Below are 69,823 nucleotides of genomic sequence, written 5' to 3' on the forward strand. Positions count from 1 at the left end.
TGCAACAAGTAAGGAGAACAATGGGGATCTTTCTCAAAGCAGTGTTTCTACAAAATTGAGGAAATTTGAGTAAGAGCAACACATCCATTCTCAAGAAAGGCCTAGCGCAATGCGGAATTCAGCACCCAACGGGGGCAAAAGTCACCTGAAGGTGACAGAGTTCAGGTCAGTCATGAGGTCAACAGAAGTGGGCATCACCAATTCTCTGGTTCCAGTAGGTCTAGGATGTGGGGCTCCAATGGGTTTAGATCCCGCAAAGAAAACTCAAGAGTGTGTGTCAGGTCAGTCTTCACTTTGGAACCATCCCTGCAAGTTTTACCACTGATTTCTTGTGATAGGATTAGGCTATCTCCTGGCCTGACAGTGGCTGTTCATACCTACTTTCACAGAACGCCTGGGGGCCTAAAATGACTTTTCTTACGTCAGGAAAGCTGTGTTTTATCTTTTTTTTTTTTTTCTGGAGACCCTTAACTCACACTCTGTCTTCTGCTGCACTCCTCATTTTGTTACCACTCTTCCTTCTCTTTCCTGCTCAAACCCACCACCCCCTCCCACTCTCCTCGCACCAAACTCAAGGGTGTAAGCACTGGACACTTATAATTTTCAGGGTCCAGTGCAAAAGGCAATTGTGAGGTCTCATACTTAAAAAGCAGAGGGAAAAAAGCTTTTAAAGGCCTTAAAATACAAAATTTCTCCTTTCTTTAAAGTCTACCATTCAACCTGTCATAGTGTTTCTTGTTGTTGCTGTGGGTTTTGTTCATTTCATGTGCAAGATGTCACTCTCCCTTGGGCACAGGGACTCCAAGGACAAGTGCAGACTCTCCTAGGTGCCTGGGGGCACCACTCCCCTGCACTTATTTGCATATGTTTCATAATTTTTGATCAAACTGCAGACATCTCATTAGGATAAGACACGGAGGTAAGTAGGATATGTATTTTTAGCCTGGACATGTGTCTGCCTCTTCTTTTGCTAAGTGTTGTGTAGAAGGTTCAGTCCCTCTAGTCCAGGTACCTGGGTTTGTTTTGGTGGCTGTGTCCACAGTCCTTACATTCTTTTCCCATTACTTTCTTTATAGGGTGGGGCTGTTTGCCTGAGGGCTTGGTTCTTAGCGACTGTGAGTATTATCTTTGGGATGTTCCTCAGGGTGATTTATCTTTATAGGGACCAATAGCAGACCTCCTCCAGATGGGTGACTTTGACAGAAACATTATTTTGAGTTAAAAGCAACAAAAACCAAGCAGATTCAAGAAAATCTTTACTTCCCCCTCACCTGCCTGCCAATACCAGGAAGAGAGCTTTTAACAGAGATTCCTCTTTACCTAAGAAATTTACCTGCATAATAGAGCACCTTCGCTTTCCAAAACTCTCCTCTCACCTTCCCCCTAATGGTCTTCCTCCCCTTTGTATCCTTAGACCCCGACACCGCTCCTGAGCTCACATAAGCTTCATGTTGCCTCACTGTCTTTGGAATTCCATGTCTGTGTGGATTCCCTGGACATATGCAATCGAATTTTATTTTTCCTGTTAATCTGTCTCATGTCAGTCTGATTCTAGTCTAGCTAGAGGAACCGTAATAGGTAGAGAAAACTCTTTCTCCCTGACATCTTCATCCTCTTGCCCTTCCAACAGCAGGAGCTGCTCTTGGTACCTGGCTGGCTAGCCTACTTTGCACAGAGAGTGGGGCAGTAGCTCTGTTCTGATCCAGTCTCATCCTCGGCCAGGTGCTTTGTTTTTCAGTTTTGGGGTTGAGCCTTCTAAGGGTTCTCGCCTATCCCTCAACAGATGGAACCTCTTAGTCTGGGACAGGATGTGGTACTGTCCTTCTCCCACCGGCCCTTACCCCCAGCTGCAGTGTGGCCTCACCTGTGCTCTCAGTTCCCTGCCCTTCTCACAGCTGGTGAAGGCTTCTTTCTGTGTGGGGCGTGGTGGCCTTCTTGCCCTTCTCAGGCAGCAGGTCCTCTCACGCCTCAGGCTTGTACCCTGAGAAAGCAGTTCCCTGGTCTGTATCCTGGATTCCAGCCTGTCAGGAACCCTGGTGAGGTGGTGGGATAAAGCCTCCTTACAGTGAATTTCCTGAGTCTGTGACCCTGAGGGGCTCCAGGTGCTCATGCTAACCTCAGTCATTTGTTAACAGTCTCAGTGGAATTTTTCTTTCCGACTTATAGAGCATCTGGCATCTGTCCCAAGTAGGCAAGGGTTTGCATCCCCTGTTTCCTCGGAGGAGCCCGTCTTTCCCTGGATTTTGGGTTAGGCTGCCCTGATCCTTCGGCTCTGATGGATTCAAGAGACATGGTTTTGATTATCCAGCTTTTCATAATCTTAAATATGGGCATGAGCTCTTTCTAGTTTTCTATGTTCCAATCTTAACTTTCCAAAAAATGTTATCTTTATAATATGATCCTAAGATTATTTCTGTTTACTTGTAAACCAAGAAATAACAGGACAAATAGTTCAAACACATTTATCCAGATGACATGAAGCACAAACAAATATTGAAGAGCCTTTAACCACTTAAGGACACCATGAAAGAGGAAGGTCAGGATGTCCAGCTGAGGGAAGCTCTTGAGAAGACAAGCATGGAACATTCAAGCAGCAACAGTAAGAAGGGAATCTGGATACGTGATTCCAGAACACTCTACTAACTTCCCTTGCTACAAATTCTCGTGGTTTCTTATTACAAGTAATAGGAGGTTCGCAGCAGGACCCTCTGTGTAAACACTCTGATTATTAGCATATGGCTTTATTCTAAGCAAAACTGCATAAGATTCTCATTTCAACAAGTAGGATTACAACTAAAAAAGTTTTATGTTGAAGATCACTATGATATTTAAGAATAATTGGATCCCAGAATGGAATTACTCAATCATTCAGAAATAATCACTGATCACGTCCCACTTGCCAGGCCCTCAGTCAGATGTGGGGATCACGAGGGGGCAGGGACAGCTGGGGCCCAACAGTGAGTCAAGATTGTGAGTGGACAAACATCAGCCCGGGTCACCACTTTAGAAAATATTGTTTCAAGCAGGCTTGTTTTTGTCTGAAGTGTGCACATTATAATAAATAGAGTGGGGAATAAGTGGATTCCCCAACACATACCTGGGGATGAGAGTGTCAGCCTGGTTCCTTCCTGGTTCCTTCCTTCCCATTATTATAATAAAACTCAACACACCAAAATGAAAAATACTTGGTTTAAGTGTTTTTCATCCCAGGTAGACAAAAGTTACCTCAATAAAATAATTGCACTGTCAACACTGTATTTTCATCGATGTAGCATGATGTGTGGATCCAGCAGGTGCTAAGTGACTGTTTGAGGAGTGAATATATAAAATGTAAGTCAGACAGACAAGGTATTCTTCAGATGTTTCAATGTCCTGTGGTCTCTCTGGTGGCTACTGGTTCCTCTCTAGGAATCATGGTGGGCTGGTGGTTGCTGATATTGTTAGACAGGCAATCATGGGGGAATCTGGACAAGCAAATAGAACAACGGTTAAAAAGAAACCCATGGGCCCAATATGGTGCCTCAGGCCAGGCCACGTCCCCAAAACTTGTTTAATCCCTAACCTACTGCAGTTTCTACCTCCCCCAGAAATGTTTATCCATCAGTGAGGAATTCTCTGGTCAGCACGACTGAGGTTCTCTGTCACATGGGCCCTCTCCACCTGCAAGGAGGGGATGTCATCTGCATGATAACACCCCTGCTCTCCCAATTAAAGGAAGGTGACCTTCCCTGAAACAGTCCTATCTCTTTTGTCAACTTCCTTCATATAACGCCCCCATTTGTACCACTGTTCAGAACTCCCCTCTATCTGCAAGAAGGGGTGCTGCCATATTCTTGAATCGCTTCATAAAACCAATTAGATCTTCAAATTAACTGGTTGATTTTGGTTTTTAACACAAGCAGTGAGAAGTCAGAATGTGAATGAGCTGGGGTGGGGGTGAGATGGGGAAGGAAATACATAGTGGGTGTCACAAGGGCAGGAAGGACAGAGTGACAGCAGGGTTCAAGGTTGGGTGCTGGGGAGCTGTGCGTTTTCATGGATTACTGTCTGGATGGGAAGGAAAGGCACAAGATGTGGGGTGACTTTTCTATGCCACACAGGACTGGTTCTGAAGCAAATGAATTAGGGGACAGGGAGCAGGATGGAAGCTGGTGACAGGGAGAAGCTGAAAGCCAGAGAGGAGAGTCAGACCAGAGGGGAAGTGAGAGTCTGAGTAGGTGTCCAGGGTTGAGGGAGGAGCACATTTGCATTATCTCAGAAACTCATGGAAGGCTTGTGTGTGGAGAGGAAGTCAGAAGAGAGGTGCTGTGTGTGGGGTAGGTTTGTTAGAACAGCCGTCAAAGAACCACGATGTAAGAGAAAGAGAGAACATCTGCAGATACAATGCTGCTTTTACAACTTGCGTTGTTGGCAGTTCTTCTCCCAGGTGGTGACAGTGATGATGGTGAGAACTCTCCCCCCACCCAGTGTGTGCAAATGTGTGTGTGTGTGCGTTTATGTGACTGTGTGTGTGTGTTTTAATACGTGTATGTGCGTGTATGTGTGTTTCTGTGTCTGTGTACTTGTGTGCATATGTACCTGTGTAGGTTGTTTTGTGTAAGTGTGTTTGTGCATGTGTGCATCTGTGCACTTGTGCTGTGTGTGTACACTAGGGCCGTGGGTCCCCACCATATACTTGGGGATGAGAGCGTGAGCCTGGTTCATCCCGAGCATCCCTGACCCCAGGGCCGTGTGCTTCTCTGACGGTTGGGTACGGAGCTCAGGGCTCTGGGGCAGCACATGTCTCCTGAGACAACTACGTCTTCCCTGTCCTCCTGATTTTTGTCCCCCTCCCTGCCACCTTCTTCTCCTTTCTCTCTCCTTCCCAATGACCTCCTCTTCCAAAGTCAATCTGTCTTTTCCCACAGATTTCCAGGAGCCAATCTACTTCCGAGTCATCCGAACGTCATTCCTCTACAACCGTTCCTGGACACAAAATCTGGGCTCAGTTTGGCTGGATGAGCTGCAGACTCATGCCTGGGACAATAAGACTCACACTTTCACTTTCCTGTGGCCTTGGTCCCAGGGCAACTTAAGCAATGAGGAAGTGGTGACAGGGGAAAATTTATTCTATTCAAACACCATTTTAGTTAATCAGGATTTCCGTGAACATGTCAGCAAATGGCAGCTCGAATGTGAGTTCAGTTCCTTCAGAGGTGTGATGGAGGTGGCTGGTGTGTGTGTCTCCTGGAGTTCCTTCTTCCTCTAGGAAAGAGCTTCCACTGGCTTCTGAACCTCACATCTCCCCAACATAAATCTGAATCTCACCTGTGTGGGCCTGGGTGGAAATCAGACCCCGATTCTTGAAAAGCTTCATGTCTTTCGCTACTGTCCACTCCTCTCATTGACCACATGCTGTGTTCTCCTGTCTCCCACTAGCCTCTCCTGTGACCACTCCCTTCCCTGGTCTCCAAGCAGGCACTCAATCGTCCCTCACTCTGTGACTGACTCCTGGAACTGTGTGCTTTTCTCCCCCATCCAATCCCAGCAGAGATGTTTGTCTATGCTTTCCTTGTACCCCCACTGCACTCCCTTCACCCCAGATTGTTTGTACTCCAGCTCTCCCACTGACCCCTTCCCTATCATCTGCCCACACCCTTCATGTCTCTCTTCCAACATTTGCTCCTTCCTCATTCACCTCTTCCTTTGCCTACAGCAAGCACCACTTCCCCTCCTGTGAGCATCTCCTCAAGCCAAACTGTGCTCCATCCCCTCCAATTCTCTGAACTTCTCCCTCTGTTTCCACCATCCTTGGTTTCCACACATATCATTTCATCTCTTTCTCTCCCCCTGTCCTATAACTCACAGTCTCTTTTCCCCAGATCCTTTTCAGGTACAGATGGTAATAGGCTGTGAGCTGCATGTTGGAAAACCATCAGTTGGCTTCATGAGGATTGCTTATCAAGGATCGGATCTCATAAGTTTCTGGAACATGTCATGGTGGCCATCGCCAAAGGGAGGAAGTAGGGCTCAGCAGGTCTGCAGACTATTTAATCAATACCATGAAGACAATGAATTAATACAAACCCTCATCATTGACTACTGTCCCCGCTATCTCTCGAGTCTTTTTGATGTAGGGAAGGCAGATCTCCAGCGACAAGGTCAGTCCTGCTCCCTCCCTCCAAGCATGCTGCATTCTGTGCTCATAAATTTGCACCATTCCCTCATAATCTGAGTAAGAAGGAGTCAACAGGGAGAGGGGATAATGGTAACAGGTTTCTGGACGTGGAATGATGCGTCCATCTAAAGTGATGTGAAGATCTACCCTCTCAGTCTGTGAATATCTCCTGTGTCTGCAGTGAGGCCAGAGGCCTGGCTGTCCGCTGGCCCCAGTCCCGGTCCCGGCCGTCTGCTGCTGGTGTGCCACATCTCTGGCTTCCACCCCAAGCCTGTGTGGGTGATGTGGATGCAGGGTGAGCAGGAGCAGCGGGGCACCCAGCGAGGCGACGTCCTGCCCCATGCTGATGGCACGTGGTATCTTCAGATGTCCTTGGTTGTGAAGCCACGGAGGCAGCTGGCCTGTCCTGCCGAGTGAGACACAGCAGTCTAGGAGGCCAGGACATGGTCCTCTACTGGGGTGAGAAAGAGCTGGACCTGGCTGAGAAAGGGGGTGGTTGGTGTTAGAGCAGAGGATGAGAAGCAGATGAAAAATTTGGGTTGCTAGGGATTCTAGACCAAAAATGACTAATATCAGTAAACCAAGGGATGGAGAACTGAGAGTGGGGGCCCTCTAGATGTGGGAGGGTCCAGAGGGTTGGGTGAAGGATCCATCTCTGAGGAGGGATGGGAGAAGTGAAAGGAGGAAGGGCAGCTGGAGAGGCAGAGGGTGACACGAGCAAAGAGGACCAGGGAGGTAGAGTTCAACCTCAGGTGGATGGGAAATGACACCGTCTGTGCACCAAACCCACAGAGCAGCCCCGCTCCATGGGCTTGGTCTTCCTGGCGGTGATAGTGCCCCTGGTGCTTCTGGCAGGTCTGGCGCTGTGGCTCTGGAAGCGCTGGTAAGTCTCTGGAGCCACCTTCCTGCTCTTTCCCATGTGTCTCCCCACCTTTCGGTCTGTCCTCAGCCCTCCTGCTCCCAGTGCCCTGTCCCCCTGCAGTCCTCACTTCCATCTGCTGCAGACTGACTCCTCCTCTGTTCCTCCCAGGAAAACACACTGGAGATGTCCATGCACTGACCTCCGTTCTGAGCGAGATCCCAGCAGCCCAGCCTCCAGTACTTACCTAAACCCAGCTCAGTGGTGACGTCCTTGCAACTGTCTGTGTGCAGCTTTGTCCTTCAGTTCTGCTTAATGATCTGTTGTCAGTATAAGCTCAGTGTAATTCAGTGGAGTTTGTTGTTCTGACTTGGTTCTGGAACTCAACTCTCAAAATTAACTCATTGGAAAATGAAGTCCCATCAATATCTGTGGGTCACTGGCATCAGGTGTTACTTCCTCCAGTGAGCCCTGCCTGATTCAGAAGTGGAGGCAGTATCTGCCTCGTGAGAATTTCCTCCGTTTAAACCTGCACTTCGGCTAATCTATTCCTGACCCCCAGCCCTGGTTGCCCCCATGAGGTCCTTTTTCCCTTCTAATTCTTAGGATTCTTGAGAGCAAAGTTCATGTCTATGTAATATTTGTATCCTTGGCAAGGAGCCTCCCCTGCATGGAATATGTCCCCAATAAAAATATGTGTTGAATTTATGCTATATTCTTAGGTTTTTCTTTTTCTTTTGCTTCCTGACATGCTCGTAGTAGTTGAGATATTTAGTGCTTTTCTTGTTAAAAATGTTCTCCCTTGGCCAAGGTCTTCACACTTTCCCTGTCCTGTTGACATCTCCAGGCCCCTAGGTTGAAATGAGTTTTCCTGTGAAGATTTCTATTATTTAACTACAGACACCGATGGGATGGATCTGTTGGTCCCAGGGTTCTGAATAAAAACAGGAAGGCAGGATGCTTGCTGGTTGTGGGGCTCAGGGACAGCAGGGCTGTCACCATGGGGCTGGATAGAAATATAGGGTCTTGTCCTCCGCTGAGACTCACTGAATCACAATTTGTACTTTAGCAAAATCAGCAGGGGACTCACGCGTGCGTACATGTGACGTCTGAGACGTAGCATACGAGTGTGTCGCTGAAGGGAAAGGGACGCTCCAGGAAAGAGAACGGGAGTGTCGTGGTCAGGGATGAATGGGGATCCAGCAGGGACAGTGCATACAGTGCCTTCTGGCTTCCGTGGCTGCCGTGTGACCATCCTGAGGACACGGAGTCCGTGACAGTGAGCCGTTGCTCCTGGGGGAATTGTGGGGTTGGGGTCCTGGGAGCCTCTGCTCACAACACTTGCCACCCGATGACTACCCAGCCTGGTTTCATGTGTGTTTGTGTTTAAAGACAGCTTCTCTAGTATGTAGATGTGTTTGTGAGGAAGGTAGCGTATGGAGTATTTCCCTCTACTGAAACACCAGCTCAGAAGTGCGCACATGTCCCAGCTGCCGACTGTGATCGCCAGCGTCTGCTTTCAGCCCCGCAGCTGTGCTGCCCACGATGGTTTTAGAGACTAAGAAACAAGAAACAGTCATCGTCTCATGAATCTGGGGAATATCGCTGCTGTTCCTCCTTTCCCATGCCGTCCTCACAGCCCCTTCGATGTTACCGTAGCATTTTCTGGAAAGGCGCCACGAAGACCTCCGGATAGTCCTGTTCCTCTCCTGGATGTACCGCACGGCCGACCCGTCACCAGCGGACTCGGGGCCCACAGCTCTGTGTCAGGAGCCCGCGCGAGCCGCACCTGCACAGCTGTTTTGTCACGAGGCACATCCACCTTCTGGGCTTAGGACACCAGTCAGTCCCACGGCTCCGGGCGTCAGGGCCGTTTTCCACAGTGACATCCCTAGAGTAGCGCGAACACGCAGAGCATGTGGCGCCGAAAGAACAGCAAAGAGGACACGTGTTCACTATGCGGGGGGAGCACAGGAAGGCCGAGCAACCCCTGCTCAGCCTCCCCCGGAGTCGCCCGAGGTGGGTGACCCATGTCGGGACGCTCCACGTGTGCACGACGAGTGGTGCGCGCATGTGTGGGGTTCAAATCCACATCAGCAGGCAGCCCATCAGCACAGACAGACTCCGTGATAATGGACATGCACCTTTGCGACCGACAACGCCCACGGCAGTGCGAGTGGAGACGCCACGGCTAGACTCAGTGACCCTCGCTTTCATTAATTAACTCCACAAACCGTTCTCGGGCTCTGACCTGCAGCAGGGACATCCCGAGTGTCAAGTAGTGGGGACGAAAAGGTCTTCTGTGTCTTCAGAGCCTGATTTATGGTTTTTATTGTTGTTTGTAACCAGTTTGTTAGTCAACAAGTTATGTGAATTGAACTAGGGGACAGGAGCTTCTTTCTAACTCGTTTAGGAGCTGAAAGAAGAGTCCAGGACAGAAGACTGTCCAGAGGGACCACATGCAGGCTCCTCGCCCTACACATGTGAACATTTCTGGAAAATAACATTAATATGGGAGATGTGGCAAAGGTGAAAAATGGGAAGGGGGAGAGCAAATCATGGGACTTCTGGAATCTTCTCTCATGGATCAGAGTGCTTGGCTGTTTCTCTAACTTGCAGTCTCCCTCATTCCCCTTTTGTGGCCACCCTGTGGATTTTGGTTGGTTGACTCCCCCCTCCTGTGTAGCCCTGGGCTCTGATCAGCCTGAGGCCACAATGAGACATGTTGAAGGATGGACAGGTAACCTGCAGGTCAGGCCAATCACCAGAGAGAGGCCACTTGTATCACTCACAGTGATGGTTCAGGGCCAGGCACCTGCTCCAGGGGGCACGGGTCACAGGGAACCTGATCCTTGTGGTCAATGGCAGGGGAAAGAGATGTCCTTCCTCTCCTGGATGATAAGGTTAGTGTATGAAGCCTGAAATAAATACAGTTTTTCAGCACCAGAGAAGCAAGCCTGAGATGAAGCCTTGTATATGTGAAATTTACCAAGAGGGTAAATCCCAAGTGTTCTCACCAGAAGAAAGAAAAAGAAAAGAAAGAGAAAAGAGAAGTTCCGGGTGTGAGGTGGTGGCCGAGTCAACTGGCTTGGTTGTGGGCTCAATGTCACCATGTCCACATACACCAAACATCAAGTGATTACCTCATTTTATGTTTTTAAAAGAAAGTAGCAATAAAAATATTCTAACATGTGATAAATGCTACATAAAATATTAATTTTCATGACTTGTTTCAGTAGAAGTTTCCTTGACCAGTTCTGCATTTTCCTTCTAAAATGCAGCCTGCCACCCTGGGGACACTCAGGTAAGGACGTGAGCATCAGCTCCCTGCACACCCCATGTGCCCCGGGCTCCCATGGTTCCTCAGGCCGTCCTCTCTGAGGAGTTGCTGGAAGACTTTCCTCAGGAGGACCTTCGTTCATGTCCCGTCACAGGCTCTGCTGCCCCTGTTAGAGCCTGTGCGGTCCCGCACGGCCCGTGGTGCCTCCCAGCCTTCCTCCCTGGGCTGCTCGAACACTGCACACTGTCCAGAGGCCCAATGTTCATTTGTCGTCATACTTCAGTAATGGTGAAAACAGCAGCAACAGCAAAACCAAAGCATTGAAGAAGCGAAGGCAGACCCACAGACCCACAGAAGGTGCTGGAATCCCACTGACTCTGAGCTCCCCAGTCCACCAGCCAATACAATCCCCATGTGGTTTCAGCCCAACAAGGTGGATTTCTGTCCTTTGTGGCTGGAAGCTCCCCTGTGATGGACATGGATGTGGCTCGTGGGGGACACTGGGCTAATGCCTCTTTTCCTTGCAACATTCCTCCTCACTTCCCTCTTCCTACCCTTGTTTCTTGAAAATATTTCTTGCTTGTTTGTTTTTTCTTTCCTTTTTTTTTTTTTTGAAGATTTTATTTATTTCTTTGACAGAGAGAGAGACAGCCAGTGAGAGAGGGAACACAAGCAGGGGGAGTGGGAGAGGAAGAAGCAGGCTCCCAGCAGAGGAGCCTGATGTGGGGCTCGATCCCAGAACGCCGGGATCACGCCCTGAGCCGAAGGCAGACGCTTAACGACTGAGCCACCCAGGCGCCCCTGTTTGTTTTTTCTTCATGTGTCCTCATCTTGTGACACTCTTACCCTGTCTTGTCTGTTAACCTTGCCATTTGGATTAATCCTTGTCCTAAATGTTTTCATGGATTTCTAACAAACACTGGTCAGGAATCGTGGTGTTTTGTCTGCTGTTGATTAGTGACTGGCAGAAATTCATACTTTAGGGTTTTCCTAGAGATGAAGGGACAAGCTGCAACTTGTAATAAACTGGGACGTGTCATGGCCTGGCAGGTAAATAGTCAACATGCAAGAAGTTTTCGTGGGTTTTCTGCAGACCCAATGCATCAGTTCATTCATTCATCACTTACTCAGCTTTTCCTATTTGTGTGGTAAACATGTTCTCTGAGAGCAGTTCCACCATGCATGAGGAGCAGCTCTGCCCAGATGTTTCAGGTATAAAGAGGGGTGTCTGAATGGCTCCGTCGGTTAAGCATCCAACCCCTGCTTTCGGTCCAGGTCATGACCTTGGGGACTGAGATCAAGAACCATGTCAGGCTCCCAGCTCTGTGGGGAGTCTGCTTGTGATTCCCCCTCTCCCTCTTCCTCTCCCCTGGCTTGTGCTCTCTGTCTCTCTCCAATTAATAATAAATCTTTAAGAAAAATAAGATATAAAGAATAATCTCTTCCTCCAAGTTTTTGTTTGTTTGTTTTTGATGTCTACATGAATCACCCAAAGTCAAACTTCAGAACTGTTGAATAAGAAAATTCCAGCACCTCTATGCGAAGATCTAATTGGCTTTATTAAATGATGCAGGAATCGGGCACCCCCCCCATCTGGCACGCAGGTGGGCCCTCGGAGGAGTTGTATGAAATGGAAGGGTTTGTTCAGGGAGGTTGGGGCAGGGAGTTAGTAGCAAAAGAGCATCGTTCCAGGAGTCAGGCCTGTTTTCTTGGGGGGAAAACCCTGGTTTTATCATACACATGACCTCATCTTCCTGTGGGGGATGGAGGGGACCCAGGTGACAGACTCCCTGGTGCTGATGGGAAGAAAATTTCCTGCTTGACTGGTGAAGGCCGAATTTCTGGGGGAGGTTAAACCATAATTAGACTGGGTTTGAAGCCGCCGGTGTGGGAACTTGGTCTTGTGTCACTCTTTTGGGCCTGTGATTTTCTTTTTTGTAACAATCCCGACTTTTGATCGACTCTGCCCTTACTGAGACAGGTGATTTTCATGCATTCGGAGCCGCTCTCAGCTCCCGTGTGCGGTTCACCTTCCTCGCCGCTTTATGTAGTCTCTATAGGCTCGTGACATTTTCGTTTAGCCTCTGGGATCACAGGGCATGGTTGCTGGCTCACATTCTTTAGGTTGGTTGCTTTCCTCATTTCTAGGCATCCCAGGCTCAGGGAGGTCAGTCACCTGGTGGTTAGCAGCTGTGAACACACATTGAAGCTTTGGAGAGAATACAATGCAGCAGAGAGATGATGATGTCTACAAGCAGTGTGATTCCCGGCATTTGGAGTTCACTTTAGAGCCGTGGTCCCCAAGACCTAAAAAATGAAAGTCAGATAAGTCAAAAGAAAGACCCTGAGGAAATCGTCACCCTTGTAAGCCCAGCGGCTTGTTCTTAGGCAATGGAGTTTCGGCTCCCCCAGCAGTGTCCTTCCTGGCCTAGCAGGTGAGGTTGGCATCAGCACAGACACCTCCCTGCACAGCTGGGAGATGATCGAGGGTTATTCTCTTATCAAGGAAAACTTCGGCGAGGGATTTTAAGGAACTCTGTTGTACTGCTGTTGCTTTAGCGGCAGATTTTGCGATAATTATAAGAACTAAGGAGAAGTGTTTAATGACAGCCTCATTTACATTTACCCCTAATAAGGGAAATAGGGACCTGCCGCAAGGAGTCAAGGAGTGTCTTACTCCACTCAGCAATATGCATTTAGGGAAGTGACCAGTGGGATGACCTATTTTGCTGGTGAAAAGTTAGGGGCACAGTTAGATTATCTCCTAGCCCGGAATAAATGAGGTCCCCGCTCCCCGCAACAGCTTAGGAGACGCAGACCAGGATGCTGGTGCCAGAGTACAGGGAGTCTACCTCAAGGTCAGCCACCTCCCTCCCTGGTCAACTTCATCCAGGGGCCCTGGCATCCTATAGCTTTGCGGGAGCGTCAGTGGTCAGGAGCCCTTGGCCGGGTCCCGTTCCCTGGCACGAGGGCTGTCTTCCTCCGCTGATGTTGCAGAACCCAACTCACCAGGCCCTAGACTGTGACTAACCGGTCCCTCTGAGTTAGGCACGGGGAAGTCTTTAACCTGCTGAGGACAGGCTTGAGCATCAGTCATTAGAGACTTCTAGTCGTTGTCCTACCTCCACAAGACAACACGAATCAGCCACAGGTCGTGCACTGACAGAATTTCTAGAATTTTGTAAGGTCTTTGTTAAGGATCCTGTGCTTTGTCCAGTGAAATGGGTGCTTTGATCACCAGAGAGGGTGGAAAGTACACCCCATGTGGGAGACACATTTCAACTGTTTTTCGTAGTTCTTTTGTTTTCTTTCTCCGTGATGGCCTCAGCCTGGCGGCAGGCTTTACCTGCATCCAGAAAACACACCCACAGCCACAGGAACATGTGGATAACCGACACTGAGTGGCAGATTAATGAAGTCCAGTTGCAGGTGTGAAAATTGCATAGAAGTCTCTACGCCAATGTCTATCCATCATTGGAGGCATCCTAAGTGTATCAGGCCGGGTGAAGGAATGCGAACACTGAAACTAGGGTTTGGCAGGGAGCCAGGAAGAACCAAGCGACCTTTATGGGGCTTCCCAGAACCCTGACTTGGTTGAATTTACAACCATTATTTGACCATAGTAATTTTTTTTTTTCAGAAGCAGAGGGTTTGCCATGTCACAAGGGTATTAGGATGGCGGGGGTCTGCAGTGAGGGGCCATCTTTGCAGAAGCACAGAGGACTTCATTCAATGTGATACATTCATGCAGATAGACTCTCGAAAGGCCCTGGTATCATTATTATTGATTTGATGATACTTGCCATGTAACTTACATACTAAGTAGTCCCAACTAGTTTAAGAAATCTTTTGGAACATTCTGAGTCAAAACATCTTCCTTCTCCCTCCCTCCCTCTCCCTCCGTCCTTCTTTCTCCTCTCCCCTCCCCTCCTTTCCCCTTCCGTTCTTCCTTCCTTTTCCTCCCTCTCCTTCCTTCCTTCCTTCCTTCTCCTTGATTTTGATTTTTGGAAGTTTGTTAAATATCAAAAAGTTTTTAAAGCACTTACTTAAATAGAATCAAGAATCTTTAAAAGGTAAAAAAAAAAAAAAGTCATAACCTTAGCACAAGCAGACCAAAAGTTCAAGGAAACTGTTCTTTTAACAGAGAGAAGACCAAATTTTAATTTTGTATGGGCTTAATTTTGATATTAAAACTTATATCTTAATAAATTTATTTTAATTTTATGACGCTTGACCACACATTATTATTTCTTTTTAAAGCTAGTGATGAAGGACAGCTGGAAGAAAGGCAGGCAGGGGCCAGGGGCCCCCACCCTTAAAAAGATTTGACACCACCCTGGAAGGGGCTCTCCACCCTTTCCTACGTGATAGATAGATGACAGCCTGAATGGATGACATGCTCATGGAGGGTTAATCAGATTAAAACAGCCCTCCAACAAGGCCATAAAAACCCCTAGACTTAGAAATTTTGGTGGCGACCCTCTCGGGTCTCGCCCCTCTTCGGGAGCTTTGTACTATCACTTTGCTATGGCTCCATAAACCTTGCTCTGCTGCCACCACTCCGTCTGGTCTACCTCTTCGTTCTTCGGAGCGGCAAGACCAAGAACCATGGGCACGAAAGGAGAAGAAGTCCTGTAACACTGCCTTTCCCACAAACCTTCTACGATGTTCTTTTTTATATTCTCTTTTTGTCCTATGTTTTTCTTTAAAGAATCATCCTCCTGTTAGGACAAAATTACTTTCTTTTCCCTCAACACAAAAAATGCATCTCCACTCCTTACACGCCTTCTGACTGCAAACACATCCTACTTCCTGGGATATGAGGATATTTCCCTTATTTCTAGGAGCTTTCATTACATATATTACTTAGAATTCTTAACCCTTATGAACTTTCATTTCTACCAAAAACTAAGAGGTGAGCCTGTCTATTCTATCAGCATTTTTTTTTAAAGATTTTATTTATTCGACAGAGATAGAGACAGCCAGCGAGAGAGGGAACACAAGCAGGGGGAGTGGGAGAGGAAGAAGCAGGCTCATAGCAGAGGAGCCCGATGTGGGGCTCGATCCCACAACGCCGGGATCACGCCCTGAGCCGAAGGCAGACGCTTAACCGCTGTGCCACCCAGGCGCCCCTCTATCAGCATTTTTTAAACTTGCAAAGTTATGAAGCCATTTACAATTTCTAGAAGCACGTGTCACCTGAATTTTGTGATGCATCATTCACATATCCAAATATTTTTAGTTTTTTTGCATCAAGCCCAAAGCAGAGAAGCCTGTGTATAGTAATGAATGTTCTAGGATTTTGTCTTACCTGGAAATGATCTAGACATTTAATGGCTTGAACTTAACTCAATTATTTGACTTAGCAAAACTTTCAAGATATTTCAATTACCAAAGATTTTGGAGCTATTTAGAAGTCTACCTACAAACCTTTTAATCGGATTTACATCTATTTAATTTCCTTGTTCTTAACAACGATGCTCACATTACTCACAAAACTTCCTGAGGCATTAGAGGAAGTCAACCCTCATATGTGTTTTGTTGTTGCTGTTGATGGATCTTATACAAGTTAAGGTCGACTTATTTGGTTAATAAAACAGGTGGAAGTAGTGTTATATTCAATGCTGACAACTCTGAACACGTGTCTGTTGTAATTAAACCATTGATCTCAAACTAGTTTTAACATTAAATATTTTTCCATTCACGTGAACCTGAACAACATTTGGGTCCTTTCTATCTTTCTGAGTTTTAGAATGCCCATTTCTCACAACTGCATATCTTAAAACCCACTAAATAGCTCTTTCACAAATTTATTTTAGCAATGCCTCCCCGAGGCAGAAACAATTTACAACACAGGTATAGACAGACATGGCCATACGAGACAGAGGTAGAATTTTCAGCTTCTGTTTTTAAATTACTACCATCAAATAGGTGAAAATTCGCTAATTATAAAAGTTGCATTTGAGGTCCTTTTGGTTTGTTTGTCTTGGGTTTTTCTTTTGGTGGGCTGGCTAAATGAACATTATTTGCCTAGATGGCTAAAGATTTTTATTTTTTATTTTTTTAAAGATTTTATTTATTTATTTGACAGAGACAGAGACAGCCAGCGAGAGAGGGAACACAAGCAGGGGGAGTGGGAGAGGAAGAAGCAGGCTCATAGCAGAGGAGCCTGATGTGGGGCTCGATTCCATAACGCTGGGATCACGCCCTGAGCCGAAGGCAGACGCTTAACCGCTGTGCCACCCAGGCGCCCCATAGATGGCTAAAGATTTTTTTAAAAAGAATTTGTGGAAAAGACACTTAAGATTTGTATTTGTCCTTGGCAAGTCAGAGTTTAAATGGGCTTTCCCAGTCTTATTTGTACTTGATAAAGATGATCTCCCTGGAGTTTGCGTTTGAAAGGAATTCCTGGAGAAGACCAGGCAGAACTCAGTATATTTACAATTGGAAGACACAGAGAAAATAAATTCAAGTCCTTTCTAGGGCTTTTGATCTTTTATGGCCAGGATGGTTAGAATACATAGAGGATTTTTAGGTAAAAAAGGATTGTTGGTCTTTGTTGTTGTTTTTTTTTTTTAATAATAAAATTTTTTTTATTATATTATGTTAGTCACCATACAGTACATCCCTGGTTTTTGATGTAAAGTTTCATGATTCATTAGTTGAGTATTTGGAACCACACTTCTGGCCCCATGAAGACTAGTCATGTAAAACAAGAACAGCTGTTTTTAGTTTCTCAAAAAATTTCCCAATTGCCTGAAAAATATCAAAGGACTGACACATCACATCCATCCACCTATGAGAAAGTCTTCTTTTCCTCTGGGTACCTTTAGCTGAGGAAAGGAGGCCTAAAACATTTTCTATCAAGCTCTGAATATCAGCTTTTAATTTGGCCCAATTTTCTATCATGGAGTTATTAAATTTTTAAAAGTATCTTATCAGGATGTAGCTGGAACAGACAGTAAAGAATTCTGTCAGTACAACCTTATGGAGACCCAGGAGGCATCCGCCAAGATCCTACTTTTCCCAGATCCAGAGCACCCCCCAAGATCACCAAAGAAAGAACCAACAACCTGCATAGCCCAGGCAGGAGAAAGCCACAAACCATGTTCTTGGAATGTCAAAGGAGAAGAGCAAGAAGGAAAGAGTTATTTCAGAAAAGGATTAGTAGTCACTGGGTTTGGATTTGGAAAGGAAGGGCTAATGTGAACGTTTATTTCCCTGTCTACTGGGCGCAGGAAGTAATCTATTTAAAATGATTCTGGAGGACCCTCCCTGGGTTGAAGAACTATTTTGCTGTGGTCCTTCGTTCAGTCTTTGACCGAGGAGTGGAAGATCTCTGAGGAGGATCACTTATAACCTCAGGAGCTTTTGTTTGAAAGGGAGCTGAGCTGTCTCTGCACGGTGGAGGGGTGGTTGAGATGCAAAAGTAGACCATGAGTCCTCAGGTGAGGAAGGGTAGAGGGGCAGTAGGGGCTGTCTCAGCCTTCCTCTTTTCTCTTAGGCACCCGTTATAGTTTAGATTTTTGATCAGCCTTTTGTAATGCATCTTTCAATGAGATTATTTTGGAATCTAAGCTTCTTGGAATTTTCTGCATGCCAATTAAAATAGCTGTGCGTTTCTGTTTATGGAATTTGGGAACCTTTACTTTCAAGTACACTTCTTAAGTGAACAACACTGTCTAATTGGGACATTCCCCACAGTGGCCACTGTTATTCTAGGTTTTATATATATATATATATATATATACACTTTTAAAAAAAATCTTTCTCCATGACTACAACTTCCAGGACTCTACTTCTTAGACATCAAATGAGCAGGTGTGTCTGAAGGTGGCACGCTAGACTGTTTAGAATTTAAGGACCCCATGAACTAAGCGTCTGGGATTCCTGGGGCTGCAGTAATTCCTACAAAGGACAGTTTGTGGGGTTGGGCTGTGCCTATGTTACAGTGTATCTCGTTGCTCAGAAGTTTTCTTGAGTTTGGCAGGGAGTTATTAGTAGAAGAGAAGGAGTGTTCCAACTTCCAGCCTGCTTTCCACGTGGAGGAGCAAGGGGTCTTACCATGCACGTGACCTCATCTACCTTTCCGGTGGAGAGGACCCAGGTGACAGACTCATTGGCTCTGATGGAAGGAAATATTTACTGACACTGACTGGTTAAGGCCACATTTCTCCTGGGGTTAAATTACTTAGATTGGGTTTGAAGCCCCAGTGTGGGAACTCAGTTCATGACATCATCTGGGCTTCGATTTTCTCAGAGGAAGAGCCCCATGGGGATGTAACTTCAGACTCTCGCCCCGCCACCGGCAGAGCAGCTCTTGGTACCCTGCTGGCCAGCCGGCTTGGGACAGAGAGCGGGACACTAGTTCTGTTCTGGTTCATTTCATCCTCAGCCAGGTGCTTTGTTTTTCAGTTTTGGGGCTGGGCCTTCTAAGGGTTCCCACCTTTCCCTCAGCAGATGGAGCCTCTTGGTCTGGGACAGGGTGTGTGACTGTCTCTCCCCTGCAGGAACCCTTTCCCCCAGCAGCCCTGTGTCTTCACCTGTGCCCTGAGGCAGTGGGGTTCCCTGCCCTTCCCATACCTGGGGAAGGCTTCATTCGTTTTGCAGATGGTGGCCTTCTGCCCTTCTCAGGCAGCAGGTCCTCGCAGGCCTCAGGCTTGTACCCTGAGAAAGCAGTTCCCTGGTCTGTATCCTGGATTCCAGCCTGTCAGGAACCCTGGTGAGGTGGTGGGATAAAGCCTCCTTACAGTGAATTTCCTGAGTCTGTGACCCTGAGGGGCTCCAGGTGCTCATGCTAACCCTCAGTCATTTGTTAACAGTCTCAGTGGAATTTTTCTTTCCGACTTATGGAGCATCTGGCATCTGTCCCAAGTAGGCAAGGGTTTGCATCCCCTGTTTCCTCGGAGGAGCCCGTCTTTCCCTAGATTTTGGGTTAGGCTGCCCTGATCCTTCAGCTCTGATGGATTCAAGAGACATGGTTTTGATTATCCAGTTTTTCATAATCTTAAATATGGGCATGAGGTCTTTCTAGTTTTCTATGTTCCAATCTTAACTTTCCAAAAAATGTCATCTTTATAATATGACCCTGAGATTATTTCTGTTTACTTGTAAACCGAGAAATAACAGGACAAATAGTTCAAACACATTTATCCAGATGACATGAAGCACAAACAAATATTGAAGAGCCTTTAACCACTTAAGGACGCCATGAAAGAGGAAGGTCAGGATGTCCAGCTGAGGGAAGCTCTTGAGAAGACAAGCATGGAACATTCAAGCAGCAACAGTAAGAAGGGAATCTGGATACGTGATTCCAGAACACTCTACTAACTTCCCTTGCTACAAATTCTCGTGGTTTCTTATTACAAGTAATAGGAGGTTCGCAGCAGGACCCTCTGTGTAAACACTCTGATTATTAGCATATGGCTTTATTCTAAGCAAAACTGCATAAGATTCTCATTTCAACAAGTAGGATTACAACTAAAAAAGTTTTATGTTGAAGATTACTACGATATTTAAGAATAATTGGATCCCAGAATGGAATTACTCAATCATTCAGAAATAATCACTGATCACGTCCCACTTGCCAGGCCCTCAGTCAGATGTGGGGATCACGAGGGGGTAGGGACAGCTGGGGCCCAACAGTGAGTCAAGATTGTGAGTGGACAAACATCAGCCCGGGTCAACACTTTAGAAAATATTATTTCAAGCTGGCTTGTTTTTGTCTAGAGTGTGCATGTTATTATAAAACTCAGCACACCAGAATGAGCAGACTTGGTTTACATGTTTTTCTTCCCAAGTAGAATAAAAGCTCCTGCATACAGTGATTGCACCGTGAACACTGTATTTTCATGAGTGTAGCACGGTGCTCGGATCCAGGCAGGTGCTAGGTGACTGGTGAGTCAAACCATATGAATGCAAGTCAGATGGAGGGAGTATTCTTCAGGTGTTTCAATGTCCTGTGGTCTCTGTGATGGCTACTGGTTCCTCCCTAAGAATCATGGTGGGCTGGTGGTTGCTGATACTGTTAGACAGGCAATCATGGGGGAATCTGGACAAGCAAATAGAACAACGGTTAAAAAGAAACGAATGGGCCCAAAATGGTGCCTCAGGCCAGGCCAAGTCCCCAAAACTTGTTTAATCCCTAACCTACTGCAGTTTCAACCTCCCCCCAAATGTACATCTATCAGTGAGGGATTCTCTGGTCAGCACCAGGGAGATACTCTGCCATATGGGCCCTCTAGACCCCAAGGAGGGGAGGTCCTCTGCATGTTAAGACACCCTGCTCTCCAAATTAAGGGATGCTGACCTTCCCCGACACTCCTTTCTCTTCCTTTGCCAACTTCCTTCCTGTACAAACCTCCCATTTGCACCACTCCTCAGAACTCGCCTCTACCTGCCAGATGGGGTGCTGCCCAATTCTTGAATCCCTTAATAAAACCAACTACATCTTCAAATTTACCTGGTTGATTTTGTTTTTAACACAAGCAGTGAGAAGTCAGAGATGTGAATGAGCTGGGGTGGGAGTGAGATGGGGAAGAAAATACTTGGGGGGTGTCACAAGGGCAAGAAGGACAGAGTGACAGCAGGGTCTAGGGCTGGGTGCTGGGGAGCTGTGTGTTTTCGTGGGCTACTGTCTAGAAGAGAGGAAAGGCCTTGGAAGAGTGGTCACCTTTCCACGCCACACAGGCCTGGTTCTGTAGCAATTGAATTAGGGGACGGGGAGCAGGATGGAGGCTGGTGACAGGGAGAAGCTGGAGGCCACAGAGGATGGTCAGACCAGGAGGGGAAGTGAGAGTCTGAGTAGGTGTCCAGGGTTGAGGGCGGAGCACATTTGCATTGGTGCAGAGATTCAGGGAAGGCTGGTGTGTGGAGAAGAAAGTCAGAGGAGAGGGGCTGTGTGTGGGTAGGTTTGTTAGAACAGCCGTCAAAGGCTGACTTTGTCGGAGTAAGAGAGAACATCTGCAGATACGATGCTGTTCCTGCAACTTGTGTTGTTCGTGGTTCTCCTCCCAGGTGGTGGCAGTGAAGATGGTGAGACCTCTGACTCTGCCCTGTGGGTGCACATGTGAGTGTCTGCCAGTCGGCGTGGGTGTATGTACATACTTTAATATATGCATGCATGTGTGTGTGTCTGTGTATGTGTGTTTCTGTGTCTGTATGCTTCTGTGTGTGTGCCTGTGTCAGTTCTCTGTGTAAGTGTGTTTGTGCGTGTGTGCATTTGTGCACTTGTGCTGTGTGTGTGCATTTCTGTTTGAGCGTGTGCACTTTTGGAGTCAGTTCTCCAGCACATGTTTGGGGAGATAGAGTCTCAGTCTGATTCCTTCCTGAGCATCCCTGACCCCAGGGCCCTACGGTCTTCTGAAGGATGGGTACCAAGTTTGGGGCTCGGGGGCAGCACATGTCTCCTGAGACAACTATAGCTTCCCTGGCTTCTAGATTTTGGTTCCTCATTCTGCCACCTTCTTCACCATTCAGTCTCCTTTACAATGCCCTCCTCTTCCAGTCTATCCTTTCTTTTTCACAGCCTTCCAGGAGCCAATCTCTGTCCAAATTATCCTGACCACATCCTTTTACAACTGTTCCTCGATGCAAAATCAAGGCTCAGCTTGGCTGGACGAGCTGCAGACTCATGCCTGGGACAACAAGACTGGAGCTTTCATTTTCCTTCAGCATTGGTACAAGGGAAAATTATGCAGCAAGGAGCTGACGGAAGTGGAAGAGTTATTCTCTTCATACTACATTGGATTTCCTCTGAAATTTCAAGATCATGGCAGCCAATGGCAGCTTGAATGTGAGTTCAGTTCTCCAGAGCTGGGATGGAAGTAGCTGGTGTGTGTGTATCTTTGAGTTCCTTCTTCCTCTAGGAAAGAGCCTCCACTATCTTCTGAAACTCACATCTCCCCATCATAAATCTGAAACACACTCATCTAGGCAGGGGGTAGAAGCCAGACCCCGATTCTTACTAAGCTTCACAGCTTCTGCTATTTCCCACTCCTCTCACTGACCACAGGCTGTGCTCTCCTGTCTCCCACTAGCATGTCCTGTGACCAGCCCTTTCCCTGGCCTCCACTCAGGCACACCCTGGTGTCCCTCACTCTGTGGCTGAAATTGAACTATGCTTTTCTCCCCATTCAATCCTAGCAGCAAAATCGGACTCTGCTTTCCCTGTACCCCACTGCATTCCCTTCACCCTAGGTTGTTTTTATCCCCAGTTCTCTTGCTGAGCCCTTCCTTATTCTCTGCCCACATGCTTCATGTCTCTCCTCCAACATTTGTTCCTTCCTCAATCATTCACCTCTTCCTCTACCTCCGTCCACCACCACTTCCCCTTTGTGGGAGCTTCCCATCAAACCAAACTTTGCTTCATTCCCTCCAGTTCCCTGAAATTCTCCCTCTGTTTCCACCATTCCTGGTTTCCACTCATCTCATTTCATGTCTTTCTCTCCCTCTGTACTGTAAGTCACAGTCTCTCTTCCCCAGATCCCTTCCAGGTACAGCTGGCGTTAGGCTGTGAACTGCGCTTTGGAGAAGCATCAGTTGGCTTCATGAGGATTGCTTATCAAGGATCAGATCTCGTGAGTTTCCAGAGCATGTCATGGTGGCCATCTCCAGAGGGAGGAAGTAGGGCTCAGCAGGTCTGCAGAGTATTCAATCAGGACCATGAAGATAATGAATTAATGCATACGTTCATCATAGACTACTGTCCCCGCTATCTCTCGAGTCTTCTTGATGCAGGGAAGGCTGATCTCCAGCGACAAGGTCAGTCCTGCTCCCTCCTTCCAAGCATGCTGCATTCTGTGCTCATAAATTTGCACCATTCCCTCACGATCTGGGTAAGAAGGATCAAGAGGGAGAGAGAATGATGATTTCTAGAGGTGGAAAGATGTGTCATCTAAAGTGATGTGAAGACCTACGCTCTCAGTCTGTGAATACTTGTCCTGTGTCTGCAGTGAGGCCAGAGGCCTGGCTGTCCGCTGGCCCCAGTCCGGGTCCTGGCCGTCTGCTGCTGGTGTGCCACGTCTCTGGCTTCTACCCCAAGCCCGTGTGGGTGATGTGGATGCGGGGTGAGCAGGAGCAGCGGGGCACCCAGCGAGGCGACGTCCTGCCCCATGCTGATGGCACGTGGTATCTTCGGATGTCCTTGGATGTGAAAGCCAGGGAGGCAGCTGGCCTGTCCTGCCGAGTGAGACACAGCAGTCTAGGAGGCCAGGACATGGTCCTCTACTGGGGTGAGAATGATGGGTCCAGCTGGGAAAGGGGCAGGTGGTCCTCTAGTAGGGCAAAAGAGCCTGCTGAAAAATTTGGGAATCTAGGGACTCCAGAACAAAAAGGACAGAAAACCAGTAACCCACAATATGGAAAAACTGAGGGTGAGGGTCCTGAGGATTGGGGGGTTGTGGAGGGTTGGGTGAAGGCCCATCTCTGAGGACGGATGGGAGAAGTGAAAGGAGGAAGGGCAGCTGGAGAGGCAGAGGGTGAGCAGAGCAAGCAGGACCAGGGAGGTGCAGGTCAACAAGGGATGGATGGGACGTGACACCTTCTGTGCACCAAACCCACAGAGCAGCCCCACTCCATGGGCTTGGTCTTCCTGGCGGTGATAGTGCCCCTGGTGCTTCTGGCAGGTCTGGCGTTGTGGCTCCGGAAGCGCTGGTAAGTCTCTGGAGCCACCTTCCTGCTCTTTCCCATGTGTCTCCCCACCTTTAGTCTGTCCTCATCCCTTCTTTTCCCAGTGCCCTTCCCCCCAGCAGTCCTCATGTCCACCTGCTACAGAGTCACTTCCTCCTTTGTTTGTTCCAGGAAAACGCCCTGGAGACCTCAGTGTACTGACCTCCGTTCTGAGCGAGATCCCAGCAGCCCAGGCTCCAGTACTTACCCAAACCCAGCTCAGCGGTGATGTCCTTGCAACAATCTGTGTGCAACTTTGTCCTTCAGTTCTGCTTAACGATCTGCTGTCAATAGAAACTCAGTGTAATTTAGCAGGATTTGTTCTTCTGACTTGGTCCTGGAACTTAACTCTCAAAATTTACTCAGTGTGAAATGAAGTCTCAGCACTTCCATCCGTCACAGGTATCAGTAGTCACTTCTTCCAGGGAGCCCTTACTGATTCCGTAGTGGAAGCAGTCTCAGGTGATAATTTCCACCACTGAAACTTGCACTTTGGCTAATCTATTCCTGAACCCCAGCCCTTGTTGCCCCCATTAGGTCCCTTTGCCTTTTAGTTCTTAGGATTCCTGAGAGCAAAGACATGTCTTTTTAATGTTTGTATCTTTGGCAAGGAGAGTCACCTGCATGGGATATGTCCCCAATAAAAATATGTGTTGTATTTATGCTAACTTCATACATTTTTTTCTTTTTTCTTTTGCTTCCTGGCATGTTTGTGGTAGTTGAGATGTTTGATCCTTTTCTTGTTAAATGTCTTGTCACCTGGTCGAGAGAGTCCCCCTTTCCCTGTTCCTATCGACATCTTCAGGCGTCTAAGCAGAAACAAGTATCCTGTGAAGATTTCTATTATTTACCTCCAGACACCGATGGGATGGATCTGTTGCTCCCAGGGTTCTGAATAAAAACAGGAAGGCAAGATGCTTGCTGGTTGTGGGGCTCAGGGACAGCAGGGCTGTCACCATGGGGCTGGATAGAAATACAGGGTCTTGTCCTCCGCTGAGACTCACTGAATCACAATTTGTACTTTAGCAAAATCAGCAGGGGATTCACGGGTGCGTACATGTGACGTCTGAGACGTAGCATACGAGTGTGTCGCTGAAGGGAAAGGGACGCTCCAGGCAAGAGAACGGGAGTGTCGTGGTCAGGGATGAATGGGGATCCAGCAGGGACAGTGCATACAGTGCCTTCTGGCTTCCGTGGCTGCCGTGTGACCATCCTGAGGACACGGAGTCCGTGACAGTGAGCCGTTGCTCCTGGGGGAATTGTGGGGTTGGGGTCCTGGGAGCCTCTGCTCACAACACTTGCCACCCGATGACTACCCAGCCTGGTTTCATGTGTGTTTGTGTTTAAAGACAGCTTCTCTAGTATGTAGATGTGTTTGTGAGGAAGGTAGTGTATGGAGTATTTCCTTCTACTGAAACACCAGCTCAGGGTTGTGTAACATTGCCCAGCTTGGGCACCATGAATGCCAGGATCTTTGGCTCCTGCCCTGCATCTGTACTGCCCATGATGGTTTTCTAAACAAACAAATGGGAAATGGTCATCTTCTCATGAATCCATGAATATAGATACGTTCCTGCCTTTTTCATTGTGTCCTCATAGTGTCCTAGATGTTACTTTAGCAATTTCTGAAGCAGCTCCACGTAGGTATCAGGAACGTCCTATTCCGTTTCCTGGATTTGCTGCATTGCTGACTCATTGCCACCGAACTCAGGACCCACAGACTTGCATCAGGAGTCTGAGTGAGCCTCACGTACGCAGGTGTTTTGTCTGTGGGCACATCCCACCGTCTTGTGCTTACGTCACCAGTCAGTCCTGCGGCTCTGGTCTTCAGGGCCTTTTTAAACTCTGAAATCACCAAGAGGAAGCATGGAATTCAGAAGACGTGGCACCAAATGGACCGTGAATCGGACACATGTTTACAGTGTGGGGATTAACGCAGGAAGGCAGAGCAATACCTGGTTCAGCCTCATCTGGAATCACCTGACGTGGGTGACGCACGTCAGGACACCACGTGTCCATGGATAGCGGTGCGCGCATGTGTCTGGGGTACAAAGCCACGTCAGCAGGCAGGCCGGTCAGCACAGACAGACTCCGTGAACAACGAAGATGGACCTTTGTGACTGACGACCCCCACGGCAGTGCGAGTGGAGACGTCCATGGCTAGACCTCAGTTACTCTCGGTTTCATTAATTAACATAAGAAACCATTCTCAAACCCTGATATGCAGCTGGAACATTCTGAGTGTCAAGTAGTGGGGAAGAAAAGGTCTTTCCTGTCTTCGTAGCTTGAAAATTTTGTTTCCCTGATTCGATTGTGGTTTTCATTGTTGTTTGTAACCAGTTTATTAGTGCCGTAACTTATGTGGGTTGACTAGGGGACAGAGACTTAGTCCTCGTAAGTGCATGTGCTGCGAGAGGAACCCAGGGCAGTGAAGTATCCAGAGGGAGCACATGCAGACTCCTGGCCCTACACATGTGGACATTTCTGGAAAATCATGTTGACATAGGAGAGGTGGGAAGGGAGAGAGCAAATCATGGGATTTCTGGAATCTTCTTTCATGGATGAGAGTGCTTGGCTGTTTCTCTAACTTCCAGTCCTCCTCATCTCCCTTCTGTGGCCACCATGTGGATTTTGGATGGTTGACTGCACATTCATGTGTATCCTGGGGCTCTGATCAGCCTGAGGCCATCAGTAGAAATCATCCTTGACAATGTGACAGGTTATAAGAGGGACAGGTAACCTCCGGTTGAGGCCCATTATCAGATAGATGCCACTTGTATCACGCAGAGTGATGGTTCAGGCCAGGAGACTGCTCCAAGTGGCACAGGTCAATGGGGCCTGATTCTTATGCTTAATGGAGGGGTAAGATATACTCTCTCTTGTCCTGGATGATAAGGTCAGGGTATGAAGCCTGAAATAAATACAATCAATTTTTCATCACCAGAGAAGCAAGCCTGAGCATGAAGCCTCCTTGCAAGAAAGCAGAGAAATTATGTGAAATTTGCCAAGAGGTGGAAATCACAAGTGTTCACACCACAAGAAAGAAAAATAGAGAAGAAGACATTCCAGATGAGAGGTCCCGGCAGTGTTAATTGGCTTGGTTGTAGGCATCATGTCACCACGTATACATACGTGAAAGCCTCAAGTGATTATTTTATCTTTTTAAAAGAAAAGAACAGTAAAAATATACAAACATGTGATGAATAGTACATCAAAGAATAATTTTCACGTTTCCTTCAATATAAGTTTCTTGACCGATTCTGCATTTTCCTTACAAAATGTGTATGCTTCACTGGAGGCTCCACAGGTAAGGACGTGAGCACTCCGGTGCAGCTCCCTGCACGCCCCATGTGCCCCGGGCTCCCATGGTTCCTCAGGCCGTCCTCTCTGAGAAGTTGTCAGAAGACTTTCCTCAGGAGGACCTTCGTTCATGTCACGCCACAGGCTCTGCTGCCCCTGTTAGAGCCTGTGCGGTCCCACACGGCCCATGGTGCCTCCCAGCCTTCCTCCCTGGGCAGCTGGAAAGCTGCATGCTGTCCATAGGTACAATATTCATTTGCCATCATACTCCAGTGATAGTGAAAACAGCAGCAATAACAAAACCAAAGCATCAGAAGAGCGAAGGAAGACACACAGACCCACAGAAGGCAATGGAGCCCCAGTGACCCTGAGCTCCCCAGTCCACCAGCCAATACATTCCCTGAGTGGTTTTGGCACAAGGTGGATTTCTGTCCTTAGTGACTGGAGGCTCCCCTCTGATGGATGTGAACATGGCCCCAGGGGGACACTGGGCTAATGTCTCTCTTTCTTTCTTTTTTTTTTTTTAAAGATTTTATTTATTTATTTGACACAGAGAGAGACAGCCAGCGAGAGGAGGAACACAAGTAGGGGGAGTGGGAGAGGAAGAAGCAGGCTTCTAGCGGAGGAACCTGATGTGGGGCTCGATCCCAGAACACTGGGATCACGCCCTGAGCCAAAGGCAGACGCTTAACGACTGCGCCACCCAGGCGCCCCTAATGTCTTTCTTCCTTGCAACATTCCTCCTGACTTCGCTTTCCTTCTCTCAGTGCTTCAAAATATTACTCTTCCTTTCCTTGCCTGCTTGCTTTTTTCGCATGCGTCCTCATCTTGCGACACTCTTACTCTATCTTGCTTATTAACCCTGACATCTGGAGCAATCCCTGTCCTGGGTATTTTCATGGATTTCTGACAAACCACTGCTCAGGAATTGAGGTGTTTTTCAGCTGCTGGCTACGTGACTGGTCAAAATTTACACGAGGGGTTTTGTAGAGATGAATGGACAAGCTCCCTGCATCCACTGGCTGCAGTTCCCTCCAAGAGTCATCGTGTACAAGCCTTGCTAACACCCTGTGTCCCACTGCCATACTCTTCTGAAGACATGCCTCCTGCAATACACTCTTGATAGGGTCCTTCCTAATTGGTGTCACAAGCCTGGTAATGTGCAAGCAGCCTTCTCCTGTGCTGTACTGCTCCATGTGAGTCCTGCCCTGGGGAGAGAGAAGGATAATCACACAGATATTTGACTCAGGTCCCAGATGGGGTCTGGTGGCAGACATCTATTCTGATGGTAGGGCCCTCCCAACAATGAAAGTTTCTCAGGGGATTACGTAGAGAATGTGCCCAGCAGTTCACTGATACTTCATCTCTGGCAATGTGTGGTTTGACACAACTTAAGCCCAAGGGGGTCTGATTAGCCACTAACACAAAACAACCAAATCTGGCCCACAACGGGCAATGAGAGCCATTTCAAATGACAGGACTGAAACTAAAGTGGCTCAACCAACACAGGAGGACACATGCATCTCACATAGGAGACACCCTTGAAGTGCCAGGTCTTGAAAAACAGGGGACACTGAATTGAAGGTCACTACATAATCTCTTCTTCATAAGGTCACTACTTTCAAGAGTAGGAGACATAGCTAACTTTCCTGACACAGAGAAATAGAATTGGACACAATGAGAAGACAGAGGAATATGTCCCAAATGACAAAAACAGGATAAATTCACAGTAGAGAGTTAAGTAGAAAGGAGATAAGTATTACACCAAACAAAGAATTTAAAATAATGGCCATAAAGATACTTGCTAGACTTGAGGAAAGAGTAGAGGCCCTAGTGATATCCTCAACCAAGACATCGAAAGCATAAAGAAGATCCAATCAGTGATGAAGAACTCAATAGTGAAATTAAAAATACGCTGATGACATGAATAGGAGAATAGAGGAAGCAGAAGAACTTATCAGTGACCTGGAAGACAGGGTATGGAAAGCAATCAAGTTGAACAAGAGAGAGAGGAAAACAAACACCAAAGGAAAATAAGCCTAGGGAGCTGAGCAACCCCATCAAGCACAAAAATACTTGCATTATAAATCACAGAAGGAGGAGAGAGAGAAAGAGGTCAAATATTTGTTTGAGAAATAATAGCTAAAAACTTCCTCAAAATGGTGAAGGAAACAGAAATCAAGAGGAGGCACAGAGCAGCCAATAAAATCAATGCAAGGAGGTCTACGCTAGGATTCATGTTAATTAAAATGGCAAAAAGTAGTGAGAAAGGATATTTTTAAAAGCAGTAGGAGAAAAGAAGAGTTACATGCAAGGGAAGCCTATAAAGCTTCCGCTGATTTTTCAGCAGAAACTTTGCAGACCAGAAGAGAGTGGCTTGATATAGTCAAAGTAGTGAGAGGGAAAAAAAAGTCTGCAGCCAAGAACACTCTTTCCAGCAAGGCTATCATTCAGAATAGGAGCGATAAAGAGTTTCCCAAACAAATGTGAAAGGAATTCATGATCACTAATCCAGCACTACAAGATATGTTAAAGGGGACTCTGAGTGGAAAGGAAACACCAAAGGAAAAAAAGCACAAAATCAGTAACAGTAAGGATGTTGACAAAAATTAGTCAAGGGACTCACTAAATAAAAGGATGCAATTATGACACTATTTCAAAAATGTGGGTGGGCAGAGAAAAGAAATAAAGAATGGTTTCACACTTATATGACCTTAATATTGACTGCTATGTACAGAAGCTGTGATATACAAACCGAATGATAACCACAAATCAAAAATTACTAATAGATATACAAAAAAAATCAAGAGAAAAGAATCCAAGTATATCACTAGAGAAAGCCAGTTAACCACGGAAGACAATAACAAGAAGAGAAACGAACAGAGAACTGCCAGAACAACCATAAAATCAGTAACAAAATGACAATAAGTCCATATCTTTCAATAATCACATTGAACGGAAATGGACTAAATGCTCCAATCACAAAACATAGGGTGATGGGATGGATAAAAAAGCAAATCCATCTATATGTACCCTACAAGACTAATCTGAGACCTAAAGACACATGTAGATTGAAAGTAAAGTGAAGGGATGGAGGGGCTCCTGAGTGGCTCAGTTGTTAAGCGTCTGCCTTCGGCTCAGGTCATGATCCCAGGGTCCTGAGATCGAGCCTCGCATCGGGCTCACTGCTCATTGGGAAGCCTGCTTCTCCCTCTCCCACTACCCTGCTTGTGTTCTCTCTCTCGCTGCATCTCTCTCTGTCAGATAAATAAAAAATCTTAAAAAAAAAAAAAAGAAAGTGAAGGGATGGAGAATAATTTATTAAGCCATTGGATAGGAAATGAAAGCCAGAGCAGCAATACTTGTATCAGACTGAGCAGACTTTAAAAGAAAGACTGTACCAAGAGACAAAGGACACTATTTAATAATAAAGGGAATCATCCAACAAGAAGATATAGCAATTACAAATATTATGCACCCATCATGGGAGGACCCAAAGAAATAAAGTAGCTAATAACAAACATAAAGGAAGTGATTGATAATAATACAGTAATAGTAGGGGCTTAAACACCCCACTTACATGGATGAATAAACCATCCAAGCAGAAAATTACACAGGAAACAGTGGATTCGAAGGACAGATTGGACCTGATAGATGTAGATGATGTGTTCAGAACGTTCCAGCCCCGAACAACAAAATGCACATTCTTTTCAGGTGCACACGGAACATTCTCAGTCATATATCCCATATTAGGCCCCAACACAAGTTTCAACAAATTCAAAAAGGTCAAGGTCATACTGCACATCTTTTCTGACCACAGTAGTATGAATCTAGAAATAAACCAAAGCAAAATATGGAAAGAGCACACATACATGGTGGTTAATTAACATGCTACTAAACAATGAACGGGTCAACCAAGGAATCAGAAAGAATCAGAAAATATATGGACACAAGTGAAAATTTAAACAGAATAGTCCAAAATTTTTGGGAAATAGCAAAAGCTGTTCTAAGAGGTTTATGATGGGTAGTAAGGAGGGCACGTATTGCATGGTGCACTGGGTGTTATATGCAACTAATGAATCATGGAACTTTACATCGGAAACCGGGGATGTACTGTATGGTGACTAACATAATACAATAAAAACATTATTATTAAGAGGAAAGTTTATAGCAATATAGGCATACCTCAAGAAACAAAAATCTCAAATAAACAACCTAACCATACAACTAAAGGAGCTAGAGAAAGAACAAAAAAACCCCAGAAGCAGTAGAGGAAAGGAAATAATAAAGATTAGAGCAGAAATAAATGATACAGAAACTAAAAAAACAAAAGAAACAAAAATCCACAAATGTATAGATCAATGAAACCTGGGACAAATTCTTAGGAAAGATCAACATAATTGATAAACATTTAGCCAGACTCATTTAAAAAAAGCAAGAACAAGAGGGAGACAGAGAGAGATCTCAAGTAAAATCAGAGATGAAAGAGGAGAAATAACTACCGACATCAAAGAAATACAAAGGATTGTAAAAGAATATTATGAAAAATTATATGCCGAGAAATTGGACAACCTACAAGAAATGGGCAGATTCCCAGAAACATATAGCCTCCCAAAACTGAACTGGGAAAAAATAGAAATTTTGAACTGACTGATTACCAGCAATGACATTGAATCAGTAATGAAAAAACTCCCAACAAAGTCCCGGACCAGAAATCTTCAAAGATTTACCAAACATTTAAAGAAGAGTTAATACCAATTCTTCTCAAACTATTAAAATTAGAAGAGGAAGGAATGCTTCCAAATTCATTCTATGAGGCTATAGCATTAACCCTGATACCAAAAGCAGATAAAGACACTACAAAAAAAGAGAACTAAAGGGCAATAATTCTGATGAAAAAGATGGAAAAATCCATAACAAAATATCAGTAAACCATGTCCAACAATACATTAAAAAAATCATTCATCACCATCGAGTGAAATTTATTCCTGAGATACAAGTGTGGGTCTAAATTCACAAATCAATCAACATGTTATATGACAAGAGAAAGTACAAAAACTGTATGATCATTTCATTAGATGCAGAAAAATATCTGACAAGTACAACATCCATTATGATAAAATCCCTCAACAAAATAGATTAAAGGTAACATATATGTTTCTCAATATGAGAAAGGTCACATATGAAAAACCCACAGCTAAGATCAAACTTAGTGGTTAAAAACTGAGAGCTTTTCCCTTAAGTTAAGGAGCAAGACAAGGATGTCCTCTTTCACTACTTTTATTGAACATAGTACTGGAAGTCTCAGCCACAGCAATCACAATAGGAAGGAATACAAGGCATCAAAATTGGTAAGGAAGAGGTAAAACTTTCACTATTTACCTAAAACCTTAAAAACTCCCTCCAAAAAACTACTAGAACTAATTCAGTAAGGTCTCAGGGCACAAAATCAATACGGAGAAATCCTTTGCATTTCTATATAATCATAATGAAGTAGCAGAAAGAGAAAGTAAGCAAACCCTTCCACTTATAATTGCACCAAAAATAATAAAACACCTAGGAATACACTTAACCAAAGAGGCAAAAGAACTGTACTATTAAAACTATAAAGCATTCATGAAAAAAAAATAGAAGGTGACACAAAGAAATGGAAAGATGCTCCAAGCTTATGGTTTGGAAGAACAAATATTGTTAACACATCTATCCTATCCAAAGCAATCTACAGATTTAATGCAATGCCTATCAAAGTACCAACAGCATTTTTCACAGAATGAAAGCAAGCAATCCGAAACTTTGTATGGAACCACAAAAGACTGAACGGCCAAAGCAACTTGAAAAAGAAAAAAAAGCTGGCACAGCGGTTAAGCATCTGCCTTCGGCTCAGGGCATGATCCCGGCGTTATGGGATCAAGCCCCACATCAGGCTCCTCCGCTATGAGCCTGCTTCTTCCTCTCCCACTCCCCCTGCTTGTGTTCCCTCTCTCGCTGGCTGTCTCTATCTCTGTCGAATAAATAAATAAAATCTTAAAAAAAAAAAAAGAGCTGGAAATTCAGATTTCAAGTTATCCTACACGGGTATAGTAATCAAATAGTATGGTACTGGCATATAAATAGACATATACGTCAATGGGACATAGTAGAGAGCCCATTTTATGGGCTTTGAATCTTTGACAAAGGAGGCAAGACTATGCAACAGGAAAAAGACAGTCTTTTCAACTGTGTTGATAATGGTGTTGGTCATGATGGACTGTATATTGGCTAATTGAACATAATAAAAAGAAAAAAAGAAAACGGTGCTGATTTGCTCTGGGCAGCATGGACATTTTAACAATGTTTATTCTTCTGATCCATGAGCATGGAATGTTTTTCCATCTCTTTGTGTCTTCCTCAATTTCTTTCATAGGTGTTCTGTAGTTTATAGAGTACAGGTCTTTTATCTCTTTCGTTTGGTTTATTCCTAGGTATCCTATGACCCAGCACCTGCACTACTGGTATTTACCCCAAGGAGACAGGTGTAGTGAAAAGAAGGGGCACATGCACCCCAAAGTTCATAGCAGCAATGTCCACAATAGCCAAACTGTGGAAGGAGCTGAGATGTCATTCAACAGATGAATGGATAAAGAAGATGTGGTTCATATATACAATGGACTATTACTCAGCCACCAGAAAAGATGAGTAAGTTGCCCCAACAACATTTTTCTAGATGTCTCCCAAGGCAAGGGAAACAAAAGAAAAAATAAACTATTGGGACTACATCAAAATAAAAAGCTTGTTCACAGGAAGGGAAACAATCAACAAAACTGAAAGACAATCTCCTGAATGTGAATAGATTTTTGCTGATAACATATCTGATAATGGGTTATTATCCAAAATATATAAAGAACTTGCAAAAAAAAAAGAAAACTTGTACAACTCAACAACAAAAGAACATATAATTCAATTAAAAATGGGCAAAACACATGAATAGATATCTCACTAAAGAAGACATCCAGATGCCCAACAGAACATGAAATAACGTTCAACATCACTCATCATCAGGGAAATGCAAATGACAACCTCAAAGAGATATCATCTCACACCTGTCATACTGGCTAAATGTAAGAAACACACAAGAAAAAGTGTTGGGGAAGATGTAGAGAGAGAGGAACCCTGATGCCCAGTTGGTGGGAATGCAAACTGGGGCAGCCAGTGCACAAACAGTATGGAGGTTCCTCAAAACATTAAAAACAGAAATGTCACCTGATCCAGTAAATGTACTATTGGATATTTACCCCCAAAGTGTGAAAACACTACAATGAAAAGAAACATGCACCCCAATGTTTACTGCTGCATTAATTACAAGAGCCAAATTATAGAAGCTGCCCAAGCTTCCGTGGACAGATGAATAATAAAAAAAAAAAGATGTGGTTTGTACACACAGTGGAATATTACTCAGACATAAAAATGCCTGAAATCTCGCCATTTGCAACAACATGGATGGGAAGTGAAATAATCAGTCAGAGAAAGACACATGCCATATGGTCTCACTCACACGTGGGATTTAAGAAACAAAAGAAACAAGAGAAAAGGTCTCGTTCAGATGTGGAATTTAAGGAACAGAAGAAAAAATGGACATCTACAAAGGACACGCTGCTGGTTCTCGGAGGGGAGGTGGGTGGAGAACGGGGGAAACATGTGAAGGGGATTAGAATAACACTTACATACACGAGCACTGAGTAATGTCTAGCATTCCTGAAGCACTATATTGTACATCAGACACAAATACAACACTGCGTGTTAGCTGAATTTAAAGAAAAGAACAAATCAAAGAAAAACTAACTCAGCACACCCAAAGTTACAGTTCTTGGTTTATGGTTTTTTCCCAAGTAGACTGAAAGCTCCTGCATACAGTGATTGCACTGCGAACACTGTATTTTCATGAGTGTAGCACGGTGCTTGCATCCAGGCAGGTGCTAGGTGACTGTTTGGTGAGTGAATATATATTAATGCAGGTCAGACTGAGGAGGTATACTTCAGATGTTTCAATGTCCTGTGGTTTCTGTGACGGCTACTGGTTCCTCCCCAAGAATCATGGTGAACTGGTGGCTGCTGATACTGTTACGCAGCTGATCACGGAAGAATCTGGACAAGCAAATCGAGTAGCCATTACGAAGAAATCCTTGGGCCAGGCCAGGTCACCAAATGTTGTTTCATCCTTAACCTACTACCGCCCCCAGAAATGCTCACCTATCAGTGAAGAATTCTCTGGTCAGCGCCAGTGAGGTGATCTGTCACATGGACCGTCTCCATCCCCCAAGAAGGGGACGTCATCTGCATGGTAAGACCCCTGCTCTCCAAATTAAGGGAAGGTGACCTTCCCCGACACTCCTTTCTCTTCTTTTGTCAACTTCCTTCCTGTACAAACCTCCCATTTGCACCACTCCTCAGAGCTCGCCTCTACCTGCAAGATGGGGTGCTGCCCAATTCTTGAATCACTTAATAAAACCAACTAGATCTTCAAATTCACCTGGTTGATTTAGTTTTTTTTTTTTTTTTTAACACAAGCAGGGAGAAGTCAGAGATGTGAATGAGCTGGGGTGGGGGTGAGATGGGGAAGGAAATACATGAGAAGTGTCACAAGGGCAGGAGGGACAGCGTGACAGCAGGGTCCAGGGCTGGGTGCAGGGAGCCATGTGTTTTCATGGGTTACTGTCTGGGCGAGAAGGAAAGGCACGAGAGGCAGGGTCACTTTTCCACGCCACACAGGACTTGTTTTGTAGCAACTGAATTAGGGGACGGGGAGCAGAATGGAAGCTGGTGACAGGGAGGGAAGGACCAGGAGGGGAAGTGAGAGTCTGAGTAGGTGTCCAGGGTTGAGGGAGGAGCACATTTGCATTGTCGCAGAGACGCAGGGAAGGCTTGTGTGTGGAGAAGAAAGTCAGAAGAACGGTGCTATGTGTGGGTAGGTTTGTTAGAAAAACCATCAAAGACCGTGTAAGAGAAAGAGAGAACACCTGCAGATACGATGCTGTTCCTGCAACTTGTGTCGTTCGTGGTTCTCCTCCCAGGTGGTGACAGTAAAGATGGTGAGATCTCTGGCTCTGCCCAGTGGGTACATGTGTGAGTGTGTGTGTGTGTGTGTGTAGATGTGCTTGCGTGACTGTGTGTGTTTTAATGTGTGTGTGTGTTTGTGTACCTGTGTTTCTGTGTCTGTATACTTGTGTGTATATGTATCTGTATGTTCTTTGGCATAAGTGTGTTTGTGCATATGTGCACCTGTGCACTTGTGGTGTGTGTTTGTGTGTGTGTGTGTGAGTGTGTCTGCATTGTAGTGTGGGTTCCCCAGCACATACCTGGGAACGAAAGCGTCAGCCTGGTTCCTTCCCGAGCATCCCTGACCCCAGGGTCGTGTGCTTCTCTGATGGTTGGGTACGAAGCTCAGGGCTCTGGGGCAGAACATGTCTCCTGAGACAACTATGTCTTCCCTGTCCTCCCGATTTTGGTTCCCCTCCCTGCCACCTTCTCCTTTCTTTCTCCTTCCCAATGACCTCCTCTTCCAAAGTCAATCTGTTCTTTTTCCACAGCCTTCCAGGAGCCAATCTCCCTCCGAATCATCCTGACTTCATCCTTTTACAACCGTTCCCGGAAGCAAAATCTTGCCTCAGCTTGGCTGGATGAGCTGCAGACTCATGGCTGGGACAACAAGACTGGCGCTTTCATTTTCTTGTGGCCTTGGTCCAGGGGCAACTTAAGCAACGAGGAGGTGATTACAGCAGAAGAGTCATTTTATTCAACTCCGTTGGTCTTCCTCTGTGTTTTCATGACCATTTCAGTGAATGGCAGCTCGAATGTGAGTTCAACTCCCTCAGAGGTGGGATGGAGGTGGCAGGTGTGTGTGTGTCTCCTGGAGTTCTTTCTTCCTCTAGGAAAAAGCCTTCTGTGGCTTCTGAACCTCACATCTCCCCAACATAAATCTGAATCTCACACATGTGGGCGGAGGACAGAAGCCAGACTCTGATTCTTGAAAAGTTTCATGTCTTCTGCTACGTCCCACTCCTCTCATTGACCACGGGCTGTGTTCTCCTGTCTCCCACTAATGTCTCCTGTGACCACTCCCTTCCCTGGCCTCCAAGCAGGCACACCCTGCTCCCTCACTCTGTGACTGATTCCTTGAACTGTGTGTTTTTCTCCCCATTCAACCCATCAGCGAGGTCTGTCTATGTGTTCCCTGTACCCCACTGCATTCCCTTCACCCTAGGTTGTTTTTATCCCCAGTTCTCTTGCTGAGCCCTTCCTTATTCTCTGCCCACATGCTTCATGTCTCTCCTCCAACATTTGTTCCTTCCTCAATCATTCACCTCTTCCTCTGTCTCCGTCCACCACCACTTCCCCTTTGTGGGAGCCTCCCATCAAACCAAACTTTGCTTCATTCCCTCCAGTCCCCTGAAATTCTCCCTCTGTTTCCACCATTCCTGGTTTCCACTCATCTCATTTCATGTCTTTCTCTCCCTCTGTACTGTAAGTCACAGTCTCTCTTCCCCAGATCCCTTCCAGGTACAGCTGGCGTTAGGCTGTGAACTGCGCGTTGGAGAAGCATCAGTTGGCTTCATGAGGATTGCTTATCAAGGAACAGATCTCGTGAGTTTCCAGAGCATGTCATGGTGGCCATCTCCAGAGGGAGGAAGTAGGGCTCAGCAGGTCTGCAGAGTATTCAATCAGGACCATGAAGATAATGAATTAATGCATACGTTCATCATAGACTACTGTCCCCGCTATCTCTCAAGTCTTCTTGATGCAGGGAAGGCTGATCTCCAGCGACAAGGTCAGTCCTGCTCCCTCCCTCCAAGCATGCTGCATTCTGTGCTCATAAATTTGCACCATTCCCTCACGATCTGAGTAAGAAGGAGTCAACAGGGAGAGGGGATAATGGTAACAGGTTTCTGGACGTGGAATGATGCGTCCATCTAAAGTGATGTGAAGATCTACGCTCTCAGTCTGTGAATACTTGTCCTGTGTCTGCAGTGAGGCCAGAGGCCTGGCTGTCCGCTGGCCCCAGTCCCGGTCCCGGCCATCTGCTGCTGGTGTGCCACGTCTCTGGCTTCTACCCCAAGCCTGTGTGGGTGATGTGGTTGCGGGGTGAGCAGGAGCAGCGGGGCACCCAGCAAGGCGACGTCCTGCCCCATGCTGATGGCACGTGGTATCTTCGGATGTCCTTGAATGTGAAAGCCAGGGAGGCAGCTGGCCTGTCCTGCCGAGTGAGACACAGCAGTCTAGGAGGCCAGGACATGGTCCTCTACTGGGGTGAGGAAGCGTTGGGGCCTGGCTGTGAAAAGGGGTGGGTACTTCTCTAGCAAAGCTGGGGAACCTGATGATTAATTTGAGAATCTAGGGATTCCAGATGAAAAAAGACACAAAATCAGTAACCCAGAAGTGGAAGAGCTGAGGGTGAAGGTCTTGGTCTTGCAGATATGGGATGACGCAGGTTGGGTGAAAAGGCCATTTCTGAGAAAGGATGGGAGAGGTGAAAGGAGGAAGAGCAGCTGGTGAGGCAGAGGGTGACACGAGCAAAGAGGACCAGGGAGGTAGAGTTCAACCTCAGGTGGATGGGAAATGACACCGTCTGTGCTCCAAACCCACAGAGCAGCCCCACTCCATGGGCTTGGTCTTCCTGGCGGTGATAGTGCCCCTGGTGCTTCTGGCAGGTCTGGCGCTGTGGCTCTGGAAGCGCTGGTAAGTCTCTGGAGCCACCTTCCTGCTCTTTCCCATGTGTCTCCCCACCTTTCGGTCTGTCCTCAGCCCTCCTGCTCCCAGTGCCCTGTCCCCCTGCAGTCCTCACTTCCATCTGCTGCAGACTGACTCCTCCTCTGTTCCTCCCAGGAAAACACACTGGAGATGTCCATGCACTGACCTCCGTTCTGAGTGGGATCCCAGCAGCCCAGGCTCCAGGAGGAACCTAAAGCCAGCTCAGTGGTGACGTCCTTGCAACTCTCTGTGCAACTTTGTCCTTCAGTTCTGCTTAACAATCAGTTGTGAATATAAGCTCAGTGTAATTTAGCAGGATTGGGGGTCTGACTTCGTTCTGGAACTTAACTCTCAAAATTTAATTCAGTTTAAATCCAGTAACCTCCATGTGTCACAAGCATTAGATGTCACTTCCTCTAATGAGTCCTCCCTGATTCAGACGTGGGGCATGTGTTGTGATGAGCACTGGGTGTTTTACACAACTAATGAATCACTGAACACTACATCAAAAACTTATGATGTACTATATGCTGGCTAACTGAACATGAAAAACAGAGGAATATTCAAAAAAAAAAAAAAAGAAAAAGAAAAAGAAAAAGAAAAAAAGAAGTGGAAGCAGTCTCTGCCTGGTGAGAATTTCCACCACTTTAACCTGCGCTTTGGCTAATCTATTATCTGCTCCCAGCCCTTATTGTCCCCAGTATTCCTTTCCCTTCTAATTCATAGGGGTTTTGATAGCAAAGACCATGGCTTTTTAATATTTGTATCCTTGGCAAGGAGAGTCACCTTCATGGAAAATATCCCCGATAAAAATGTGTTCTATTTGTGCTAAATTCATAGGTTTTTTTTCTTTTGCTTTTGCTTCCTGACATGCTCGTAGTAGTTGAGATATTTAGTGCTTTTCTTGTTAAAAATGTTCTCCCTTGGCCAAGGTCTTCACACTTTCCCTGTCCTGTTGACATCTCCAGGCCCCTAGGTTGAAATGAGTTTTCCTGTGAAGATTTCTATTATTTAACTACAGACACCGATGGGATGGATCTGTTGGTCCCAGGGTTCTGAATAAAAACAGGAAGGCAGGATGCTTGCTGGTTGTGGGGCTCAGGGACAGCAGGGCTGTCACCATGGGGCTGGATAGAAATACAGGGTCTTGTCCTCCGCTGAGACTCACTGAATCACAATTTGTACTTTAGCAAAATCAGCAGGGGACTCACGGGTGCGTACATGTGACGTCTGAGACGTAGCATACGAGTGTGTCGCTGAAGGGAAAGGGACGCTCCAGGAAAGAGAACGGGAGTGTCGTGGTCAGGGATGAATGGGGATCCAGCAGGGACAGTGCATACAGTGCCTTCTGGCTTCCGTGGCTGCCGTGTGACCATCCTGAGGACACGGAGTCCCTGACAGTGAGCCGTTGCTCCTGGGGGAATTGTGGGGTTGGGGTCCTGGGAGCCTCTGCTCACAACACTTGCCACCCGATGACTACCCAGCCTGGTTTCATGTGTGTTTGTGTTTAAAGACAGCTTCTCTAGTATGTAGATGTGTTTGTGAGGAAGGTAGTGTATGGAGTATTTCCCTCTACTGAAACATGAGCTCAGAAGTGCGCACATGTCCCAGCTGCCGACTGTGATCGCCGCGCCTGCACAGCTGTTTTGTCATGAGGCACATCCGCCTTCTGGGCTTAGGACACCAGTCAGTCCCGCGGCTCCGGGCGTCAGGGCCGTTTTCCACAGTGACATCCCTAGAGTAGCGCAAACACGCAGAGCATGTGGCGCCGAAAGAACAGCAAAGAAGACACGTGTTCACTATGCGGGGGGAGCACAGGAAGGCCGAGCAACCCCTGCTCAGCCTCCCCCGGAGTCGCCCGAGGTGGGTGACCCGTGTCGGGACGCTCCACGTGTCCACGACGAGCGGTGCGCGCATGTGTGGGGTTCAAATCCACATCAGCAGGCAGCCCGTCAGCACAGACAGACTCTGTGATAATGGACATGGACCTTTGTGACCAACGACGCCCACGGCAGTGCGAGTGGAGACGCCACGGCTAGAGCTCCGTGACCCTCGCTTTCATTAATTAACTCCACAAACCGTTCTCGGGCTCTGACCTGCAGCAGGGACATCCCGAGTGTCAAGTAGTGGGGACGAAAAGGTCATCACTGTTTTAGGAGCTTGACAATTTTGCTTTCCTGATTTGAATGTGGTTTTCATTGTTGTTTCTAACCAGTTTGTTAGTCAGCAACTTATGTGGGTTGACCTAGGGGACAGGGACTTAGTTCTAATTTGTTCAGAGGCTGATAGAGGGGCCCAGGGCAAAAGAACTTCCAGAGGAACCCAATACAGGCTTCTACCATTGCACATGTGGACATTTCTGGAAAATAATGTTGAGATGGGAGAGGTGGCAAAAGTGAAAATATGGGAGTGGGTAGAAGAAATCATGGGACTTCTGGAATCTTCTCTCATGGATCAGAGTGCTTGGCTGTTTCTCTAACTTGCAGTCTCCCTCATTCCCCTTTTGTGGCCACCCTGTGGATTTTGGTTGGTTGACTCCGCCCTCGTGTGTAGCCCTGGGCTCTGATCAGCCTGAGGCCACAATGAGACAGGTTGAAGGATGGACAGGTAACCGGCAGGTCAGGCCAATCACCAGACAGAGGCCACTTGTATCACTCACAGTGATGGTTCAGGGCCAGGCACCTGCTCCAGGGGGCACGGGTCACAGGGAACCTGATCCTTGTGGTCAATGGCAGGGGAAAGAGATGCCCTTCCTCTCCTGGATGATGATGTCAGTGTATGAAGCCTGAAACCAGTACAATCCATTTTCAGCACCAGAGAAGCAAGCCTGAGGATGTAGTCTGCATGCAAGAAGGCAGAATAGCTGGATACATGAAATTTGCCCAGAGGTTAGACCCCAACTGTTCTCAGCAGAAGAAAGAAAAACAAAAGAAAAGAAAGAGAAAAGAGAAGTTCCGGGTGTGAGGTGGTGGCCGAGTCAACTGGCTTGGTTGTGGGCTCAATGTCACCATGTTCACATACACCAAACATCAAGTGATTACCTCATTTTATGTTTTTAAAAGAAGGTAGTAATAAAAATATTCTAACGTGATGAATGCTACATAAAATATTAATTTTCATGACTTGCCTCAGTAGAAGTTTTCTTGACCAGTTCTGCATTTTCCTTCTAAAATGCAGCCTGCCGCCCTGGGGACACTCAGGTAAGGACGTGAGCGTCAGCTCCCTGCACGCCCCATGTGCCCCGGGCTCCCATGGTTCCTCAGGCCGTCCTCTCTGAGGAGTTGCTGGAAGACTTTCCTCAGGAGGACCTTCGTTCATGTCCCGTCACAGGCTCTGCTGCCCCTGTTAGAGCCTGTGCGGTCCCGCACGGCCCGTGGTGCCTCCCAGCCTTCCTCCCTGGGCAGCTGGAAAGCTGCACACTGTCCAGAGGCCCAATGTTCATTTGTCACCATACTTCAGTAATGGTGAAAACAGCAGCAACAGCAAAACCAAAACATTGAAAAAGCAAAGGCAGACCCACAGACCCACAGAAGGTGCTGGAACCCCACCGACCCTGAGCTCCCCAGTCCACCAGCCAATACAATCCCCATGTGGTTTCAGCCCAACAAGGTGGATTTCTGCCCTTAGACTGGAAGCTGCCCTCTGATGGACGTGGATGTGGCCCAGGGGGGACACTGGGTTAATGTCTCTCTTCCTTGGAAGTTTCCTCCTTACTTCCCTCTTCCTTCCCTTGGATTCTTGAAAACATTCCTCTATTCCTTTCTTTGCCTGTTTGCTTTTTTCTTCATGTGTCCCCATCTTGTGACACTCTTACTCTGTCACAAATCTTGCTTATTAACCCTGATACCTGGAGCAATCCCTGTCCTGGGTGTTTTCATGGATTTTCTCACAAACCACTGATCAGGAATTGATTTCCTGCTTTGCTGCTAAGTGACCGGCAGAAATTTACTCCAGGGTTTTTGTAGAGATGAAAGGACAAGGTGCCTGCGTCCTATTGTCTACAGTCCCCTCCCAGAGCTTACCTATGCAAACCTTCCAGACATCCTGCACCCCACCTCCGTATTCCAGCATGCTCTTGGGGGGAGCCCAGTCAGAGTGGTGCCACAAGCCTGGCAGGGTGCGAGCAGCCCTGACGGGGGCCCCACCACTCCAAAGGGAGTCCTGTCCTGGACAGAAGCTATGCAAAACTTTCTTATTGTTGCCCCAGATGTGGCCTGGTGGCTGAAAGCTGGTCCGACGGCAGGACCCTCCCACCCATGAAAGCTTCTCAGGGGACAACACAGGGAATGTGCCCTGCAGTTCACTGATACTCCATCTTTGGCAAATACTTGGTTTGACACAACTTAAACCCACGGAGGCCCCACACCGGCCCACTAATACCGCAGGGACCAAACCCTGCCCACAACAGACCATGAGAGGCATTGCAGATGACAGGACGGAAGGCAAATGCAGGTCAGTCACCACAGGAGGGCGCCTCAGGCTACATACGAGACGCCCTCATGTGCCAGTTTCTGAAGAACAGGGGACCCTGCACTGTAGGTCACCACGGGACCTCTTCTTCGTGCAGTCAGTGCTTTCAAGAGCAGGAAACAGAGCTAACTTTCCTGACACACGGAAACAGACAGGGTTGGACAAAATGAGGAGAGAGAGGAAGATGTCCCAAATGAGAGAACGGGGCAAAATCTCAGCAAAAGGGCTAAGTGAAAAAGAGATAAGTAGTATGCCTGACAGAAAATTTACTTATTGTTTGTTTGTTTCAATTTTTTCTTAAATTCTAGTTGGTTAGCATATAGTGTAATCTTGGCTTCAGTTTTAGAATTCAGGAATTCATCACTTTCATAAAACAGCCACAGCTCATCACAACTGTTCTCCTTAGCACGCGTCCTCTGCCTGCCTCCCTCGTCACCCCTTAGTTTATTCTCTATTGTTAAGAATCTCTATGGTCTGCCTCCCTCTCTCTCTTTTTTTTTCCCCTTTCCCATATGTTCATCTGTTTTGTTTCTTAAATTCCACATACAAGTGAAATGGTATTTGTCTTTCTCTGACTGACTTACGTCACTTAACATAATACACTCCGGTTCCACCCACATCCCTGCAAATGGCAAAATTTCATTCTTTTTGATGGCCGAGTAATAGTCCTTTCTATTCATATGCCGCAACTTCTTTATCCATTCATCCGTCATTGGACACTTGGGCTCTTTCCAGAGCCTGGCTATTGTCGATAATGCTGCTACACATTGGGGTGCATGTGCCTTTTACAATCTGTATTTTTGGGTCCTTTGAGTAAATACCTAGTAGTGCAATTGCTGGATCATAGGGAAGTTCTATTTTTAACTTCTTGAGGAGCCGTCATCCTGTTGCCTAGAGTTGCCGCACGGGTGCTTTCCCACCAACAGAAGGTTCCCCTGTCTCTGCCTCCTCACCCACGTCTGCTTCCTGTTTTGATAATTTTAGCCATTCTGATATTTGTGAGTGGTCTTTCACGGTTTTGATGTGTATTTCCCTGGTGATCAGTGATGTTGAGCGTCTTTTCACATGTCTGTGGCCACCTAGATGTCTTTTTTAGAAAAGTGTCTATTCATGTTTTGTACCCATTTCTTTACTGCTTTATTTATTTTTCAGTGTTGAGTTTTATTTTGGTGTTGCTTTCCATTTAGATTTTGAATACTAACCCTTTATCAGATATGGCATTTGAAATATCTCCTCATATTCCGTAGGCTGCCTTTTAGTTTTGTTGATTGTTTCCTTCACTGTGCAGAAGCTTTTTATCTTGAGGTCCCAACAGTTCATTTTTGCTTTTATTACCCTTGCTTCTGTCGATGTGTCTAGTAAGAACTTGCTATGACTGAGGTCAAAGAGGTTGCTGCCGGTATTCCCCTCTATGATTTTGATGGTTTCCTGTCTCACATTTAGGTCTTTCATCTATTTTTCAATTTATTTTTCTGTATGGTGTAAGACAGTGATCCACTTTCATTCTTCTGAAGGTTGCTGTCCAGCTTTCCTAACGCCATTTGAGAAGAGACAGTCTTTCTTCCATTGGATATTCTTTCCTGCTTTTTTAAAGATTAGTTGACTATAGATTTCTGGGTCTATTTCTGGGTTTTCTGTTCTGTTCCACTGATCTATGTGTTTGTTTGTTTGTTTGTTTTTAAAGATTTTATTTATTTATTCGACAGAGATAGAGACAGCCAGCGAGAGAGGGAACACAAGCAGGGGGAGTGGGAGAGGAAGAAGCAGGCTCATAACAGAAGAGCCTGACGTGGGGCTCGATCCCAGATCGCTGGGATCACGCCCTGAGCCAAAGGCAAATGCTCAACTGCTGTGCCACCCAGGCACCCCTATGTGTTTGTTTTTGTGCCAGTGCCATACTATCTTGAGGACTGCAGCTTTGTAATGTAGTTTGAAGTCCAGAATCATGATGGTTCCAGCATTGCTTTTACTTTTTCAGGGTTGCATTGGCTATTTGGGGTCTTTTATGATTTCCATACAAATTTTAGGATTATTCCAGCTCTTTGAAAACTACTGGTGTTATTTTGGTAAGGACTGCATTTAATGTATAGATTGCTCAACCAAATTATTCAATCATTCAAGAATAATCATTGAGCACCTACCACTTGCCAGTCCCACATTTGGATGTTGGGTATCCATTTTAACAGGAATGTATATGTAATGTCCGAAGGCAACCAATGAAGCCATGATTCTGGGTGGGCAAACATCAGCTAAGGGTGACTCTTAGAAAATAGTTTAAGCAGTCATGTTGTTGGGTAGAGCCTGTACGTTATAATAAGACTAAGCACATGAAGTTCGGGGGAAGGTGATGCTGGAGGAGGGCCCTAAGATCACCTCTTCCAACTAGATAACACCCACATCAGTGTAAATAACCAAGAAAATGACCCAAAGACTGACATAACTAACTGTCCACAGCTAAATGTAGAGAAGAGGCTACATTGAACAGGGCAGGATGGGCGGAGTTGGGGTGGGGAGCTAAAGGGATGCACAGGATGACCGTGAAGGGAAGGGATGCATGGCCACAGAGAGGGAATAGAAACAGATTCACACCAGGGAGCCCACCTGGGGTAGATGGATTCCCATAATATTTGGCTTTGAAAATCATGATTTCTGGAGTTTTTACAATCCATGGGGCTTAACACCTGGAATATAAAAAGTCAGCAGGCTCAGCTCTGGAAGATCTACAGGGTCAAGAGGAAACTGAATCTCCCTGGTCTTTAAGAGATAGCACCGCCAACAGCCCCAGAGAGTTACAGCATAGAAGACACAGTTTGAAGTATGCCTGGGGGAGGGATTACAATTTTTCAACTCTCAGAGCATGCCCCAAAGGGACAAAGATTGTTGGGGGACTCCTCGAGAAATACATGAGCCAGCAGGAGCCATTTCCCCCTCCTCCCCTAAGCTTGAGCACACAGACAACTGTGGGAACCCACATAGAGCCAACATTCACTAACTCCCTTGCTATTAGCATGCCACACACCAATGTTCCCCTGCAGACATATTCCCTCTAGTCAGACCCTTAGCTCCAGTTCCCCTCCCCCAGCATACCTGTGCAAACCTTGTTCACACTGTGCACGCTGTCCCAGTGTGCTTCTGCGGATCTGCCCCCTCCAACCCAGACTGCCTGCATCCCATTGGGTGTAGGCTGCTTCGACAGCAAACCTGTGGAATCTCTGCTAACACCATGCCACCCACCCCCATGCTATTCTGAGGTTCTGCGCATTCCAATAAGATCTTGGCAGGAGCCCATCCAAAGTGGTGTCACAAGCCTGGTGATGCCCAAGCATTCCTGACAGGGCCACTCTACTGCATAGTGAATCTGCCCTGGGCAGAAGGAAAGATAATTACACAGAACATTCTGACTGAGGCTCCAGAAGAGGGCTAGGTAGACATTTGTGCTATCGCAGGGCCCTTCCACCAATGAAAGCTTCTCAGGGGACAACACAGGGAATGTGCCCTGTAGATCAGTGCAACTTTGTCTATGACAATCACTTAATCTGACACAACTTAAGGCTGAGGAGCCTGCTGAATGGCCCACTAAGAACACAGAACCAAACCCAAAACACAACAGGCAAAGATGACCATTGCAAATTACTGGCCTAAAAAAAAAAACGTGCATCAGCTTCTACTGCAGACACGCAACACACACAGGAGGTACCCCTGAGGTGTCAGTCTCTGGTGAACAGCGGACATTGCACTGCAGAACATTACAGAACTTCTTCACCAGGCCATGACTTTCAAGTACAAGAGATGTAGCTAACTTTCCTAACATACGGAAAGAGAACAGAGACTTAAACAAAATGAGGACACAGAGGAATATGTGCCAAATGAAAGAACAGGACAGAATCACAGCCTGAGAGCTAAGTGAAAAGGAGATAAGTAATATGCCTGATAGAGAATTTGAAGTAATGGTCATGAAGTTACTCACTAGACTTGAGAAAAAAATAGAGGACCTTAATAAGACCCTCAACAAAGGGACAGAAAACGTAAAAAAAGAACCAGTCGGTGTTGAAGAACCCAACAACTGAAACTAAAAATACACTAGATGGAATGAACAGGAGAATACAGGAAGCAGAAGAACAGATCAATGATCTAGAAGAGAGGATGTGGAAAGCAATCAATTTGAACAGGAGAGAGGGAAAAAATACAAAAGAAAATAGACTTAAGGAGCTCAGCAACCCATCTAACATGAAAACATTTGCATTATAGATGATAGAAAGAGAAGAGAGAGAAAGGGGGCAAGAAATTTATTCGAAGAAATAATAGCTGAAAACTTCCCAAAACTGGTGAGGGAAACAGAAATCAAAATCAAGAGACATAGAGAGCTTCCAACAAAATCAACACAAAGAGGTTTACAGCATGATGCGTATTAATTAAAATAGCAAAAAGTAGCAATGAAGGAGAATTTAAAAACAGCAAGAGAAAAGAAAGTTATATGCAAAGGAAACCCATAGAGGCATCAGCTGGTTTTTCAGTAGAAATTATAGATCAGAAAGAAAATGGCATGATATATCCAAAGTACTGAAAGGAAAAAATCTGCAGCCAAGAACACTCTATCCAGCAAGGCTATCATTCAGAATAGAATGAGAGATAGAGTTTCCCAGACAAATTAAAGTGAAAGGAATTCCTGAACACTTAACCCTGCGCTGCAAGATATGTTAAAGAGGACTCTGAGTGGGAAGGAAAGGAAAGAGGAAAGGAAAGGAATTAGAAAAACAGTAAAAATGAGGAGATCCATAAAATCAGTCAAGGGACTCACAAAATAAAAGGATGCATATTTCAAAAACTTAGGGGTGGAGAGGAGTAGGAATGATTTTAAACTTAGTGAACTTAATAATGACTGCTATAGAGAGAAGCTCTTATATACAAAGTGAATGATAACAATTCAAAAATTAGTAATACATATGCAAAAAATCAAGAGAGAAGAATCCACGTATGTCAATAAAGAAAGCCAACAAACACATGTGCTGGGTGTTATAAGCAACTAATGAATCATCGAACTTTACATCAAAAGCCAGGGATGTACTGTATGGTGACTAACATAATATAATAAAAAATATTATTATAAAAAAATAAAATAAAATAATAAAGTTAAAAAAACACAAAATAAGTAACGAAATGGCAAAAAGTATATACTGATCATTAATTATATTGATTCTTGCCTTGTCAATTTTTGCCATTCTAATTGGCATAAAGTGGTATCTCAATGTGGTTTTGATTTGAATTTCCCTGATGGCTAATGATTTTGAACAGTTTCTCATGTGTCTATTAGCCATTTGTATGTCTTCATTGGAAAAGTGTTTGTTCATATCTTCTGCCCATTTTTTGATTTGATTATTTGTCTCTTATGTATTGAGTTTGAGAAGTTCTTTGTAGATCTTGGATACCAATCTTTTGTCTGTAGTGTCATTTGCAAATATCTTCTCCCATTCCGTGGGCTGCCTCTTAGTTTTTTTGACTGTTTTCTTGGCTGTGCAGAAGCTTTTTATCTTGATGAAGTCCCAAAAGTTCATTTTATCTTTTGTTTCTCTTGCCTTTGGAGATGTGTCGTGAAAAAAGTTGCTGTGGCCAATGTCAAAGAGGTTGCAGCCTATCTTCTCCTCTATGATTTTGATGGATTCCTGTCTCACTTCGAGGTCTTTCATCCATTTGGAGTTTACCTTTGTGTATGGTGTGAGAGAGTGGTCAAGTTTCATTCTTTTGCATATAGCTGTCCAATTTTCCCAGCACCATTTATTGAAGAGACTGTCTTTTTTCCACTGGATGTTTTTTCCTGAGAGGATGTGGAGAAAGGGGATCCCTCTTACACTGTTGGTGGGAATGCAAGTTGGTACAGTCACTTTGGAAAACAGTGTGGAGGTCCCCTATAAAGTTAAAAATTGAGCTACCCTATGATCCAGCCATTGCACTACTGGGTATTTACCCCAAAGATACAGACGTAGTGAAGAGAAGGGCCATATGCACCCCAATGTTCATAGCAGCATTGTCCACAATAGCTAAATTGTGGAAGGAGCCGAGATGCCCTTCAACAGATGAATGGATTAAGAAGCTGTGGTCCAATATGCAATATTACTCAGCCATCAAAAAGAACGATTTCTCAACGTGTGCTGCAACATGGACAGGACTGGAGGAGAAAATGCTAAGCGAAATAAGTCAAGCAGAGAAAGACAATTATTGTATGGTTTCACTCATTTATGGAACATACGAAGTAGGAAGATTGGTAGGAGAAGAAAGGGAAGAAGAAAGGGGGGGGGGTAAACAGAGGGGGAATGAAGCATGAGACTGTGGACTCTGGGAAACAAACTGAGGGCTTCAGGGGGGATGGGATAGGCTGGTGATGGGTATTAAGGAGGGCACATATTGCTTGGTGCACTGGGTGTTATATGCAAGTAATGAATCATGGAACTTTACATCAAAAACTTGGGATGTACTGTCTGGTGACTAACATAATATAATAAAAAATATTATTATTAAAAAAAAGAAAATTGAAGGTGACACAAGGAAATGGAAAGACATTCCATGCTCATGGAGTGGAAGAGCAAATATTAGTAACATGTGCATTCTACCCAAAGCAAGCTACAGATTTAATGCATCTCCTCAGAATATCAACAGCATTTTTCACAGAATGAGAGCAAACAATCTTAAAATTTGTATGGAAGCACAAAACACTCTGAATGGCCAACACAATCTTCAAAAGGAAAACTGAAGCTGTAGATATCACAATTCCAGATTTCAAGTTATACTAAAGCTTTAGTGATCAAAACAGAATGGTACTGGCACAAAATGAACACATATATCAATGGAACAGAGTAGAGAACCTAGAAATAACCCCACAAGGCTGGAGATGGGTAGTAAGGAGGGCACGTACTGCATGGTGCACCGGGTGTTATACGCAACTAATGAATCATCGAACTTTACATCAAAAACCAGGGATGTACTGTATGGTGACTCACATAATATAAAAAATATTATTATTAAAAAAAACAAACCCACAATTTTATGGCCAATTAATCTTTGACAAAGGAGGCGAGAATATGCAATGGGGAATAGAAAGTCTCTTCAACCAATGGTATTGGGAAAACTAGACACCTACATGCAAAAGAAAGCAACTGGACCACTTTCTTACACCATAGAAAAAATAAACTCAAAGTGGATTAAGGACCTAAATGTGAGTCCTGAAATCGTAAAAATCCTGTAAGAGAGTAGAGGTAATAAGTTCTTTGATATCAGCCATAGCAGCATTTTTCCAGATATGTCTCCTCAGCAAGGGAAACAAAAGCAGAAAACCAAAACCAAAACCAAACCAAAACAAAACAAAACAAAGAAACTGTTGCACTACCTCAAAATAAAATGCTTCTGCAAAGCAAGGGAAGCAAGCAACAAGCCTAAAAGACAATCTACTGAATGTAAGTAGATGTTTGTTAATGACATATGTGTAAATGGTTAGTATGCAAAATATATAAGGAGCTTGAACAGCTCAACACCTAACAGAGGACATAATCCAATTAATAAATGGACAGAAGACATGAATAGACATTTCTCCAAAGAAGACATTCAGATGTCCAACACGCAGATGAAAAGATTCTCATCATCACTGATCATCAGGGAAATGCAAATCACAACCACAAAGAGACATCACCGCACGCCTGTCACATCAGTTAAATTAACACACACACACACACACACACACACACACACACACAAAAGAAACAAGTCTTGTTTAGGGTGTCGAGAAAAAAGAACCACTGTGCCCTGTTGGTAGAAATGTAAACTGGTGCAGCCACCGTGGAAAACGCTATGGCGGTTCTTCAAAAAACTTAAAACAGAATAACTATATGATCCAGCAATTTTACTACTGGATATTTTTTGTATTATTGGATAGTTGCCCAAGAATGTGAAAACACAAAATGAATTATGCACCCCTGGTGTTTACTGCGCCATTATTTACTAAGTATCTAACATATGGAAACAACGCAAACATCCATAGAGAGATGAATAAAGAGAAAAGATGTGGAATGGAATATACACACAATGGAATATTATTCAGACATAAAAATAACTGATCCCTCCATTTGCAACAACATGGATAGAGCTAGAGATGATGATGGTAAGTGACGTCAGTCAGTCAAACAAAGACAAATACATATATGGTCTCATTCATATGTGGAATTTAAGAAAAAAATAAAAGAACAAAGAATGAAGTGGAAAAGAAAAAAAAACCACACTCTTATCTATAGAAAACACACTGCTGGTTCCCAGAGGGGAGGTGGATGGGGGGATGGGGGAAACAGGTGAAGAGGAGTAAAATTACACTTATGTTCCTGAGCACTGAGTAATGTATGGAATTGTTGAATCACTATATCATACACCAGAAACTAATTAACATGGTATGTTAACTACAGTGGAATTAAAAAAAAAAAATAACCAAAGAAAAACTAACTCAGCACACCAAAATGTACAGTTCTTGGTTTATGTGTTTTTCTTCCCAAGTAGACTGAAAGCTCCTTGCATACAGTGATTGCTCTGCGAACACTGTATTTTCATGAGTGTAGCACGGTGCTTGCATCCAGCAGGTGCTAGGTGACTGCTTGATGAGTCAATATATATTAATGCAAGTTAGACAGAGGGGATATTTTTCAGATGTTTCAATGTCTTGTGGTTTCTGTGATGGCTAGTGGCTCTTCCCTAAGAATCATGGCACACAGGTGGTTGCTGATATTGTTAGACAGGCAGTCAAGGGGGAATCTGGACAAGCAAACAGAGTAACTGTTAAAAAGAAATCCGTTGGGGGCGCCTGGGTGGCACAGCGGTGAAGCGTCTGCCTTCGGCTCAGGGCATGATCCCGGCGTTATGGGATCGAGCCCCACATCAGGCTCCTCCGCTATGAGCCTGCTTCTTCCTCTCCCACTCCCCCTGCTTGTGTTCCCTCTCTCGCTGGCTGTCTCTATCTCTGTCGAATAAATAAGTAAGATCTTAAAAAAAAAAAAAAAAAAAAGAAAGAAAGAAATCCGTTGGCCCAAAATGGCACCCGGGTCAGACCAAGTCCCCCAAGATTGCTTAATCCCTAACCTAACTACAGTTCCCACCTCCCCCAGAAATGTTCACCTGCCAGTGAGAATTCTCTGGCCAGCACCAGTGAGGTTCTCTGTCACATCTCTCCATCTCCAAGGAGGGTAAGTCACCTGCATAGTAAGACCCCCTGCTCTCCCAAATAAGGGAAGGTGACCTCCCCTGAAACACTCCAGTCTCTTTTGCCAACTTCCTTCCTATAAAAACCTCCCATTTACAACACTCCACAAACCTCCCGTCTGCCTGCCAGATGGGATGCTGCCTGACTCTTGAATCACTTAATAAAACCAATTAGATCTTCAAATTTATCTGGTTGATTTAGTTTTTTAACACAAGCAGTGCGAAGTTAGAGATGTGAATGAGCTGGGGGAGAGATGGGAAAGTAAATACATGGGGTGTCACAAGGGCAGGAGGGATCCAGCGACAGCAGGTTCCAGGGCTGGGTGCTGGGAGCCATGTTTTCATGGATTACTGTCTGGACCCTACAAGAGGTAGGGTCACCTTTCCACGCCACACAGGACTGGTTCTGTAGCAACCGAACTAGGGGACGGGGAGCAGGATGGAGGCTGGTGACAAGGAGAAGCTGGAAGCCAGAAGGAATCAGACCAGGAGGGGAAGTGAGAGTCTGAGTAGGTGTCCAGGGTTGAGGGAGGAGCCCATGTGCATTGTGGCAGAGACTCGGGAAGGCTTGTGTCTTGAGAAGGAAGTCAGAGGAGAGGTGCTGTGTGAGGGGTAGGTTTGTTAGAACAAACACCAAAGGCCCACTTTGTAAGAGAAGGAAAGACCATCTGCAAATACAATGCTGTTCCTGCAAATTTTGCTGTTGGCCGTTCTCCTCCCAGATGGTGACAGTGAAGATGGTGAGACCTCTGGCCCTGCCCAGTGGGTGCAATTGCGTGTGTGTGTGTGCATGTATGTACACGTGTTTGTGTACATTTGATTATGCGTATATGTGTTTAGGTGCCTAAGTGCATCTCTGTGTGTTTGTGTGTGTACACGTGGGGGTGTGTGTCTGTCTAGCTGTGCTGGTATATGTGCATATGTGTGAGGATATGTGTGATCTCTGTGTGTGCATGTGTGTACATATGTGCATTTGTGTCTTTCTGTGTGTGCAGTCATACTTGGGGTTGGGAGCGTCAGCCTGGTTCATTTGAGCATCCCTGACCCCAGGGACCCTTGCTCTTCTGAAGGATGGTTACATAGCTCGGGGCTCTGGGCAGCACATGTCTCCTGAGACAATATGGCTTCCCTATACTCAGACTTTGGTTCTCCTCCCTGGCACCTTCTTCTCCATTCTTTCTCCTTCCCATTGCCCTCCTTTCCTCCCTGTAACTGTCCTTTTGCTACAGCCTTCCAGGAGCTGATCTCTTTCGGAATTATCCTCACCACATCGTTTTACAACATTTCCTGGACAAAAAATCAAGGCTCAGCGTGGCTGGATGAGTTACAGACTCATGCTTGGGGCAGCAAGACCGGTGCTTTCATTTACCTGCAGCCTTGGTCTTCGTGGCAACGTCAGCAACGAGGAGCTGAAAGAAATGGAAACCATATTCTACAGATACTCCATTAGAACTATTTCGATATGTCATAACCATGTCAGCAATCGGCAGTTTGAATGTGATGTTCAGTTCCCTGTGGTTGGGATGGAGCTGACAGACACTTGTGTCTCCTTGAGTTCTTTCTTCCTGTGGGAAATGAACTCCACTTTCTTCTGAACCTCACCTCTCTCTGCCATAAAATGGAATCACAGCCATCTGGGGGTAGAATCCAGATCCCAATTTTTGAAAAGCTTCACGTGTTCTGCTACCTCCCACTCTTCTCACTGACTGCAGGTTGTGCTTTCCTCTCTCCTGCTAGTGTCTCCCATGACCACCCCTTTCCCTGGCATCCAACCAGGCACCCTAGCTCCCTCACTCTGTGACTGAGTCCTTGAACTGTGCTTTTCTCTTCATTCAGTCACATCAGCAATGCCTGTCTGTGTGTTCGCACTGGACTCCCTTCTACCTAGATTGTTTTTACCCTAGCTCTCCGACTGAACCCTTCCCTATTCTATACCCCCATCATCTATGTCTCTCCTCCAACGTTTGTTCCTTCCTCAAACTTTCACCTCTCTCTCCACCTCCAGCAACCACCACTTCACCTTTGTCTGAGCCACTTCTCAAACCAATCTTTCCTCAAGTCCCTATAATCCCCTAAACTTCTACCTCTTCTTCTGCCCTCCATGCATTCCACTAATCTCATTAACTCTCTTTTACTCCTCCTGTCTTGTAACTCACAGTCTCTCTTCCCCAGATCCCTTTCAGGTTCAGGTAGTATTAAGCTGTGATTCCCACTTTGGAGAAGCATCAGTAGGCTTCATGAGGATTGCTTATCAAGGATCAGATCTCATGAGTTTTCAGAACACATCATGGTGGCCATCGCCAAAGGGAGGAAGTAGGGCTGAGCAGATCTGCAGACTATTCAATCAGAACCATGTTACCAATGAAATAGCACACAAGCTTCTCAGTGACACCTGCCCCTGGCTCCTGTTGGGTCTTCTTGATGCAGGGAAGGCATATCTCCAGCGACAAGGTCAGTCTTTCTCCCTCCCTCCATGAATTCTCTACTCTGCACTCCTAAATTTGCATCATTCCCTCAAGGAAGGAACCAAGGGGGGGAGGGATGATGACAGGATTCTAGAGGTAGAAAGATGTGATTATTTAAAGTGATGTGAATATCTACCCTCTCAGTCTGTGAATATCTCCTGTGTCTGCAGTGAGGCCAGAGGCCTGGCTGTCCACTGGCCCCAGTCCCGGTCCCGGCCGTCTGCTGCTGGTGTGCCATGTCTCCAGCTTCCACCCCAAGCCCGTGTGGGTGATGTGGATGCGGGGTGAGCAGGAGCAGCGGGGCACCCAGCGAGGCGACGTCCTGCCCCATGCTGATGGGACGTGGTATCTTCAGATGTCCTTGGATGTGAAAGCCAGGGAGGCAGCTGGCCTGTCGTGCCTGGTGAGACACAGCAGTCTAGGAGGCCAAGGCATGGTCCTCTACTGGGGTGAGAAAGAGCTGGGGCCCAGCTGGGAAAGGGGGAGGGTAGTGCTAGAGCAGAGAGGGGGAGCCAGATGAAATATTTGGGAATCTAGGGACTCCAGACCAAAAATGACAAAAAAAAAAAAAAAGAAAGAAAAAAAAAAGAAAATCAGTAACTTAAGAAATGGAAAAGCTGAGAGTGAAGGTCCTGCAGATGAGGGGATGTGGAAAGTTGGGTGTTGGGTCCGTCTCTGAGGAGGAATGGGAGAAGAGAGAGGAAGGATGGTTGGTGAGGCAGAAGGTGACAGGAGCAAAGAGGACGAGGGAAGTGCCATTCGCCCCTGGGTGGATGGGAAGTGACACCATCTGTGCACCAAACCCACAGAGCAGCCCCACTCCATGGGCTTGGTCTTCCTGGCAGTGATAGTGCCCCTGGTGCTTCTGGCAGGTCTGGCGCTGTGGCTCTGGAAGCGCTGGTATGTCTCTGGAGCCACCTTCCTGCTCTTTCCCATGTGTCTTCCTATCTTTAGTCTGTCCTCACCACTAGTGCTCCCAATGCCCTTCTCCCCTGCAGTCCTCACCGCCACTTGCTGCAGAAAGACTCCTCTTCTGTTCCTCCCAGGAAAACACACTGGAGACCTCAGTGCATTCGGCTCCCTTTGGAATGATATCCCACCAGCCCAGGGGCCAGGACATACTTAAACCCAGCTCAGTGGTGATGTCCTTGCAACTGTCTATGTGGAACTTTAGTCTTTCATTTTTCCTTAATCATCAGTTGTCAATATAAGCTAACTGTAATTAATGGGGTTTGTTGTCGTTACCTGATTCCAGGACTTTAAAACTCAGAATTTAACTCTGGATGGAATGAAGTCCAAGAACATCCATGGGACATCAAGCATCAAATGTTAGTTCCTCCAGAGCCCTCCCTGATTTACAATTGGAAGCAGTCCCTGCCAACTGAGATTTCCCACAATGTTTAGTTGCACTTTGGCAAACCTATTCCTGAACCTCAGCCCTTTTTGTCCCCACTTGGGTACATTTTCTCCTTCTAATGCTTAGGTCTTTTGAGAGCAAAGTCCCTGTCTTTTAAATATTTTTTCTCTCCTTGATAAGGTGTCTCACCTGCATGGGATATGTGCTCAATAGAATCTGTGTTGAATTTTTGTCAAATTTATAGGTTTTCTTCTTCTTTTCCTTCCTGATATGTTTGTAGTGGTTGAGACGTGTAGTGCTCTTCTTGTTAAAAGCCCTCTCATTTGGCCAAGGGACTTCACAATCTCATGGCTCCTTGTTTCATCTCTGACATCCTGAGGAGAACCACAGTTTTGCCTGTGAACATTCCAGTTATTTACTATTGAAGTGAACCTGTTGTTCCAAGTATTCTGAATAAGAAGAAGGCAGAATTCAGGCCCTTAATGTTTCTGGGGCTCAGGGACAGCAGCAGAGTTGTCACCTTAGGGCTTGTTAGAAATACAGGGTCTTGGTCTCAGCAGAGACCCACTGAATCACAATTTGCATTTTAGCAAAATCAGCAAGGGATTCTCAGGTACATGAACTGTGAGAGGTGCTGATATAGGTGATGCCTGAGAGGTGGCAGTGCCAGTGTGTCCCTGAACGGAAAATAGATGCTCTGGGAAAGAGAGTAAGAGTACTGTGCTCAGGAATGAATGGGGATCCAGGAAGGAGCCTCCTGCATTCATGACTGCTGTGTTACAGCCACTGAGGGACAGGCACTGAGCCATTGTTCCTGGGGGGAGTATGAGGTTGGGTTCCTGGGAGCCTTTGCTCACAACGCTTGCCAAGTGAAGACTACATAGCCTGGTTTCATAACTGTTTCTGATTAAAGACAGCTTCTTTGTGTGTGTGTGTGTGTGTGTGTGTGTGTGTGTGTGTGTGTATGAATATATGTGTGTATACATATATGTATACATGTGTGTGTGTATTTCTAAATAATTCATTGTGTGCCATATATCCCTATGATGAAATCCTAGCCCAGAAGTGTAACATTTCTCAGCTTGGGTACTGCGATTGCCAGGGTCTTTGCCTTTCAGCCCCATAGCTGTGCTGCCCACAATGCTTTTAGAAGCAAACAGACAGGAAACAGTCTACATCTTATAAATACACACATATAGCTCTTCCCCCCCTTTCCATGGTGTTATCATAGCGTCCTAGATGTTATTTAGCACTCTCTGGAGTGGTTCCACATAGATGCCTTGAATGTCCTATTCTTTTTCCTGGATTTACTGCAATGTTGATTCATTACCATTGAACTCATGGCCCACAGCTCTGCATTGGGAGCCTGATCAAGCCTTGCCTTTGTCACATCCCACCTTCTTCTCCTTAGGAACACCAGTCAGCCCTGCAGCTCTGGGCTTCAGGGCCTTTTTTAACACTGAAATCATGAAGAAAGAACGTAGAATTCAGAAAATGTGGCCCCAAAGGAACCATGAAGAAGACACATGTTTACAGTGTGGGAATTAGCACAGAAAGGCAGAGGGGCACCTGGTCCAGCCTCACCAGGCAACACGTAAAGTGGGTGACACATTTCAGGCCTCTCTCCCTGCCTCTATGAATAACAGTGGGTGCATGTGTCTGGGGTTACAAAGCCACATCAGCAGGCAGGCCAATCAGCACAGAAAGACTCCATGAATAATGAAGATGGACCTTTGTGAGCGACGACCCCCATGGCAGTGCGAGTGGAGACGTCCATGGCTAGACTTCAGTTACTCTCAGTTTCATTAATTAATTCAACAAACCATTCTAAAGCCCTGACCATGTAGCTGGGACATTTTGAGTGTCAAGTAGTGGGGAGGAAAAGGTCTTCTGTGTCTTCGTAGCTTGAAAGTTTTGCTTTCTTGATTTGTTTATCTTTTTCATTGTATTTCTATTTTCTTAATACAGGAGCTAATGTGGGTTGATCTAGCGGAAAGGAAGTTAGTTCTAATTTGTTTAGGGGCTGAGAGAGGAGACCAGGGCAGGAGAATGTTCAAACGGACCACATGCAAGGTCTCAGCCCAGGACATGTGAATATTTCTGGAAAATAATGTTGAAATGGGAGAGGTGGCAAAGGTGAAAATATGGGAATGGAGACAGCAAATCATGGGACGTCTGCAATAGGGCCAGACAACTGCTCCAGGTAGCACGGGTTCCACAAAGTCTGATTCTTGTGGTCGATGGAGGGGGGAAGAGATGCTCTCTCCTGTCCTGGTTGAGAAGGTGCAGGGCACAAAGATAGAAACAAGTACCATCCATTTTTCACCACCAGAGAAGCAAGCCTGAGGATGAAATCCTCATGAAAGAAGGCAGAGTAATTGCATATGTGAAATTTGCTAAAAGCGTACATCCAAAGTGTTCTCACTATAAGAAAGATAAAAGAAAAGAAAGAAAAGAAAAGAAAGGAAAAAAAAAAAAAGAAAAGAAAGGAAAAGAAGAGTACCAGTGGGGAGGAGCTAAGTTGGTGGAGTAGTAGTAGGACCCTAAGGTTGCCTCAACCCTGGAACACAGCTAGGTGAATAACAAATCCTTCTGAAGAGCCAAGATATTGATCTGAGGACTGACAGAAAAAACTTCACAACTAGAAGGAGACAAGAGGCCACATCCTGGAAGGTAGGAGGTGGGGAGTCATGCTTTGGGGGAAGATGCAATTATAGATTCTATGGAAGAGAGGAAGCCCTGGTCATGTACAGAGGAGAGAGAGAGAAAGAGAGAGAGAGAGAAAGAGAAAGAGAAAGAGAAAGAGGAGCACCCAGGGTATCACAGAAGGAAAAGACTTTCCCACATCCATTGACTAGGATAGTGAGAGTGGTTGATTTTTGTGAAATTTGCAACCAGTGGAGCTCAAAGACTGGAGCTTTAGAGGTCTGTGCTGTGGTTGATGTTGAGTCCAGTGGGCACTGAAGTGCTCCTGCGAAGAAAGAGAGCAGAGGTCTAGGAACAGACAGCACAATCTAAGGATCCCCTGGGACACATGGGAGAGACTGTTTCACCTTTTGGGGGTTCATCTGGGAGAGGTGGCACTGCCTCTCTGGGGATAAAAGAGTTGGTGGGCACCATTACTCTCCCCCACCACAGAGCATATAGGGTGGCTAACATGGACACCGGTTATTTGCTGCACCTTACTACAAACTCCATGCCCCTGTGCCTGGGTGCAACTGCCCTTCTGGGACAAACCTGCACCAGTTCCAGTGTGGCAAGACCCTCCCCCAGACAACCAGCATGGGTTCCTGACATGCCAGGTCTCTAATATTTGGAGTTTTAATGCCTGGGATTGAACACAGGCGTCACTGTGCTGCCTGGTGGGTAGAAGTCAGGACACAGATAAGGTGAAGGCAGGGATCTCAGGGACACCTGGAACATACCAAGGGAAAATGTTTGCTCTTCTGGGAGTGCTCCCTGATAGCAGCAGTAGGGAAGCCCTTCTCTAGGGGAGAGGGTAGGGCTGGTGCTTTTTCCCTCCCCTGCCACTCAGCATAAACGAACTTCAGTAAGCAGGACGGTGTCAGCAGTGGTGGCCTATACTGCTTGCACCCATCCCACCCCCTGTACTCTTCAAGTGCTTTCCTTCTTGGGCAAGTGTGCCTGAGAATCAGAGCAGTAGTCTCCTCCCCCAGAAGACCAGTGGAAATTTCCACAGTCACCACATGAACTGACCATATAGTTCTGCAAAACTTCAGTTCTAGTGAAAATCTCAACAGGTCTCATTTAATAAGCAGACCAGAGCACACAGAGTTAAAACTCACCACACACTGTGTAAGGCCCAAACACTCCCCACTACAGTCAAGGATATCCTCTGCAGATGACTGACTGGAGGGGAAGAACAGTTGAAACACAGTAGCAGAATACACACAGCACATACCAGAGACACTCCCTGAGGCAACAGGCCCTGTACAGTATATGATATCTTCTTCATAAGGTCATTACTCTCAGGAACAGGAAATATAACAGGCTCTCATAATACACAGAAGACAGAGACCTAGACGAAATGCCAAAATGGAGGAATTCATCCTAAAAGAAAACAAGAAAAGGTCACAGCCAGGGACTAACTGAAGCAGATAAGTAATATGCCTGATCCAAAATTTAAAGCAAAAATCATAGAGATACGGGGCACCTGGGTGGCACAGCGGTTAAGCGTCTGCCTTCGGCTCAGGGCGTGATCCCGGTGTTCTGGGATCGAGCCCCACATCAGGCTCCTCTGCTATGAGCCTGCTTCTTCCTCTCCCACTCCCCCTGCTTGTGTTCCCTCTCTCGCTGGCTGTCTCTATCTCTGTCGAATAAATAAATAAAATCTTAAAAAAAAAAATCATAGGGATACTACCTGGCTTGAGAATAGCATAGAAGACATCCAGTGTCCCTTACAGCAGAAATTAAAGACCTAAAAACTAGTCAGGCCAAAATAAAAAAAATGCTGTAACCGAGATGTGAAACCAAATGGATGTAATGACTACAAGAATGCAAGAAGCAGAAGAATGAAGAAGCGATATGGAGGATAGAACTATAGAAAATAATGAGGCTGAGAAGAAGAGGGAAAGAAAAATATTGGATCACAAATATAGACTTAGGGAGCTCAGTGACTCCATAAAATGTAAAAAAAATTCATATCTTAGGAATTCAAGAAGAAGAGAGGAAAAAGGAGGCAGAAGGTTTATTTGAGCAAATTATAACTGAAAACTTCCTTGCACTGGGGAAGGAAACAGACATTCAAAGCTAGAAGACACAGAGAACTCACATCTAAATCTTCAAAAGGAGACCAACACTAAGACATATCATAGTTAAGTGAGCAAAATATAAATAAAAAAAATCCAAATAGCAGCAAGACAGAAGAAGTCCCTAGCTTACAAGGGAGGACAAATAAGGTTAGTAGCAGATCTCTCCACAGAAACTTGGCAGGCCGGAGAAAGTGGAATGATAAATTGAATGTGCTGAATGGGAAAAATATGCAGCCAAGAATACTCTATGCAGCAAGGCTGTCATTCAGAATTGAAAGAGAAATAAATAGTTTCCCAGACGAACAAAAACTAAAGGAGTTCATGACCACCAAGCCAGCCTTGCAAGAAATATTAATAGGGACTCTTTGAGTGGGAAAAAAAGAGCAAACATGACAAATACTAGAAAGAAACAGAGAAAATCTCCAGAAACAGAAACAAAACAGGTTATAAAATAGCACTAAATCTATATCTATTCAATAATCACTCTGAATATAAATGGACTAAATGCTCCAATCAAAAGACATAGGATGTCAGAATGGATGAAAAAAAAGACCCATCTATATGCTGCCACAAGGGACCCATTGTAGACCTAAAGTCACATGCAGATTAAAAGTGAGGGGATGGAGAACCATTCATCATACTAATGGATGTCAAAAGTAAGCTGGAGTAACATTACTTAATCAGACAAAGTAGATATTGCACCAAAGACTGTAATAAGAGATGAAGAAAGGCACTGTATTATATAAAAGGGGTCTACCCAACAGAAGATCAAACAATTGTAAATATCGATGCCTCCAATTTGGAAGCACCCAAATATGTAAACCAATTAATTACAAACTTAAAAGAACTAATTAATAATACTACAATATTAGTAGGGGACTTTTTTTTTTCTAAGATTTTATTTATTTATTCGACAGAGATAGAGACAGTCAGCGAGAGAGGGAACACAAGCAGGGGGAGTGGGAGAGGAAGAAGCAGGCTCCTAGCGGAGGAGCCCGATGTGGGGCTCGATCCCAGAACGCCGGGATCACGCCCTGAGCCGAAGGCAGACGCTTCACCGCTGTGCCACCCAGGCGCCCCTAGTAGGGGACTTTTAACACTCCACTTACAGCAGTGGACAGATCATCTAAGCAGAAGATCAACAAGGAAACAATGGCTTTGAATGACACCCTGGACCGGCTAAACTTAATACTCAGAACATTTGATATAAAAGCAGCAGAATACACAGTCTTTTCAAGTGCACAGGGGGCATTCTCCAGAATAGACCACACACTGAGTCACAAATCAGGCCTCAATATGTACAAAAAGATTGAGGTCACATGACAGATATTTTCTGACCACAACACTATGAGACTTGATGTCAACCACAAGAAAAAATTTGAAAAGACCAAAAACACATGGAGATTAAAGAACATTCTACTGAAGAATAAATGAATCAACCAGGAAATTAAAGAAGAAATAAAACAGTGCATGAAAACAAATGAAAATGAGAAAATGACCATCCACAACTTTGGGATGCAGCAAAGTGTACATAAGGAAGAAGTATATAGCAATACAGGCCTACGTGAAGAAGCGAGAAAGTCTCAAATATACAACCCTACCTTACACCTAAAGGAGCTAGAAAAGGAATAGCAAATAAAGCTTAAAGCCAACAGAAGAAGGGGGATTATAATGATTAGAGCAGAAATAAATGATATAGAAACAAACAAACAAATAACAGTAGAACAGATCATAGAAACCAGAAGTGGGTTCTTTGAAAGAATTAATAAAATTGATAAACCCCTAGCCAGAATTATCAAAAAGAAAAGAGAAAGGAACCCAATAAATAAAATAATAAACGAAAATGGAGAGGTCATAAAATACAAACAATTATAAGAGACTACTATGAAGAGTCATATGCCAACAAATGAGGCAATCTGGAAGAAATGGGTAAATTCCTAGAAACATATGCACTACCAAATCTGCAATAGGAAGAAATAGAAAAATGGAACAGACCAATAACAGGCAAAGAAATTGAATCAGTAATCAAAAATCTCCCTACAAGCAAAAGCCCAGCACCAGATGGCTTCCCAGGGGAATTGTACCAAATATGTAAAGAAGGGTTAATGGCAATTCTTCTCAAACTGATCCAAAAACTAGAAATGGAAGGAAGAATACAAACAGATTCCATGAAGCCAGCATTACTTTGATTCCAAACCAGAGAAAGACCCCAGTAAGAAGGAGAATTAGAAGCCAACATCCCTGATGAACATGGCTGTAAAAATTCTCAACAAGAGACTAGCAGATTGAATCTAACAGTCCTTTAAAACAATCATTCACCACAATGCAGTGGGATTTACTCCTGGGCTGCAGGGGTGGTTCAATATCCCCAAATCAATCAACATGATGCACCACATTAATAAAAGAAAGGATAGGAATCATATGACCTCTTTAGATGCAGAAAAAGTACCATTTCTTGATTTAAAAAAAACCCTCAAGAAAGTAGGGATAGAAGGAACATACCTCAACATCATAAAAGCCATATATGAAAGACCTACAGCTAAAATCATCCTCAATGGGGAAAAACTGAGAGCATTTCCTCTATGGTCAGGAACAAGACAGGGATATTCACTCTAGCCATTTTGACTTAACAAAGCAGTGCAAGTCCTTAGCCTCAACAATCAGACAATAAAAAGAAACAAAAGGCATCTAAATTGGCAAGGAAGAAGTCAAGCTTTCTCTATTCACAGACTGCATGATATCTATATAGAAAACCTGAAAGACTCCACCAAAAAATTGCTAGAACTGATATGTGAATTCAATAAAGTCACAGGATACAAAATTAATGCACAGAAATCTGATGCATTTCTCCACACCAATAATGAAACAGAAAAAGAGAAATCAAGGAATCCATCCCATTTGAAATTGTACCAAACCCCATAAGATATATAGAAATAAACCTAAATCAAAAACTCGGGATGTACTGTATGGTGACTAACATAATATAATAAAAAATTATTATAAAAAAAGAAATAAACCTAAACAAGGTGGGAAAAGTTCTGTGCTCTGATAACTATAGAACACTGATGAAGAAATTGATGATGACACAAAGAAATGGAAAAACATTCCATGCTCATGAATTGGAAAAACAAATATTGTCAAAATACCTATATTCCCCAAAGCAATCTACACATTTAATGCAATCCCTATCAAAATGCCACCAACATTTTTCACACAACTGGAGCAAACAAACCTAAAATTTGTATGGAACTAGAAAAGACCCCAAATAGCCAAAGCAATTTTGAAAAAGAAAAAGCAAAGCTTGAGGCATCACGATTCTGGAATTCAAGCTCTATTACAAAGCTCTAGTCAAAAGATGGTATGGTACTGGTAAAAAAAACAGATGCATAGATCAATGGAACAGAATAGAGAGCCCAGAAATGGACCCTCAACTCTATGGTCAACTAATCTTTGAGAAAATAGGAAAGAATATCCAGTGGAAAAAAGACTATCTCTTCAACAGGTGGTGTTGGGAAAACTAGAGGGCAACATACAGAAGAATGAAACTGGACCACTTTCTTACACCATACTCAAAAATAAATTGAAAATGGATGAAAGACCTAAATGTGAGATCAGAAACCATGAAAATCCTAGAGGAGAACACAGGCAGCAACCACTTTAATATAGGCCATAGAAACTTCTTACTAGATAGGTCCCCCGAGACAAGGGAAAGAACAGAAAAAGAAACTATTGGGACATCGTCAAGATAAAACCCTTCTGCACAGTGAAAGAAACAATAAACAAAACTAAAAGGCTGCCTTCAGAATGGAAGAAGATATTTGAAAAATGACACATCTGAGAAAGAGTTAGTATCCAAAATCTATAAAGAACTTACCAAAATCAACACCCATAACACTAATGATCCAGTTAAGAAATGGACAGAAGACATGAATGGACATTTTTCTGAAAAAGACATGCAGATGGCGAGGAGTCACATGAAAAGACGCTCAACGTCACCGATCATCAGTGAAATATAAATGAAAACTGCAATGAGATATCAGCTCACACCTGTCAGAATGGCTAAAATTAACAACACAGAAAACACCAGATATTGGTGAGGATGCGGAGAAAGGGGGGCATTCTTGCACTGTTGGTGGGAATGAAAACTGGTGTAGCCACTTTGGAAAACAGTATGGATGTCTTCAAAAAGTTAAAAACAGAACTTACCCTGCGACTCAACAATTGCACTACTAGGTATTTACCCAAAAGATACAAAACACTGATTCAAAGGGACATAAGCACCCTGAGATTTATAGCAGCATTTATCGACAATAGCCAAGTACCGGAAAGAGCCCAAATGTCTGTTGACTGATGAATGGATAAAGAAGATGTGAGATACACACACACACACACACACACACACACACACACATACACACACGAAGATTATTCAGCCGTAATAAAGAATGAGATCTTGCCATATACAAAGAGGTGGATGGAGTTAGACTGTACTCTGCTCAGTGAAATAAGTCAGTAAGAGAAAGACAAATACCATATGATTTCACTCATATGTGAATTTAAGAAACAAAACAGGTGAACACCGGAGGAAAAAAAGAGAGAGGGGCAAACCATAAAAGAGACTCTTAAAGATGGAGAACAGACTGAGGGTTGATGGAGGGAGGTAGGTGGGGATGGGCTAGACGGGCGATGGGTAATAAGGAGGGCACTTGTGATGAGCACTGGGTCTTGTATGTAGGTGATGAATTACGGAATTCTACACCTGAAACTAATATTCACGGTATGTTTACTAACTGGAATTAAAAAAACTTTTTTTTAAAGAAAAAAAAAAGGAAAGAAGAGGGTTAGGATGTGAAGCTGTGGCCGAGCTAACTGGCCTGGTCCTGGGCACCATGTCTCCATGTACACATACTCTAAAACGGTGTGGTTACTTCATTTTATGTTCTTAAAAAGAAAGCAGAGTTTATTGCCCAGCAAATAAAAAAGTATTCAAACATGCGAGGAATGCTAATAAAGAGATTAATTTTCATGATTTGCTTCAATAGAAGTTTTCTTGACCGATTCTGCATTTTCTTTCCGGAATGCTGCTTGCCCTCACTGGGGACATTCAGGTAAGGACGTGAGCATCAGCTCCCTGCACGTCCCATGTGCCCCGGGCTCCCGTGGCTCCTCAGGCCGTCCTCTCTGAGGAGTTGCTGGAAGACTTTCCTCAGGAGGACCTTCGTTCATGTCCCGTCACAGGCCCTGCTGCACCTGTTAGAGCCAGCGAGGGCCCGCATGGCCCGTGGTGCCTCCCAGCCTTCCTCCCTGGGCAGCTGGAAAGCTGCACACTGTCCAGAGGTCCAATGTTCATTTGTCACCATACTTCAGTGATGCCGAGAACAGCAGCAACAACAAAACCAAAGCATCGGAAAAGTGAAGGCAGACACACAAACCCACAGAAGATGCTGGATCCCCAGTGACCCTACGTTCCCCAGTTCCATCAGCCAATACAATCCCCACATGGCTTCAACCCAACAAGGTGTATTTCTATCCTTTTTGACTGGTAGCTCCCCTGAGATAGAGATGGATGTGGCCCCCAGAAGATGTTGGGCCAATGTCTCTCTTCCTTGCACGTTTCCTCCTCCCTTCCTTCTTCCTTTCCTTTGATTCTTGAAAGTATTCCTCTATTCTCTTTTTTTGCCTGTTTGCTTTTTTTTCATGTGTTCTCATCTTGTGACAGTCCTTGCCTGTCTGTGTGTTAGCCCTGACATCTGGAGCAATCCTTGTCCTGGGTGTTTTTATGGATTTCTAACAAAACACTGGTCAGGAATTGAGGTGCTGGGTCTGCTGCTGATTAGTGACTGACAAATATTTACAATCCAGTGTTTTCCTACAGATGAAAGGAAAAGCTGCACATGTAACAGACCAGGAAGTGTCATGGCGAAGACAGTTAAATACCCAAAATGTAAGAAATTTTCCATGGAATTCTTCTTTTTTTTTTTTTTAAGATTTTATTTATTTATTCGACAGAGATAGAGACAGCCAGCGAGAGAGGGAACACAAGCAGGGGGAGTGGGAGAGGAAGAAGCAGGCTCATAGCGGAGGAGCCTGATGTGGGGCTCGATCCCATAATGCCGGGATGACGCCCTGAGCCGAAGGCAGACGCTTAACCGCTGTGCCACCCAGGCGCCCCACCATGGGATTCTTCTTGACACAATACATCCATTCATCATTCATTTCCTCACTTATTCAGCTTTTCCTATTTGTATGGTAAACGTATTCTGAGAGTGGTCCCAACAGGTATGAGAAGCAGCTCTGTGTGCCGATGTTTAAGATATGAGGAATAATCTCTTCCTCCAAGCTCCTTCCTTTCTCACGTCTACATTAATCACCCAGAGTCAAACTCCAGAACTGTTCGATAAGAAACGTCCACCGCATATATGTGAAGATCTAATTGGCTTTATTAGGTGATCCATGAATCAGGAGACTCCCCATCTGGCACACAGGGGAGCGCTCAGAGGAGTTTACAGAATGGAAGGTTTTTGTAGAGAGAGGTTGGGGCCAGGGAGTTAGTAGCAAGAGAGCATTGTTTGAGGAGTCAGACCTGTTTTCTTGGAGAAAAGTAAGAGGTCTTATGACACACATGACCTCATCTGCCTGTGGGGGATGGAGAGGACCCAGGTGACAGATTCAGTAGTGCTGGTGGAAAGAAGAGTTTCCTGCCTGAGTGGTTAAGGACAAAATCTGGGGAGGTTGAAACTGTAATTAGATTGGGTAGGAAGTCCCAGTGTGAAGCCCCAGTGTGGGAACTGGGTCTACACGACACCATTTTTTGGGTCTGTGATTTCCTTTTTCTAAGAGGAAGAGCCTCATGGGGATGTAACTTCAGACTCTTGCCCCGCCACCAGCAGAGCAGCTCTTGGTACCCTGCTGGCCAGCCAGCTTGGGACAGAGAGCGGGACACTAGTTCTGTTCTGGTTCATTTCATCCTCAGCCAGGTGCTTTGTTTTTCAGTTTTGGGGTTGGGCCTTCTAAGGGTTCCCACCTTTCCCTCAGCAGATGGAACCTCTTGGTCTGGGACAGGGTGTGTGACTGTCTCTCCCCGCAGGAACCCTTTCCCCCAGCAGCCCTGTGTCTTCACCTGTGCCCTGAGGCAGTGGGGTTCCCTGCCCTTCCCATACCTGGGGAAGGCTTCATTCGTTTTGCAGATGGTGGCCTTCTGCCCTTCTCAGGCAGCAGGTCCTTGCAGGCCTCAGGTTTGCACTAGGAAAGAGCAGTTGTCTGGACCCCAATCTGTTAGGATCTCCCGGTGAGGTTGACTGAAAAAAGCCTAGAGATACAGCGGATTTCCTGAGTCTGTGACTCTCAGGGACCCAGGTGCTCATGCTAACCTCAGTCATTGGTTAACATTTTTAGCTGAATTCTTCTTTCTGACTTATAGAGCAACTGCCCCAAGAAAGCAAGGGTTCGCATCTCCTATTTCCTTGGAGGAGTCTGTTTGTCCCAGGATTTCAGGTTAACAAGTTGCCCTGATCCTTTAGCTCTGATGGATTCAAAGACATGATTTTGATTATCCTGCTTTTCAAAATCTTAACTATGGGAGGGAGCTCTCTCTATATTCCAATTGACTATTTCCAAAAAAATATTATCTTTTTAACATTAGCCTGAGATTACTTCTGTTTACTTGTTAGCCAAGACACAACAAGACAAATAGCTCAAACACATTTATCCAGACATAAAGCACAAAGAAATATCGAGGAGCCTTTAGACACTTAAGAACACCATGAAAGAGGAAGGTCGTCATGTCTAGAAGAGGCCAGATCATGATAAGACAAGCATAGAACATTCGAGCAGGAACACTAAGAAGGGAATCTGGATACGTGATTTTAGAACACTCTACTAACTTCACCTGCTACAAATGCTCATGTTTTTTTGTATGACAAGGAAGAGGAGATTTATAGCGGGACTCTCTGTGTAAACCTCCTGATTATTGGCATATGGCTTTATTCTCAAGAAGAAATGTGTAAGACTCTCATTTCATCCAGTAGGATTACCACTAAGACTTTGTGATGCTTAAAGAAGTTTTATGTTGAAGATCTCCATAATATTTAAGAGTAAGTGGATCCCGGAACTGAATTATTCAATAATTGAAAAATAATTAGGGAGCACCTCCCACTTGCCAGGCCCTCAGTTAGATGTGGGGTTCGCAACGGAGTAGAAACACCTGGGGCCCAACAGTGAGTCAAGATTCTGAGTGAGCGAACATCAGCAAGGGTCACCACTTTAGATTATATTCTTTCCGGCAGGCGTGTGTTTGTCTAGAGTTTGCACATTATAATAAAACTCAGCACACCAAAACGCATGGTTCTTCATTTATGGTTTTTCTTCCCAAGTAGAAGAAAAGCTCCTTGCATACAGTGATTGCTCTGCGAACACTGTATTTTCACGAGTGTAGCACGGTGCTTGCATCCAGGCAGGTGCTACGTGACTGGTGAGTGAATATATATTAATGCAAGTCTGAATGAAGGGAGGTATTCTGCAGATGTTTCAATGTCCTGTGGTCTCTG

At 45.2% G+C, this 69,823-nt stretch overlaps 3 protein-coding genes across 4 annotated transcripts; all 3 read left to right on the top strand.

Annotated features, from left to right (window-relative positions):
* The first annotated feature begins 4,210 nt into the window (after nucleotides 1-4,210).
* Nucleotides 4,211-7,724, top strand: LOC103672085 (T-cell surface glycoprotein CD1a-like). The gene is given in 7 exon segments (XM_040635876.1): nucleotides 4,211-4,444; nucleotides 4,908-5,174; nucleotides 5,862-6,140; nucleotides 6,339-6,536; nucleotides 6,539-6,616; nucleotides 6,950-7,040; nucleotides 7,188-7,724. Coding segments are annotated over 7 exon segments (1,071 nt in total). The 5' UTR covers nucleotides 4,211-4,383; the 3' UTR covers nucleotides 7,285-7,724.
* Nucleotides 7,725-21,172: 13,448 nt separating this feature from the next.
* Nucleotides 21,173-24,632, top strand: LOC103672083 (T-cell surface glycoprotein CD1a-like). 2 transcript variants are annotated; one of them, XM_008700755.2, is made up of 6 exons: nucleotides 21,173-21,330; nucleotides 21,824-22,090; nucleotides 22,780-23,058; nucleotides 23,250-23,528; nucleotides 23,859-23,949; nucleotides 24,097-24,632. In XM_008700755.2, the coding sequence occupies exons 1-6, from the start codon at nucleotides 21,270-21,272 to the stop codon at nucleotides 24,191-24,193; spliced, it is 1,074 nt and encodes a 357-aa protein (XP_008698977.2). In that variant the 5' UTR covers nucleotides 21,173-21,269; the 3' UTR covers nucleotides 24,194-24,632. The 2 variants fall into 2 exon arrangements, with proteins under 2 accessions (XP_008698977.2, XP_040491814.1); XM_040635880.1 differs by having other exon boundaries at nucleotides 21,284-21,364.
* Nucleotides 24,633-35,803: 11,171 nt separating this feature from the next.
* On the top strand, nucleotides 35,804-39,362 carry LOC103672084 (T-cell surface glycoprotein CD1a-like). The gene is given in 7 exon segments (XM_040635877.1): nucleotides 35,804-36,329; nucleotides 36,828-37,022; nucleotides 37,025-37,093; nucleotides 37,787-38,065; nucleotides 38,266-38,544; nucleotides 38,883-38,973; nucleotides 39,121-39,362. Coding segments are annotated over 7 exon segments (1,071 nt in total). The 5' UTR covers nucleotides 35,804-36,268; the 3' UTR covers nucleotides 39,218-39,362.
* The last annotated feature ends 30,461 nt before the right edge of the window (nucleotides 39,363-69,823 follow it).

The sequence above is a fragment of the Ursus maritimus genome, unplaced genomic scaffold, assembly GCF_017311325.1.
Source record: "Ursus maritimus isolate PB19 unplaced genomic scaffold, ASM1731132v1 scaffold_2, whole genome shotgun sequence".
NCBI classification, from domain to species: Eukaryota; Metazoa; Chordata; class Mammalia; order Carnivora; family Ursidae; genus Ursus; species Ursus maritimus.

Excerpts from the sequence above, each read along its gene's own strand:
- LOC103672083 (XM_008700755.2), top strand. The coding sequence starts at position 21,270 with ATGCTGTTCCTGCAACTTGTGTTGTTCGTGGTTCTCCTCCCAGGTGGT. Across the intron at positions 23,059-23,249 it reads GGCTGATCTCCAGCGACAAG|TGAGGCCAGAGGCCTGGCTG; the intron begins GTCAGTCCTGCT and ends CTGTGTCTGCAG. Across the intron at positions 23,950-24,096 it reads TTGTGGCTCCGGAAGCGCTG|GAAAACGCCCTGGAGACCTC; the intron begins GTAAGTCTCTGG and ends TGTTTGTTCCAG.